The 64709-nt window shown below is 39.1% G+C and overlaps 1 protein-coding gene across 1 annotated transcript; it reads right to left on the bottom strand.

Annotated features, from left to right (window-relative positions):
- Positions 1–4307: 4307 nt before the first annotated feature.
- MRPS9 (mitochondrial ribosomal protein S9) lies at positions 4308–35186 on the bottom strand (the record flags this gene model as incomplete). Its single annotated transcript, XM_040536569.1, has 11 exons — positions 4308–4512; positions 5809–5978; positions 7145–7253; positions 8926–9094; positions 11251–11326; positions 14039–14121; positions 19788–19867; positions 22185–22215; positions 22306–22368; positions 29910–30089; positions 34770–35186. Coding segments are annotated over 11 exons (1470 nt in total), but the record flags the coding sequence as incomplete, so codon positions are not given.
- Between the last annotated feature and the right edge of the window lie 29523 nt (positions 35187–64709).

Here is a 64709-nt window from a genome sequence, read left to right as displayed (position 1 = left end):
AGCTGTTGAGGGTTGATGCTAAATAACACGAAGCCTAAACCTATTATCACGTATTTGTTTCCATGTTTTGTTCTTCTCTCGCACCATACCTCTGTTCTCCTTATGCAGGCAGGTACATGGGCAGTGATTTTTATCCAGATGCTTGCAGGATGCTCAGCAGGCTAAAACTGATATCTGTTGGTTGCTAGCAGTGCCTCATTAACACATTGGCTTCCAACTCCAGCCCGTGAGTTCCTATCTACAGAAACTATCACAGTACTGTAAAAATTAATTTCTATGTATGCAAGAACTTTGTAAAACTAACTGTACAGATGAAACGCAGATTTTGTTACCAATTCCCTTTCTCCTTAGCCAAAGCTGGCAATCTCATACTAGTCACATACCTAACTAATAAATATTAAATTTCCAGAAATCAGTATGCACCTTTATGTGAATTTGTCTGAAGTCATACTGCTTTTTAGTTCCGCTAGCTCAAAAATGTTGTTAATTGCTTTAAAAGATCCAAATATCCAGGAAAAACAACAGTATAGATAAATTAGAAGAGATTGAATTAATCCATCGTGATATCCGCAACATTCACAAAGAAAACTGTCTTTTCGTGTTTTTCAATCTAGGCTGATCTCTTCTGACATTGAACCATGAAAAAAAAAAAATACACACACACACACAAAACAAAAACAGATTTTCCCTTGCTGATGACTGACAACGGTATGTGTATAGGACATTGTGCATCATCATCCAATACTTCCCAAAGAAGTGAAACATTAAATGAAGTGAGGTAAAACGGTTACTTAGCTTCACTTTTCAATCACTGCCTATTTTTCACATTATTGGGGCATCCTCTGAACTTTGACTAGTGGGACACTCAGTAGGACACCAAATGCTAGGACAGGGCATCCACATTAATCATTTGAAACAGTTTGGGTATGACTAGCGTGACTGGGAGACTGAACTGTAGTGTCACTTTCAAGTGCTGCATTTGAAATTGTGATAAATATTCAACCCCATATAACACTAATTTAATGTGCATCTCCCATTTTTTGCTACAGCAAATTTCATCACCATCGTTAGCTTGTGTTCATTGTTTTCAACCAGGAATCTACAGAGCAAATAATAAAACTATTCCCTGTTTCTATATTGCTTATGGCCTTTAAAGAAGAGACAGGACAATGACTTAAACATAAACTTTGAGGAAAAATTCTTTAAATGATTTTTTTTTAAAGAACAAATTCTCTCAATGTTCATGTGATGTTAGCTATATTGTAAAATCCCTCTGTCCACATTAAACAGATTCCAAAATGCATCAGGATTATCACTATGCAATACCAAAGTAAGATCAGATCTCCACAGTTTTCAGAGAGATCACACATCAACTGGCATTTCTTAGCATATCATCTGAAATACTCATTTGAAGGTATCACTTATTCTCTGAAACTAGATTGTGGAAAACTAGCATTCTCTCATTTATTTCTCACTAAAATTTGATTCTCTTGCCAGAAGAAAAAAAATTGGAAGAAAATCTGAATCTACCCTTTAGAAATCCAATACACTTATATTAATCTGTTGTTACAAAAATCAGTATTTATAGGGAAGATCCATTATTTCTTTCCAAAGTATCTACATACCACTTTTGAAGACAGCTAGTTTTCATTAGATTGCAAACTGCTCCATCTTGTGGTAAAATAGCAGCACTAATACAACACAGAAACAGTTTTATACCTTTTTATTGTTTGAACCACCAGCCAGAAGGTAACGTGAGAATTACCAGAAATCAATTGCATTGATATATTTCTTTTGTCTTGCAGCCAATTTCTGTATCTTACCTCAAAGCAAATCATCAGTATGATGGAGGGGAAAAAAAGTCCATATGAATCACAACACACATGGACCAGAAAGCACAGAAGGTTTGTTTCTTCCTTACGCCTGCATTCAGAAAACATTTTAAAGTATAAGCATCTGTCACATTTGGGATACTTTTTCTGAATTCTTATTGGCAAGAAAAGTTGCTCTACAGTGCAAGCAGTTCAAAGGTGAAACATGATCAGCCTGGTATGGATGCAGTCAGACAGACAGGCAGGTATTTAAGAGCACCGCTCTCACTAACCTTCACAATAATTTGGACTTCTCAGTGTGGAATCTGATGGCAAGGGACACATCGGGAAGTGCCACCAGCCCCCGCTGTTGAGTGACTGCAAGATGGGGACCAAGCTTACCACGCTGGTATTCATAAGAAACTTATTCACATGTCTGTGGAATTGCAGCCTGTCTTTAATAACTAGTTTTTAAGTGCTAGTTCCGTAAGCACAGCTTTTCTCCAAGTGGAGGGATGTGACACCATTCACCAAAAGATCCCCAAAAACTGGTTCATACTTCCCCCCATATAGTTCATCCCACAGGACATCATTTGGACGTCTTCCCAAGGAATTCTAAAGCTTCAACCTCCACTCAAGGAGATCTGGTGCCACACTTAAATCAGGAAAACTGCTTGGACAAAACATCTGGAGGCACAGGGAGACAACAAGTAAGAGGTTTGGCACACACGCGTTGGGTAGCCTGAAACACATGAGACTGCAAAGGCATGAGAGGAGCAAGACATTAAAACAGACTCAGACTGATGAACTGATTCTACTGCTGTGCTTCATTTAAGTTCACGTGTCTACATACATGATCTGGTACGTAAGAACATCAGAAGAACCCCTATGTACCTGAATGGATATTTAGTGAATGCTTTTATTAAAGTCACAGCTTTTATTGAAACATGATATAGAGTTATCTCGCTACACACTAGCGATTTAAATTAGCAGAAATGCTACTTAAACCATTTCCTATTTTCTTTAGTGTAAAACTTACTCATACAGCCCCCATTTGCTCTTCAAAGAGCCAGGTAAATTGCCTCAGCTGTTTGTTTTATTCAACTTGAACAAGTCACTGTTTTGACTGAGATCAACTAGCTTAGTGATGCGAAAGCTATCAGTGACTCTATAGAGAAATCTTACCCAAATTTTATGGAGTATTCTCGAGAAACAACACAGAACAATGACAGTTCAAAATAACCACCAAAGGGATTCTGGGGAAGTATGGAGTCAGAAATTCACCAGTCAAGGATGCAGACTGCTGAAACCCAGTTTCTAACCTGCTCTGTTTTTATTCAGTCCAAGAAATCTATGCATTTCCTGACACCTCCAGAATTGCGCTTGGGAAAACAATGACACATATGGATCACTCACAGTTATTTATTATCAGCTGCAGTGGCCGGCTAGCACCTTTTGGTACCTCTGAGGTGTAATATTTTTGGGATAATCTACAACCAACATGAGGCAGGGCTGTGTTCTCACACTTAGAGAAACTTAGAAAGGGCCCTGTTGCTAGAACTACTGAGCTGTATTTCTTTTTGTCTGCTTTCTCCAGGCTTGAGGAACCGTACATTCTTTTCTGCTGTAGCCCAGTTCCTACAGGAAAGATAAAGGATATGCTTTTCCTGGAAGCTCTATGTATTTGACCTCTGTCCCAGGAAGGAAGATGGAAATAAACCAAAGTTTTGCGCTTTTGGGGGAGTGCTGTAACCGCTGATCTATTTTGGAAGGCTACAATTATAGAGAAGAGGTGGGCAGCACTGCCATCACCTCCTGCTTCTGATTTTAAAAAAGTTATGACTGCTTTTGGCACAGAGTCCAATGCTATCTTTGCACATCAGCCATATTCAGAACACGCCTCCTTGATCAGGCCCCTTGAGATTTAAAGGGTGGAGAAGATAACTTCAGCCTAACCCCTTCAGCTCTTTCTGCATTTGGGGGAAGAAGAAAAAGCTGACTCCTCCAGAGGGTGATTCAGAGCACCTAAAATTAGATATTTGCTCTGAATCACTCCCCACTTAACCCTAGGGAGGCATCTTGGAGAAAACTGCTTCCACAGACAAAGGTTAGCCCCTGTGACTGTTCCGCTGTCAACATCCCCTCAATTGTCGGTATCTTTCTCACTAGTTTCTCAACTCCAGCATAGCTTAGGTTGGAAGTTATCACTTATCTTTGGACACCTGTGAAACAGAAAGGGAGACACTTCAAAACTCTCCAGACACCTGTCTAGGAGCTGCCTATGCAGTCCAGAATTTAGATAGTTGAGTCACTAAACATACTCATTTTTCAAAAAGTTACAGTCCACCAACAATTTCATACACTGTCACCGACTTCAGTACAGCTAAGAAGGAAAGCTGGCACTCAAAATGCATTATTGCGACAAACTGTGAAAATTTTCAATTATTTTAAATAAATTTAAAGAAAGATGCTTTTTAAACAGAAAAAACATAGTAGTTATAACGGAAATAAGTCTTTATTACTAAATATATTTATACAACAGTTCTAAATCATAACTGTAAATCCTTTGAAGTTCTTGGAGCATTCGGCCTTTCTTTAAATACTCAGATTTATCGCTTTTTCCAGGTGAACTTCCGTCGTGCTCCCTCTTGACCAGGCTTTTTTCGTTCCTTCACACGTGGGTCAACCGTTAGCAGCCCAGCTACAAAACACAGGGAAACACTCATTTGTTTACTGTTATTAGTTGTTATTATAGGAGTAGTACGTGTGCATGACAATAGAGGGTTTCAAGACAGCCAAGGGGAAAAGTCCAGGATAAAACAAGCTAAAAAGAATTTAATCAGATCCTCCAACATTTCAATTTTTCTTTGGTAACTAACTTTGTTCACATTTAGAACCTCTGAGCCTTTAGAGCAGTGGTCTCAACTTTTTTAGTCGCACAACCCTATCTGGAAAAGATTTTAGAGCACACGCCCCTATTATGTATATTCATTAATCTACAAGTTATATACATATGCTACTGAAGTACTAGTATTTCCTTCCTGCACCACAGTAGATCTTGTGCACTCCTGGGGTGCTCGCACCCACTTTTGAAAGACTATGTGTACTCTACAACAGTGGTCTCCAAACTGTATTTTGCAATGTCCAAAACCTGTTCGGAATCACACTGATCTCCCTAAAGATACCAAATTAGTTAAAATGCCAATTTGCAGGAGTATTCCCAGAAAGTTACGCTTGTCAGTACTGAAGAACTATAATCAGAGAAACTTATTAAAAAATACTAGCACAAACACTTTCATGGATGACAACAGAGTGGAAAAATAGTAACTGTCCTGTAAGTAATACATACGGGTATTCCCTACTGGTCCAGAAAGGACATTGTTAAAAGCTCACAGTCTGTAATTCTGTATTTGCTACAACAGCATGGAACCTAATCACTGAGAGGTATCAAATAACAGAGTACCAAATAAGTTCTATCTTGTTTAGGTAAATTGTCAACTCTAAAGCAAGACAGAAGAGAAGCACCTTCAGTCTGACTAGTTTCATACAGTACGCTTATGCTCATTAATATTCCTTTAAAGTTAACACTCCAGTGTTTTTTGAGAATACATCTTTTTAAACATGAACGAGGTGCAACTATGCAAGTAAAATAAAATATAATCTTAGTACCCTACAGCTCTCAAATGTCTGATCCAGATTTGATAGTGAATATACATGCATGTTTTGTGATTTTACGTAGATGCAATATAAACTGGTTTACTGACCTAACAGAGGTCAGGAACAGATGGAAAAAAAACACGTCATCCAAAATGTACACAAAGGAAGCTAGGAAAGAACCCAAAAACTATTTTTTACATTCAGATCCCATTCATACAATATACAAGGTTTCACTTGGACTACCTACTCAATTTGCACTGATCCTTAATGATTCTTGTATTAATTCAGCTGATTACCAGAAACACACTAAGAAACATGGAAATAAGATTTCTATTCCTACCTTGCCTCATAAATTCCACCTCCTTTTCTGTCACAAAACTCCTCAAGGCTTTTGCAGAGGCTAAACGTATTGCACCAGCCTGCGAGGATCTTCCTCCACCAGAGACTGTGCAAACCATATCATGTTTTCCAACTCTGTCAAGAAACTGGAATGGGAACAACAACTGTTCCCTAAAAACAAAAAATAAATAAAATTATATACATGTATGTAAGGTTATACTATGTACCTTTCCTATTATAGTACATACAAAAACATGGTTAACTTTCAGACAGAGATCCAGGAAGGCATTTATATCCCTAACGTCCTACTAAAATAAACTTCATCAGCCTGGAGAGAAGAAGCTCCAGGGAGACCTTCTAAAAGGTGTCTATGAGAAAGCAGGAGATGGATTCTCTATCAGGGAGTGTAGTGATAGGACAAGGAGTAATAGCTTTAAACAAAAAGAGGGTAGATTTAGATTAGATATAAGGAAGAAATTCTTAGGTGATGAGGCACTGGCGTATGTTGCTCAGAGAAGTCCCAGCCCTGGAAGTGTTTAAGGCCAGGCTGGATGGGGCTTTGAGCAACTTGTTCTGGTGGGAGGTGTCCCTGTCCGTGGTAAGGGGGTTGGAACTGGATGGGCTTGGAACTGGAATGTTCCTTCCAACCTAAACCATTTTATGAAAGCAAACTAATAGCAAGGACCATTTTCAAACTGCCAATGGTAAGTACTTGAAGATCAGTTTTGCAATTAATTTTGTCTCACTAATTATCTATGGCTGCCAAGATCTGAATATTAAAGACTGAGAAATCTCTCGCTCTATTCTTGAGCTTGGAAACCACAACATAAAATAATCACATAGGGTTGACAAAGGAAGCTTTCCATCCCTTTTGAGAAGTCTTCTCTATAGCAAACCGCACATCTTCAAAATCTGAAGCTATATATGAAGTGTCTTGCTTTGTTTGCTTCTTCTCATTACTGTATGACAGAGTAATTACATATGAATAGAATTCACAGGTCTCTTAGGAAGTTTGACACCTATTTTTTGTTCAAATAAAACTACAAGTCCTTTTTAAGGCAACCAAAATTTGAATTATCCAAATAGCCTACGTTCTTGGTTTCTGCATCCCTGCAGAAAGGGGGAGAAGAAACAGAGCAAGGCTTACCTATCACATCTTATACTACTCACTCCTGGAAACTAGGAGGTGAGGCAGGACTAATTTTCATAAAATAGACAGACAGGAAAAAAAGAACAGCATCAACTGTGTGGAATACAGCACCAAAAATAATAGTATAGCATGACTTTTGGTGGCGTATTTTCAGTACATTAAGAATAGCATTTCATAGTGCTCTCACCTGTCCTGCAGCACTGGGAAGTAATGTAAAACATCTATTCCATTCACTGTAATTTTTCCAGTCCCATTGTCATAAACTATTACAGTAGCTCTTGAAGTTTTTCTTTCACCTTAAAGGAATTAAAAGCAATCTGTTATGCGCCTTCGATATTCTACAAAATTTCAAATACCTAAGAAGTTAAGCTGATCTTCAGTCTTTCAAACAGTACCAGGTGTTTGTTTTTGGAAGCTAACGTAATAAAAAAAACAGGGGAAGCAAGTAAATGCAGATAGTGAACAGTCAGCTTTCAATACATTTTAATCAATACTATTAAGAAGGTCAGGATACTTTCTAGACCTGGTGAGGTCACAGCATGTGAAAATAAACAGATTGTTGAACACTTATGTTTACCATAAGCACAGCTTCCAAGTCTAATATTAAAGACTTTGTAAAATCATACAAAGGTACAATATTCACATGGAAAAGGTTAACACTAACTATGCTGATATAAATATCGCTTACGCATCATTTAGCATTGTTTCCTCAGAAATTACTAGTTGCAATTCAGTTCTGTAAACACATTAGCTTCAAGTTAAAACACGACAAATTCTATGCTAAAGCCTATGACCAATCTTCTGTGGCACAAAGGAAGCAATCGTGATAAAACAAATTAGATATTTTGCTTAATTAAGGGGGGTGATGGGACACAAGAATGTTCTTAAACTTATAAAGATAGCTTTTCTTAAGATGGGTTGCTTGTTTACGAAACTTTAGCAACTATTATTCTGAAGATACTGTTGAAAACCAAAGTGGATTAAATCCCAGTTTGGCTCTTTCACATCTTCTTGTTTTCATATCATCTTGAAGTTAACCCAGCAAGAACAGAGCTCACCAGCCATTTTGCTTGCTCCTCAAGCTCTCTGAGACTTTTATTCTTATTATCCTCCGCCTGCTGCTTAAGAATACACACCCCTCTTAAACATACAGCATAAAGTGTGCATATGCATACACAGACTTGCACATGCTTTGTCCAAGAAGAACCTTCAGACTTTCCTACACGTTTTTGATACATTAGTTTTCCTAGTCAACCTCTCATATGGTATCATTCTTCCACTTCCATGTGTCACTTCACTGAAAACGTGAGCCACCTGTGTTTAGAAGATGCACAGACCCTTGTGGTTTCTCTCCAATATCCCCTCTGTCTCAGTACCAGTGACTGATTCCCGTCTCTGTCACATAATGCTAGCTACAGTTCATCAACTTGTTTGAAAATTTAAGATTTTGCAAATTCTTTGTAATTTCCTCAGCTGTTTGTAAATATTGAAATGCTCGATTTTTGTCCTCAAAACTCTCTTTTCCTGAATTGCCTACAAAACTCATGATCAAGGTTATTTAGTGGTCTAAGCTCACCACTTTTATACTATGCAACAACACTATTACATCCAATGAATTCTCCATATGCGTTTGGGATCCCCCCAGTTCCCCACCCTTTATGTTCAGTCAACTTTTCACAGCAAAGTCTGTGGTTTTTTTTGTACAATGTGCAGCACAGTGAGGTCCTCTCTACAGAGATAGTACTGTATCAGAACGAATAGTTGACAGACTGTGCCAAAAATTGACTGTTAAACCAAGCTGGATCATAACTTAGTATGTCAAAACATAATTAACAATTATACATCCGATATAAACAGAAGCATATAAGAAGAAATAGTGAAACTGCGTTGTACATACATGAATATTATACAGAAATTAGTGGGAAGAGGATAAAAATTCTGCATTACCAACCAACTTGAAATTATTACCTTCACTGGTGCTGAAGGCCACTCCTCGCTCATCATACTTCAAAGGCTCAATAACAACTTTTTGCAATTGTGCAGAAATTTCTCTGGAAAACTTTTTTATATAATTCTCCTCGATGTTACCACATGGCGACGTCACCAATTTTTGTAAGAGTTGAATAAATCTCGAATACTGTAGACAACAAGACCTCATTAAAGGATGCAAGTGTAATTGCATTTGCTAAAACTTTCTATTTTTATGTACTTAATCTTTCCTACTTCACTTTTATTGATGATTTCTGACAAGATGACACTTTTGCACCTACATGCTGATTTAAGAACAGCATGCAGATGCAGCATTTGCTGTGTGACTAAAGATACCTGGTTCTTTCTTCAGGCAACAATGAAGCTTTAATTCAAAGTATAACCACCAACCCCTTTGTAACACAGGATTACTGTATTAGAATGAAGTTCATCTTACTTTTAAAAAGAAAACATTGAGGGGGTCTTCATTCTTTTGTTGTCATTAAAATGGCAAAAGGAGACGATTTTTACCTCATTTTCAGTAAGTCAGCATATTCATTGACTTGGAAATAATTTTATTTCACTAAACTGAGCCTCTTAAATGATTATATTTCATAATATATACAGGAAATACCTATCTATCTATCTTTGGCTGTTCAAGCTGAGTTGCTTTAATGTTTATGATTTCCTTTAAACCGAACAATCAAGCTATTTAAAAATTCAAGAGATACTTGACTTAAAGGGCAACCTCTTGAAATAAATTATCCTTTGCTACTGTGTGGTTCTCCTTCCCCCTTACACCCCCTCCGAAGTTCTTCAACATGTGATTAAAGAGTAAACACCACTGTGTTAACCCATTTGTGCTAAAAGCTGGGATGTCCTGTTATGAAGCGTTACCGGCAGGAGTACCAGATAGCTAGGTCACAGGATGTAAAGGTATGCCATCTTTTAAAACGGATTTTTCATATAGATATCACATCTAAGTTTTCTTAACTTACCAGTTGTTATGAAAAGTATTTTCTCTTCTGTTTCCAGAAGTTTCTGCACAAAATTAATTCTTTTTTTTTTTCCCTGTAATTTAGCAATAGTTCCTGGAACTCTGACATCATTCAAAAAGCTACTTCTGTCTAACAATCTGACACACATCTGCAATCCCTTAGGAGCAAGATAGCTGAAATCTCATGGGTAGATCAGGATGGAGAACTTAGAACAGCAATTTCTAACTTACATTTATGGACATGAACCTGCCAAAGACCTTTCCACTTTACTCATAGACAAGAAGTCATATGATGTTACTGTTCTGGATGACAAATGAGCAAAGGGTACATTTGCTGCTGCCATGCTATTTTGTAATGATATTGTCCACAGGAGAAAAGAGATTCGGCACTGTTTCTAGGTGGAAAAATACTTGGAATGCTCTGTGTTACATTCTCTGGTACTATCATATTCAAGCTTAGGCTTCCAGAAGAGAACTGAAGTTGGCCACACAGACTGAACCTGCTGTTACAAAAGCTAATGCTATTTAGGGGATTGCAGGAAAAAACTCTGAGTAAGAAAAGTGGATGACTATTAGGCTTGATAGTCTTATTCCCAGAGAAGCATGTAAAGTACTCCAAATCTCGATACTGATACAGCCTGCTGATACTGGCAAAACTACAAAAATCCTCTTCTCTCCTCCCATACTTCATATCAAGGAGAATGTATAAAGAGCTATCCCAGATGAGACCACAGATCTGTGTAGCTTTATATCTTGTTTCTGATATTTGATTCTGTAGCCAATCACTAAGAAAAGGAATCCTTATTTCTGACCATCCTTCTCTGTGACTTTTCTATCTCTATTGTGCCCTTCTTAAGATTCAAACACTCTCTACGGATTTACCATTACACAAATCCATCGTGTTTCCCCATCTTCAACATTCACCCTTTCCCTAAAATAAAGAACAGAGGTTCTAACCCTGTTTTTCATCTGTAATTAGAGTAAATGACTACTTATTTCTATTATAAGCTGTCACTATGCTTCATTTCTATTAACACAATTAGATAAAAAGAGACAAGGCCTCACAATGCTACCAGAAGAAAAAATGAACTAATGTAAGCAACAATAGAAAACCCTTAATTGTTCTGTATTATGCTAGATAAAAAAGGGACATAGGGTAAAGACAACGTGAAAATAATGTGGTAGTGCTATAAGATACGCATTTTATGGGAATAAAGTTCTTTTGAAGAGCACCTGCCTCTCTGTAATGCCTTTACAGTATCCAAAAACGCAGAGTCCATGTTTTTAAGACACAAGCCTCCTTAAGATTAGAAGGATTAATTACTTACATCATCATCTGACAGTTTTTCTAACAACATTTCTTCCAATTCCGTCTTAGTCAGCCATCTGCTGCCAACCAGGTTCCTGTTTAAAATATCACATATATTCTCCCTTTAATTAACCATGCAATTAGAGTTACATCACAAAGGACCACACATACAGTCTTAGCTCAGAAATATATTTTACATCACAAATGAATACAGATCACATTCCCATAGTAAATAGAAAAAGGCCTACACTGATTTTAAAAGATCTTTTGAAAGGAATGGTAACGTCACATACTGAATTTACCAAATTAAAATTATGTATTTCACTTACATATTATTCATATTATTGCAGTCTGATATTGAGCAAGATTACTCTTGCAAGAGTAATCTATCTTCTCCTCAGCTTAAAACTTAGTTTGAAAAATTTGCTGCTAGGAAGGGTTTGGTTTATTAGCAGCAAAGAAATAAATCAAAAGGCAGGACGTAAAAAAATTCTAAAGCAACAAAATTTTGCCTGTGGTCTCCAATTCTTTGGTTCGATACTGAACTCCACTTGCGGTAAGTATTGTCAAGGTACTAATGCAGCAATAACAACCATACTGTATTTTATCTACTATATAATCTCTATCTGCTCAGTACAGAAACTGAACCAATGATAGAAACAGCAGAAGTTAAGAAAACAGCCTCATATAGAGATGTTAACACAAAAAAAAACAACGTGTGAAGTAAATCTTTGGGAAACATGTATCATACGAAGTGTCTGACAAAACAGAATGCTACCTTAAATATACACATCAACTTTATCAGGTAAATTTAAGGCAAAGTGCTAACTCTAATACCTCTGTAGGATTTTTTTTTTTAATTTTTATTTTTTAAAAGAAGCAATCCTAATGAACAAGCTCTGATTCAGAAAAGCATTCCTACTCAAGGTGATTTTAAGTAGTACTTCTGAAGTATGTATTTTAATGTTTTTCTGAGTCAGGGCATAAGAAATGTTTACTTAGAGACAGTGCTGGTTTTAACAGGAATCTTAAAAAGTACCTAACTCTGACAGATTCAAGTATATAGTATATATATTTACGTACAGCTACTTCCAGTGAAGCCAGTGATTTATTTATTTTAAACATGTGAAAAGCTATAAGCTTAAGTCTTTCAAGATCAGGTTCCTACCCCTCAGTTAATATTACAATGTGTCCATGACAGATTGTTTGCTGGAAAAAAAAAAAAAAACAGTTCCCACCACCCCCTACCTACCTTGAGGAGATAAATTATTGAGGCTAATCTCAAAGGAAGTACTACATCCCTTAAACCCTTTAAATTATCAGAGTTTTTACAAACATAAAAGAGGAAAACAAAAACTTTCAACCCTGACTACCTTTAGGTCATTTTTCACATCAGTAAATCCACTGGCTGAGCTCTCTAAGGTTATTTTCAGCAGCATATGCCAAGAAACTTAAATCATTTGTTCTCGTCTGCTTAGAAACTAATACAGATCTATAATAAAATATTCTGTGGCTCATAGAACGCTATATATACATATATATATATGCACACACACACATATACACACACACACCATGAACAAACATGAACTTCTATTATTTAAGAAGGAAATAATCTCAACAAATTAACACTTTCTCTTCCTAATGTAAACAATAAATGGCTGAAATTAAGAAATGACAAACCAACACAACGTGCAACTGGAATGGCACACAAACCTGGCCAGAAAATACATAGCAAGAACATAAATCAAAACTTTTTTTTCCAGTGTCTAAATTGTAACTATATAAAAATTGGTAAGCACTGAAATCAAATCTTCCTAGCTGTATCTATTTTTTTTTTTTAGATACTTGCTTGATTTCATATTCCAATATATCAAAATCCTTGCAAAAAGAGTAAAATATATATAAAAAAAATCAAGAAAACAGCCTAAGAAGTGAACAGTTTCTAAAACGTATATCCATTTCAAAGACAACCCTGACAGTATGCACTGAGAAACCAACAACTATAGCATTTCACAGCTTGTTCTGGTTAACATGCACCTTTTTAGCTTGGCCATAGCCACTGAAGAGAAAAGCTTACTATGCACACCAGAAAAGTTAAAGAAAATAAGAGAAACTTAGAGAAACTGAATTCAATTACCATTAATGGTGATATTACAACAAACCGAACCAAATAAACTTTTCTAAAATAAGTACAGCTTTGATGATTCAGCTGTACAAAGCCATTAGAAGAAAAATAGTGGAATTAACTATTTTGATGCTCTTCGAGTTCAACATTGGTAAGTAAAAATACTCAAGAACAGCAATTAATGAAAGACTATTAAAAAGCTCAGCTTTAGACCTTAGGATTTTTCCAACAGTTAAGCAACATATTTGATGTTTACAAAGGCCTTATTTTCTCATAAAAATCTTACTACCCTTTCCAAAAACCTTTACTAAAGAAATAATTAGGAAACTTCATATATGGACAAAGAATCCTGGATATTCTCTACATATTTTCAAGTCACACTTTTGAATTCTTATATAGGAGAGAACATTGAAAAGATCTGAGAGAGATTGAACAGTAAGAGATATAGTTGGGGGTTCCCTATTTCAGCAGTGAGCACTCCACACATACAGATTACAGACAGACCTTTCAACCTGAAATTAGCATACAAATATTAAGTCAGGGAATAGTGAAAAAGTCTGAGAATGGGTTAATGGAATAAAAGGCAGGTAGGATGGGAGACTACAAAATGTGCCAAAAACAACATACTGAAGCATTTTAAGAAAAGTAATATCAACATGTAATCCAACTGGAAACATACTTTTTTTCCTTCTGAGGTGGCAAGTCTTGAGCTGCCAGTTGGTCTTGATGTTTCTGAACATTTAGCAGTTTTTCATAGGTATCCTAAAATATGTATGGAAGAAGAATTTAAATGCATTTTTTTCCATTTAATATTTTATTTTATTATGTAAAACACGCTTATGTGGTTTTGGTCTCCAAACATCTAAAATTCAAGAGGTTAGAAAACAAACAGAGCTCTGACAAGTTAAAAAAATATTTTTTGCATGTTTAATAGCATGTTAAAGCTAAACCAATAAACATTTAGACAGTAGGTGTAATATTTTCATATGTAGTTCAAGGTAATTAATTTTGAATTGTGTTATTTTTCTTTACTTTGTTGCCTTCTTATACATGCTTTTACAAAAATTCTCAAATGTATACAGAAAAGCAGCTACATTTATGTAACGGATATGCCTCCAAAACATACTGCACAATCATTTCAGAGCATTCACATTTTAGCTTGTCTTCCTCAAAATAGTGAGGAGATTTAAAGTTATAAATTATTTAATTTAGCTAGATTTTTGTACATTTGGATTGTCAGCTCTATCAGTAGTCTGTATTAATCAGAACTCGCTTGTACCCAGGCATGTCCATGAAGACACACGGTTAAAGTTATCATAATTAGAATTTTTTTTTTTAAACATTACAGATATATTGGCTCTAAATTTTCAGTACTTTTTTTTCCCTCAACAGTTTTCTCAAAATTCTTCGCTATGTAATTTCAAATCATGCTGTGATAGGGATTTACAATTTCAGAAAACCAAAAGCAAAAATATTCATAAAGCCACACAGAAAATATTACATGAGAGACGTTTTTAAATAAACAGTTTCTTCACTTCAAAAACTTTTGGAATCTATTTTGTTCTAAAGTATTACATCTAATACTAAGAACTACAATAGTGATTTAAACTAGAAATAGGAATATCTGGAAAAATAATTACAAATAATATTGAAACAGAATTGTATTACAGCAAAGTACTAGAATGTAAAATAATTTACTTTCATTAACAAGTGAAAGTACAAAGCTTATAACCACTTTCACATACTTTAATAATGTAAGGACTGTAGCAAATACTAGGGAAACTACAGATTAGGAATTACTGGGGACAGGGAAGGATCAATTTTTTTTTTTTTGCTGTATTACTTAAAACAAATAGACCATTAAAAGAAAAGCAAGACAGATACATACTGTTAAAAATTAACCACTGAAATTCTAGTTCTTAACACAAGTAATACTGTGATTTGCAACAGGCTGCCATGAAATTTCTGCAAGTTTACTTTTTTTTTTTTTTAAAACCCACCTCGCTTAGCTATGAGCATCTACTGTCCAAGCTGATTTATCCATTAATATAAAAAAACATTGGCTCATATACTAAAAATATGTGTACTTAAAGTATATGAACTAAGAACAGATTGCTATCTGAGCTGCACTCGAAGCATTTAAATAGGGACAATTCACTAAGGCCTTTGATGCAGGTCATTGGTGACATTTTTAACAGCGCTGTGGAACAAAAGTATTTTTGGAATAACTCCACAGTATAAAATCCTGCAGTACAAAACTGCCCACTTTTCCTTGAGACTGCACAAGAACTCACATATTATAGTAATATGCCTTCCAGAAATCTTTCAGTTTTGACAGAGATAACCCATTTCAGGTAGGAACTAGGAAAATTTTTCAATTTAAAAAATGCTCTGTCTTTACACACATGAAACACCACATAAAAGAGCATAACAAATCATATTTTCAAATACTCCCAAACCTCAGAAATACATCCATAGATCTCTAAGATAAGAAGGTATGGTAGCACTACTTTGGGTATCATTCATATCACATCACCTCTAATAATCTTAACAGCTCTATTCAGAGCTGACTATTAGGCTGCAAAAAGTTCTATGCAGGAAAAGCAGGCACATCTCATGCCCTCTAACCCAAACCTTGTGCCTGACACCAAGAATTTTTTTTAATGCATTTGTAGTTAGACTGGAAGAAGAATCAGTATGGAAGCTTCTGCTCTGGACTGTAGTGGGGACGGAAGAGAAGGGAAAAGGATTTAGCTGCAGGTCAGGTATCTCTGGAGAAGTCCCTGGAACAGGGGCTTCAGATTACTATGAGCATTGGGAAGTCATCAAACCAGGCACGAAGATGATATTTTAGAAATTAAGATGATCTCTTTAAAATGTTCAGGTTAAATTACAGAAGCAGTGGTCATTAAAAAAAAAAAAGAAACAAAACACCAACAACACCCTAACTAAAAAACCTTTACGCAGGAGATGAAGTCAAATAAAATTAGAAAATAGTATTATAAAACATTTTGGCATGGAAGTCAAAATCTAAATATAATTTCCTGCATATTTCTGGCAATTAAAGTGAACTTGAATCTGTTATGAGATAAAATTTTGGTCTTAAGTATTACAAAAAATTAATGCAAGTGTTTAACGTCTGTAGAGAGATGAAGTCAAACAAACTAAAAGAACCACTCACTTGTGCAGTAAAGTACGTGGATGAGTCTTGCAAAATCAGGAATCGCATGTAATGCCCAATAATTTATCTGACAAATCTTCACTCCTCACAGGCTAAAGAAAGCATCTGAAGACACACTTGCTTTTTCAAAGCTGGCAGGTGAAGATTTTACTAATCACTTCAGGATTCAATAGTCCAACTCATGAATGTACACATCTGTGTGTCTCGTAAACTCAGCTCGTACACAATCAAAATAGCTGATTTTACAAGATTGGCTATGTGCTAAAATGCTTCCATTTCTAATAGAGGTATCAAATTTTAGATCTGTGTAAGGATTAAGTCTTCTAAAATACAAAACGATATTCTTATTTTACCCTACATAAAAATTTTGGGAAGAAATTAGCAAATGGAACCCTAGAAAATGAGGGCTTTTTGGTCCTTTTTTTTCTTAAATGGGAATTTAGCATTGTAGCATTTTGGTTAAAATATGCTGCAGAGCTCGTATCATTTTGCCTTTTTCTTCATGTTTTTTTTTTCACTTCAGCATATACTTAAAAAAAAAGTTAAAATGCTCTATTGCATATATTATCCACAATCTGATATTTCTAAAAAAGTAAAGCAGCAGTTACATAAAATTACTATTTTGCTTCACAGACTGGTATGAAGAGACCATTTTGTCTTGCTTTGTGCATTACTAAAATATGACATTTTCTCCAAAAAACTCTTAAGTTAAATGATGATCAAGTATACAAGCAAATATTTGTGAAGCTGTTTCATGCAGTAAACGTTGTATATCAGAAGAAAAATAAATTGTCCTTTCCTGACAGCTAAACTTTATTCAAACAGGCAGAATAAAGGGAACAATGGAGTATAAAGTGAATATCCTTTATGAAAGTTCATTTAATATTCAAGTCATATCAACATGTATATTGGCTGTTATAATACATGTGAATACATATGGTTTCTATTTTCACTAGGTGGGTAACATTATTTCCTAGTGTTAACTACACGAACAATGCTGTGACCATTTATGTCACTAGAAATTAATAAAAGTGAAGTTCCACATGAGTCTGTGTAGTAATTAACAGCATACAAGTTTAAGCTAAATATTATGTTTATCTGATTTATGAGACTTAACACAGCAATTTTAAGGACATCCTCAAATGGGATTGATTACTTACACTACACTGTATTAACATACAACCTTTCTTTTTTCCTAGCCAAATTAATTAGCTTTGAGACTTAAAAATATGTTTTCTTAAATACACATTAGCCTAATAAGAGGTTAAAACAACATCGGGAATTTCATGCAGATTTAGTCTTTCATTTGGCTGACTGAAAAAAATGTTAAATCTCCTTTAATGGATTCAGGCTTACAGAACTCTATTTAATGAAGATATTTAGAAACATTCTAAGAACGCTCAAGCACTTAAATATCCTATACTAATGAAATTTGTGTTTGTCAAAGTGGTTTTGTTTGAAGGTGGTTGCCACTGTTAGAAACAAGATGCACACTATTCTCTTTGAGATTTCCAAGGCAATCTTGCATACTCTTTCTAACTGCTTGGAAGAGCTAAAAATAAACTTGTGCTCCTTGTAAAATTTGTAATTTCTTCATTATGATGGAATGCAACAAAACGTCTTGCCCTTGGGTTGCTCCGTTTCAGCCAAAACAAATGCAAATGGCTTGTCAGATGACAGCTGTTTGATAAGGCTCCTCTACAAGACCTGCATGCTTTACTTTTTTCCGTGAAACTTGGGATGAAAGGCAGAAGGCAGGAAGAGAATTAATGTAGCATACAGTCTAAAGGCAATGCTACAACCGTGATTAAGTAGAAAAGTTAAAAGGCACAGATTTTCCACAGCCTCGCTGCGTGCAACCCATCCGTGTAACAAGTTGACAGGCCTAGCGCGTCAGCTCCATCATCCTCTCCGACAGCTAAAACGCAGCATTGCATCCCTTTTCAGAGAAAATTTGCGTCTGCACCATGAAGCGTTGTACATTATTTCTTAGCACTGCAGGGGGCTCAAGTCCATATGGAACCTTCACAAATATTACCACAGATCAAACCAGCGGCGTTTCGAGGCAGATTTGACATACCTATTTAAATGAACAGCAGGGGTCCTCGGGCTGCCTCAGGCTGTGCAGGAGAAAACCTCTGTGGAAAGCCTATGCTGCAGCTCCATTACTCAGCAAAGATACACTCTACATTTATCATTCATTTCATTTCTGCCAGGGCAAGAAGCTCATTTGCCCAAGGTCAACAACAAAAAAAAAGGGGGGGGGGCTGTTTTTTATTCTCCCAAAGAAATAAATGTACCTGACAAGTAGGGATTTTGTCCTTTGGGTACACAGTACACAAATAAATACCAGATAATTCTAATAAAATCACTGCACTCCGTAAAACCGTGCACTGACTTTGGTAACAAAATTTATTTTTTTGAGAACAGACTAATCACAGAAATAACTTTTTAAGACTAATGAGGAAACAAAATCTGAAATGACTGTCCAGTTAAATATTTCTGCATAAAGCATTTATGCTTTCATCTTCTGTAAGTACACATAAGAAACATGCATAAACTCTTCTAAGGAGGTAGATAACGCTTGCGCTATTGATGGTCACAGATATGGAGCGTCTATTCATAATCCACGTGAAGACTCAGAAGCTGTATCTGATAGAACATAATGAGACCCTACCATAAAGGTAAACAGATGCAGATCTTTTACTCCTGGAACCATGCTAATCAGAAAAAGCCTTAAGTTTGCATGAATGAAACAGTCTTAGAAAAATCAATTAAGCAGTTTAAATGCAAATTTTCTTCATACTAAATGTCAGCACAAATAACGTTTCCTATAGCTTTGCCCTTCAAGGGAAAAAAAAAAACTATTTTTTTTATTCTACAGCAATTTTTCCTAGGACTAGCTGTTTCTGTTGTTTACACATTCTCCACAACTAACTTTATGCTACTAAGTGGGTACAGCCTACAAGAAAGCAGTCAGACTATTCAAATGCAGATCATAGTCAAAACTGTAAAATAAACCAAAAAAATAAGCAGGAACTACTACGTACTCTGTTCTCTTAAACTTCACATAAAAACACCTCTAATAATAGATATTGTGACAAAAATTAACATTTCTTTCATGTTCAGTGGTGATATGACCTACTGTGAAAACACTGAGTAAAGTCAGGAGCTCCTGATACACATCCCTAGAATAACATGCACTTGACTAGGAACTAACATTATTTACTACAGGTACCATACTTACATGCATTAATGAATAGTATGATTGCTTGCCGGTATAAAAGAGGAAGTGAAATGGTCGGCCATCTTCTCCCCACTGGATTTCTAATGAAAAGAAAGATTAGACAAGAAAGCAATATACGCTCACTAAAAAAAATCTTTGTATTTAATTGCTGTTACAAACGTCTTTCATAATACTGATTACCTTTTAAAATATCAGAGAACAATGACATTTCATGGGTATTCAACCTGTCTGGAAATCTAATGATTTAGACTACCTTGTTAAAACCAACCAAACAAACAAATCTCTAGCTGCAATTATAAGCAAATATTTAATACTTCTAAATATCTTTTAACATGAGGGAATCCCTCATGCATGTCTTAAATGAGCTTTCAAAGACTGTTTAGTTGGTATTACAGATGCAAATATCCATTTTAGAACAGAAAGAAGTACAAACTAAGGGACAATTGAAATCTACATAATGATGGCAAAAGGCTAAATATTAACTGCTCTGGAAAACAGTGCTTTAAACTCATAACAAATTACTTACTAGTATAACACATATACAACAAATTTAGTATTCATACAATTATCTTCTGCAGGTAACTACAAATATTCAAAACTTGGGAGATTTTAGGACTTGTTCATGTTGATGCCTGTGGGATATTTAAACACAAGACCTATGCTATGCTTTACATAATTAGTACAGCAACAAAACAGTCTTTGTTTAATTCATCACATCCAGATTATTTTATTCATCAAAAAAAAAAGCTATTTATGGAGATGAGTTTCGACTTAAGAAAAAATTGTGTATCAAATATAAGTGTCTTAACATGACACCCATCTCTTCCAAACACAGAAAACTAACAAAAATAAACACCTGAGAGCTTTTAAAAAAATTGAACTGTAAAGAAACCGCCAGTCATTTTATCCAGTAAGTTCAGTTGAAGCAATCTATGAACTACTGACAAAGATAAGACTCCAAGAACCTGTCTGATAAGCATGCTGGTGTATTGCATTGAAACATTAACACAGAATACAGCAGAAGTAGAATGAAAAGATGTAAAACAAAAAAAAAAAAGGAAAGAACACTGGGGGCATTTAACTGGATATAGTACTGGGAGAACGTATGAATTTCCCTTTTTGTGGCTGTGAAAGTATGTTTAGTTGAAATTACTATTCAGGAAACATTCTGAAGTATAAATTTATGGTTTTGTACTTCCAAATTCTTACAGATGTAATGCACAGACAGTCAAGAAAAGCTGCCTTAAAAAAATAACAGATATTTATTGAAAAGTGTTAATTTTAGAAATATACATTTACACTAATCCTAGTTCTCAGGACAGAGCTAGAATCTCAAAGAACTCTTTGGTCCTGAAAACATCGAGAGTAGTAGCTTAGTTCTGCCATAAACAGCCCTTAGATTTTAAAATTGTATAATTATGTTTAACTGTCTTACCCTTTGCATTCTACTTTCTATTTTATGATACTGTGAAGTTAGAAATTAATGCATGATACCATTTAATAGCTAACATTCCAAAATTTCTAGCAATGCAGAGATCTTTCTAAAAGATGCACAAAATCTAAAAAGCATCAAGAATCTATTGATTCCAGGAACAGTAAAAGGAAAGAAGAAAAGAAGGAAAATGATAGGATTACACTGATCATCAGAAGTTTCTAAATGGGACTCAATAGTTCAGTGAATAAAGAATTTCACATCCATGCTAATAGTTCATACTAAATGACAGCCAAAAAATTAATAGCAACTTTGTAAAATTCTTTGTAAAATTTAATTTGGTGATTCCGATCAGGTTCTCATTAAACAACATATTGGCGTGTCACTGACAACTGAGGTGCCTCAGGAAGCAAGGCCAAACACTGTATGGATCAAGTGCAGATTTAAGACTTCCAGGTCAAAAATGAGATGTGATGGGGAGAGTTTCCATTCACATCACCCCCTATTCTCTCAACTGGCAATTTCGAGGCTGTAATTTCTCTGCTTTTAGAGCACCGAAGGTACCAGGAAAACTTTTGGTTTAAAATAGCATTAATGAATATTTTATGGATGTGATAGACAGCACTGACAAAAAAGCTACTGAATTCAACAAAAGGTTTTCCAGTGACTTCAACAGATTTTGCACGTCATTCTACCTGCTGTTTATTTTTAAATAACGAAAAACATTTATCTATAGTCAGCTCACAATATGCCTCAAAGGGCTACTGGTGTTCCAGAATCCAGCAGTATTTTTTTTAACCTAAAAGCTAGAATACTAGATCAGGCTTTGTACTGCTCAAGTCTTACCAATTCCCTCCCCCACATTGTTCCTAATAAAAATAAATCTGTGAAAATAAGGCATTCTACATATATAAATTTTTTTAATACTTAGAAAAAGAATTTGAAAAAGATCTATGAAAACTTACTCCTCTGTTCTGGAAAAATTTCTGTGGGATGCTGCAAATAAATAAACAAATATCATCAAAAGGAAAAAGTTACTTGAAACATCATGTTATGGTTATTCAAAAATGCAACAAGAAATCCTACCTTCATCATGGGCCTGGCTCGTTTGTCGAATAAGCCCGAAGGAAAGAGATAGGCAATAGCTCTCTGAAAACAGAGATCACATATGTAATTTTTCCATAAAAGAAGCATCAAAACACTGCTTAGGTACTTTCTCGTAGAGAAAATTGAACAATTTTTTCACATGCATAAGCAAATCAGTTAACAACGACTGCCACATATCTGCTGTGTGGAAAAGAAAAGCAGACAGTTTCCTCAGGAATCCTCGGGTGGAGTAAAATCTCATTATGAAGGTTGCAATCTACTATATCAGAATGAGTGAACATTCCTCTAAAGTTTTTTTTGTTTTTTTTTTTTACAGTACACATTTACAATGACTCATCAGAACTACTCAAGTGCAAAGACCACCTTTTTAACAAGTAAATGCAACACTCATTTTTCCTTAAAACTTCAAATGCTGCAACTTCTATGAGAAATTACATTTTATTTATCTTTCTGAAAATATCAGAGATTGTTAATAGTGCCTACTGACAAACTGAGCAAAAGAATTTTATTTATTCAAACACAAAACAACTGGACACAAAGTTTTGCAAATTTGGAACCTCAGTTTCTATAGATTTAGGTTCCCAAAGTCTAAAAGCAATGTTTGTTGAGGCAGTAGAAGATACTTTACATAGCCTAAATAAGTATTTCATCGAACACTGCATTTGGAAACAACTGGGAATCACTGCAATCTTTGCTGAAGTTGAACTAATAGCGCAGCAAAGCAAGACTCCTAAATGCCATTTTTCTTTTTTAAAACATTAATTCTCTCACTTTCTCAATACCTAAGGGTTTGCTAAAACAATTTAGAAACAAGTATGACATTACACACTCATGATTTACCACTGTTCGTATGGAGTACAGTGTACCAGATGCATCACTTGCTTTTACTTAACCAATATTCTGCTTTTCCTGTGATATATAAAGTTTGTATTATTTGCCTCCAACAAATAAAGTAGGAATGACAAAATTCAAAGTCATTCTGGCAAAATGCAAGGCAAAGCAGCTTACAAGGTTAAACCCAATGGCATGTCTTTCCATTCAACACCATTTTACTGTCCCTTTTCAGCGCAACTGAAACATAAACGTGTATCTTTACTTTATTCACTGAATGGTTGGGGTGGGCAGAGACTTCTGGAGGCAACCTGCTCCAACACCAGCTCAAGCAGGGCCATCCAGAGCAGGCTGCCCAGGACCATCTCCAGGCGGCTTTTGAACACCTCCGAGGAGGGAAAACTTATTATAAAACATTACTAACATATGAGAGCTCTTCATTTCCATTTGTTTTCAAAAACGAAACAGACAAAGAGAGCCACCAAAACCCCCCAGATGCAGGACTCTGGCAAGTGTGGCCAACTTCAGACAGTGGGCAGTAGAACTTGAGATAGAAATCATTTGCTTGTACAATAATATGGACTAACTGAATAAAACCCTCTGGCTGTCGTCTCGCTTATACTTCCACTAGACAGTAAGGAAAAGTAGAATCACAATAAAATCACAATTAAAAATCTGCACTTAAGAAGAATGCCTCTTTGTTAGTTAGGCAACCTTAGGGCTATTATTTGCTGATCGTTTTTTTTCCATGGACATGGAGTGGTTTGTCAGTGCTTCAACAGATTTATATGTATTTATATGCATGGAGTGTAAAAGGACCTAACCTATTACTTTCATTAATCCCCTACTGGTATTCTGAACAGAAATTTTGAGAATTCTGAAGCAAACAAAGGCTTAACTTGATTTTATGAAATGGTAATTTTGTTTCTCTTAGTGACTACTGTATTCCCATTTGTTAGTCAATGGGCATTTTATGCATACACACAGTAGGTGAACACCTATTTATGAACAAATGGGGATTAATTATGATGACAACAGAGAAATCCACTGTGAGCCAAATGATGTTAAACAAACACATTATATAATATATTAAAAGAATTTATTACAGGATATTGAGACTGACTGTGCGTGTACTTAAGAGGTAGACGTTATACAAGCATCTCCAGAATCTCAATCAAAACAGCTACTGTAACCATGACACCTTAATAAATGCCAAATTTACAATCTACTATTTATAACGAAGAGTGTCTGTCACCTGAGATGTACTACATCTTGAAAGTTTATTTTACGTTGCTTGAGTGTATATTCATGTCTTTCATGCTAAATCATAAACAAACCCTGCATTAAGAAATCTTAACATCTACTTTCAGCTCTCCACACGTCAACTAGCCAAAAAATAATTGTTCTATTTTGTAAGTTTCTTTTTTATGTTGTTGGAGTTTTTGTTTGTTTTTCCCAAAATGAAAAGAAGTAATCTTCCTGCCCTCTCCTTTCTTATGGAAAGTATTTGGAGTATTTCAGTCAAGGAGCATTTGCCTTTACAACCTGTTCAGAACTATCCTGGGATGCAACAGACTACAGGTGAAGCCTTGCTCTCCTTTATTCAGAAGACTTTCTTCATGTTAAATAGCTGTGCCCCCAGTTTTTACTGAATTTGACCAAGAGCTGTTTTCCTTAGGCTATCATTTCAGATAGGCAAGATTCATTCATCTTCCTCTAACCTCCACAGATTCAGGGCTACTACTTCACAGTTCTATCTGTTAAACCACACTATTACCATTGTTTTCTGATAAAAAAAACACAACTTCCTAAAAAAGGAACAGCATAATTATTTTCAGCAGAAATGCTTAGAAATCCTGTACGTAGTTAACAGAATGGTGTTTCCAAAAATTACTGTGTAAACTGCTGGAAACAAAAGGTGGAATGGGTACAGTCTGCATTTGCTATGAGTTGCTGAAAAAAATGTAGCTGTTTCCTCTCAGGATTTGAAGGTGCTTGTTTTTAAACGCTGTTGAGCCATTCAGAGGAAAAAAAAAAAAAAGGAAAAAACCCTCTGTAGTCACACCTTCAAAAACAGTAGATCACAATGAATACATGTCAGTATCAAGATGGTTTAACTCAGGCACTGCTACACTGCTAAAGGACCACACAGTATTTCACTTCCAGTTAGAAGGTCTGAATTCAAGCCAGTAGGCATAATGAGAACAAGCTTCCATCCCTATCAAAAATCGTATCTGGCAGTCCTTCAACCAAATTACATGCAAAACAATTCATTAAATAAGCTGCCCAGCACTGCATGGGGCATGTTGTGCAAATCCAACATACCTGCCACACCCTCGGCTTCCCTCCTCATCGTGGATGCTACACATGCTGACTCCTTGTCCTTGCTCCACTTCCTACCTACAAGCCAAAAAGCTTTTCTCAACGTTTAGAGACTTTCGTTCTGAGTGAGACAGGTTCAGCTGGGTCAGTAAGGGTTGCTTTTCTTTTTTTTTTTTTTTTTTTTAGAAATGCCTCGAGAAATTAAGACTTGGATACTTTAATTCAAACAGAGCTGACTGAGTTATAGTGGGGTAGGGGAGGGACACTGAGGCACTTCAATCCTTAAATTACTCTCCACGAATAGGGGAGATGTGACAGGGCAAATTCATCTTGCCCAAGTGCCTGCCTGGGCTTTTCTCAAATACAAAACATTCTAATTTTCATTGCTCAAATCGTGTGTAAATAAGCTAAGAAGCATCCAGTGAAAAAATATGTTTTGTAGAAAATAAAGAAAAATTTCAAAAAAACTCCCCCCCAGGTGGGCTGCCTTGCAGGAGCATCTTCCTTGGCATAGAGGGCTCAAGAATCCAGTTCGTTCTTCTTTAAATATAAATTCTGACATGGATAGAAAAGCAGAAAGATATAAATTTTAACCCCATCACTTGAGAAAAAAAAATATAGCCATTAAATAGTAAAAAACAGCTTTTTTTTTAACATTAAATTATTTATGTTAATTAAACATTTTCAAAACTAAAAAAAGACAATATCTTGTCCAGAGATCAGACAGCAAAAAGCTTTTGAAAGAAATAGTTGTTCCTTTATTTTCACTGTAACTTTTTAAAAGACTGAACAGTATTCAAAAGAAGAAAAAAAGTAAAAAAAGCAGTCATCAGTTCAAAAAGACTGATGTGGAGTTTGTCTCCACTAAAATATAGTTGGAAAAAAGTATTCTAGATTCAACTAACTATTTAAATAAACAATACAAAATCCGGTGTTTCTGGTAAGGACAGTGATGGACATCATGTTCCTACGGACAACAGAAAGTTCAGAAATGTATTTTGTTCTGAGTAACGTTCCTGACATTTCACATATGTTAATATTCACTCACTTCTAACAGGCTGGGTTGCTAAAACTGGAACGTTACTTCGAAATCAGATGCTCTGAGCCATTTTTAAAAGCAACCGAATATCACCCATTTTTCATTAGAGAAGTCTTAATTCATTGAAAGAAACCATACCCTCTAAGGAACAAAGCTTCTCATGTTTATAACATTTCCATACTGAAAATGCTGCCTTACTGGTACTTTTGCAACAATATATATGTACATGAAGATATTTATTTCTAAATGTATATTTTAGATTTTTTTCCATCTGCTTGACAACAATCTATTAGGTCATACAGCAGGCAGCGAAAGAAAATTAACACATTTCCAGCTTTCAAGTTTTGCTAACTTATGGGGAAGAGTACGGCTTCGTGATGAACTCGTATCTTAGAGAGCATTTAGCGACTGCATAAAAATGAATAATAAAAATACTGGCATATAAATAGGTCACGGAGATTAAGATGCTTTTCCTATATTAATCTTACTTAGATTTCTGGTCTTTAAAGTAGAATATCACAGGACTGACAGAGGAAAAATGAAGGTGGGCTGTTTACTACAACCATAAGTTAAAGTTAAATCAAAAAATAAAAGGATTACAGACTCGACTGGGAAAAAGCACTGGGTCAGGACTGCAATCTCTATTAATTAGGTATCCCAGCTGGGCAGTGGGTATGCAGCTGTTAACTTGATCAATGACTTACCTAAATGTCATCTCTACTGATTCGCTTATAAATTACCAGCAAGTGAGACTAATGTACAGGTGCTAATTTATTTAAACTGTTCTCTGCAGTTCTACATAGCTTTATAAACTGCATCTGGCACCTAATGTTAGCTGTCAGTTGTACTTAGACATGCCTGTCCTAACGACTCTGTTCATTAGAAATGAGCACAAATTATGAAATATTGTGAAAAATGATACATCAAATGGAATGGGCAAAGCAAATCAATTAGAGAAACTTCATACCACATATTCACACATAGGAGAATAAAACATCTCAGCTTCAGAGCAAGGTCTGTAATACCAATTAAAAAGCAATTGGTAGACTTCTGCAGAGTTATATATCAATTTGCTGGATTTTTTTTTTCTCCTCCAGAAATACAGTTGTAATGCACAGCTTAACTTTTCATTCCCAAATAAAAGTATCAATAAGAGGCAATTCTGCTTCCACAACATCCAGGAGAAGGATTAACAAGTCAACTTATTTTGCAGTTTAGAACTTTACAAGGTTTAGCTTTTATTAAACTATACCTAAAACTGTAGTGAAGGACGGAATCCTGTGATGCTTACTTTGGAAATACACTGCACTACTGATTAACAGTAGAAGACATGGAGCACTCACATACTCGATATAAGCACTCATCAGAAAGAATTACTACTGTTTGAAATGTAAAGCTTGATAATTCTCCTGCCAGTGCTTAAGCAGCTTTCGTATTTTTATAACAGAAATTTAATTATGCATAGCAGACACTGTTATAGATTCTGAGTATTTTCCAACACCTGATGGAATATGAAGAAATTAAACGCGTACCACAGATACTTGGTATCACTAAACAAAACATTACACTTTTAGCTCTACTTCTCCAGCTTTTAAGAAACGGAGGCAGCAAAGAGGTCACATACTTGTCACCTGCACTGCACGTGTTAAAGCTAGTTTCAGAATTAATCTGCTTTTACTAATTATGGAGCTCAGTTAATTTTGTGCAAATTATCATAGGGCTGTGGATTCATAAAGAAAAAACGACCACCTATGCATGGTCACCTTCCACTTGCAGTCTTGCTGTCTGTAAGCCTACCCTGTAGGCTCTATCAAGAGAAGGAATCCAGACTGCAGGCGAATGCACTGTTCTACCTTTAACCTTTCAGGCAAGCTATCTAAACTACCAGGAGCAGCACCATACTGTAGTAAAATGAGAGGGTTTTTTTTTGTTGACAGATCTGTGCATGCATGCCTTTTTGAGTAACTTTCTTGCAACGTAAGTGTCATTAAAGGTAGGGGAAAAAAACAATATCTGAAAAATGCAGGGAAAAGAAATTCTATAGTCTGTTAAGAACTGCAGAAAAGAAAGCCAGAGTAAAGCAGGCTTATTGCTGACCCAGATAACTCGATGAATACTTTCACTGTTGACTGGAAGGGTCTGCAATACCACTTGTCTGTAGAAGAGCAAAGTAGTATCTGTGATTCTGAAGAAAGCAGCCACAGTATCAGTGCATAGCTTTGTACTCATGAAGTTTGATTTCCTATGGACTTCTGACTCGAAGTCAACTTTCCCTTATGGATTTCGTGATGCTGTCGAGACTCAAGTCTCATTTCGGCCTTTTTCTCTGCAGGCCATTAACTGTGTCTCTTCTCTACTTTGCCGTCTATTTTCAGAGAAATTTAAAAAATTCATTTTGAAGCCTCTCTGTCAAATGTGGTTGAAATCATCCTGCATCACCACCTACAGGTGTAGTTCTTCGGCATAAGCATGCTGTCACAACCTCCCATGTGGACACAGCTACGCTGACACAAGTTTGCCACAGAGAGGTGACCAAAAAATGCTACAACATACACCTCTTTTGGCACATACAACATCAACCCTAGGGGACCCGCTGCTACACTGTGCTGCCATGGCTAGAGTAATAGTGTCACTGCTGTGCAGAAAAAGCCGGCTATGAGACTTCATGCAGCTTCACCTAAGACTGAATGTCACCAAATGACATTTTTCCTCACTACCTCTCATGTATGATAAAAGAAATGACAGAAGTGAAGCACGAGTTGGACGTTAAAAAAAAAAAACTTTAAAAAAGAAAAGTGAAAGACAGCACATCTATACATAAGCCTAAGTGACACGCAGAAAGAGGAGGCCACCCACCTGTCAGTTGTCAGAGGGAACGGCAATAAAATAATATGTTTTGAGGTACTGATATGAGCTTAAATGCAGGTCTACATTAAAATCCCTAAGCTAAGCCAGAGTGTTAGTTGTAAAACATCCTATAAGATTTAATTTGCATTACCAGCAACCACAGTATCACACAAGAAAACCCAACCTAAATATACACAGCAGGTCAAATTGTGGGTAAACGTTTCAAAGTGCTACATAAACCTTCACAGTGCCTCTTATAACCTCAGATCAAGGGGATTATCCATTAGTACTTTTAAAAGAACCTACTGTGCTTTAGCAAGATATGGTGTATAGCTCTATACTGTGATGTCTGACCTCACTTGGTAGCAGGAGTAGAATCTCTATTCACAGTCACAGTTGCAATGTTTGCAATGTAGTAGTAGTTCTTATTCTGACAGTTTGATTAAAATTCACAGAGAGCTGAGGGGCTCATGCTGAAGTAAAGTGCTTTCAATATCTGAAACTCTACAGTAAATTACTTCTCCAACAGAGCAACTGTACTTACATCAATATCCTCTTGGGTAAAAGTTTCGGGATCTTCTCCCATCATGTTGGCTAAATGTCTCTTTCCTAGGTTGAACTCTTCAATCTGTTTTTTAATAAATGCCTCTGTGTACTTTTCAGGTCCTGAGGCTGCTACATTTTTCTTCCACGCAGCTGTAGTGGTGTAGATTAGCCTCGATGTCTAACAAAAACAAACAAAACAACAAAAATGTGAGGTTTATTTTGTATTTTTGGTACAGTGAGCCCAAAATAAAATGAATAGTAAAACAAACCATGCATACCTATAACAGGCTTGAACACATTACTGTGGTAAGTTAGAAAAGGCAGTTATACTCACAAAACCACTTTCTTCCAATTGTTTAATGCCCGTAAACAGATAAACACATTCTAGAAGGTAAACGTTTCTGCACATTACAATTAATCTTGGCAATTGCTTTTCTTCTTATTGAACATATCTGTAATGCACCTGCCTTTTAAGTTTCTTTTTTTTTTATTATTATTTAGCAAGATTTTTCTGATAAAAAAAAATATATATATGTAGCAACATGTTAGGAACATCCAGCAAAAGCAAAACGCAGAACTGATTAACTGATGCAGTCTTAGAAAAACCACCACCACCAGCACATAAGGAGGTTTTGCATTCACCTAACGGCACTCTGTAGTGAAGTACAAAAAGGATCTGCAGGGCAGCTCTCTTGTGGCTTTTGGAAGCACGTGGGTGCCCGACATCCCACAGCACAGTGGACAACCACTGCTGAAGGCTCTGGAAAGGCTATGAAGCCCCCCTTCCTTCTCAGCGCCAGAACATTTCTTCAGCCATTTCACTGTCTCAGGTAGAATGATTAGAAAAGGAAGCAGAGTAATTCTCATCAGCATCTACTGCTGAGCAGGGTTCCAGCTCAGAAGTCATAACTCAGGGGACACTCACCTTTTGCTGTTTGTGGGAGGCAAGTTTTTTTTCTTTACCAAGACAATCAGTAACTGGGATGACTGATTTCAATCAAGACCTCTAACAGGGGAACAGGAACTTGACTATCAGAGCTGCAATGTCCCAATTTCAGCTTAGTGAACAACAATATGCACTATTTTGTCTCTCCAACACTAGTGTTAACAAAGTTCTCCGCAGCTTAATTATTCCACAAACTGAACGGAGAACTGATTATCTGCGTGGCCTTCTGGGGTGAGAGGGTGGTAGGTAATCACCAGAAAAAAGGATATGGGGTAGAGACAAACAAAGACAGAAGAAGAATCCCTTCTGAATCAGAAAAATGCCAACTTTTGTTCACCGGAGAGTACCCTACAACATTTATCTTGAACCTCTTCAGTGTGCCACTGTTCAGAAGCAGTTTCAGATGGCAGAGCATCTCACAGTTCGCCAGACCTTGCATTCTCTCCCCCACTCCCATTACCTACTTACTGCTAGCTCTGGCCCTCAGACTCTGCCTCAAGCCAGCTCAGCTGCCTGGCCTTGGCAGAACACTAATTTCTGTGTCCTCCCCAAGAGCAGGGAGCTCTCCGCTGAGCCAGCAAAAGCGATTCAGAGAAGGCTCTGAGAAGTGCCAAAGCTGACAGGAGAACGCAGCTGAAAGAGGGAGAAGGAAGAAGAGAAGTCCCCTCTTCATTTCTTCCAGTGAATTATTAAATTATCTCTGCTTCTCCTGGAGCTGTAGCTTCAGTCTATCTTTGGCCAAACATTAAAATCCACACAGTTACAGTAATTAGAAATAGCTAGTAGCCTTATTATGAGGGACCGAATAAACCCTAGCATTTGAGACAACTAAACACCCTGCAAGTCACAGAAATAGTCCGCAGATCACACTCACCATTTTGACTTGACTTCTCTTAGTTAAGCTAATATGAATAGCTCAAAATACTCACGGTCTTCATATAACTAATATAAATACAGCAGCAATCTTCAGGCCTGGTTACAACCACAAAAGACACGAACATACAGATGTGCATTTGCCACAAAAGGTTTAAAAACAGCCCCAAGAAAGAACTCAGTGCAGAAGATCCTGCTGTTGCTTTATGTTCTCCATGGCTTATAAGCATCACATGCAATGCTAGTCCCGGTTTGCTCCTTTTTTATTTTTAATTCATGTCTTCTGTAAGATTATATTTATACATAGAAAATTAAAACAAACAAAAAACACCAAAATTTTAAATTTACACCATTTCTACTTACAATGCTCTTATGACTTCCTTAGAAAGCAGAAAGGTATCTGCATATTCCCTATTCTTCTCCCAGTCACTCCTCAGGAAAGAATTCAATTCACCTTCTGTCTTGCTTGTCTTAATAGTAACTAATTATTTGTAATTCTTGTCAATGAACATATGATTCCTTATTACTTGGCCCAAAACTGCTTTCTGTCTGCTATGCTTTAAACAGGATACTTTAAAAAGATTGCTTTCATCTTATTTCTGTCAATTTCTATTGTAATTTTCTCATTTTTGTCCTCCTTCCCTCAAGCTATTCATATTCTTCCCTGGTTTCAATTCGTCACTAATCAAAAGTCCCTGGACACACAAACTGTTCATAATTAGAAAACAGCCTCTTATACAAATTAATATCTATTGTATTGGGTACCTCTTCTGGGACAAGAGTCCTATTTCACGGTGGTAGAGGCGAGAACTGCAAAGCACAGCCAAATGCTTCTGGCATTTCAGTCAAACAAGAAAGCCCGCTCCTCGACTTTCTAGAGGAAACCACGCAGGTCTGCATTTACTTATTACACATTTCATGAAGCATTACTGAAGACAACAGCCTCACCATTTTAGAAGTAATGATGGCCATTAACAGCACCCCTGAAATAACAGGCTGTTCCACCAGAAGAGGGAGAAGGTAAAGCCTTCTCTTCTGGACCCAGCTCCTGAGTATTAACCCCTCACGACCAATCCCTCCCCAAACAACCTAGCATTAAAACAGTCTGGCAAATCCTTATTTTCCAGGGAGACAGTCAATTTACATAAAATCAGTTTCTGTAAAAGCTGCCTCACAAAAAAACAACTGTTTTCAGAGAATTTCAAGTTCACTGGCCTACTTATTACAAGATGAGAAGGAATAACGGGACCTGTTTGCTTACTGTTGTCCCATGAATTTTGCTTCACTGGTGTATAGGTAGAAAACCAATGCGTATCACTAACAGAAGAATCAAGGTTCCTATGCTTTTGCAATGGAAGGAAAGGGGAAGCAGAGACAAAAGGCTCAAATTCAAGAGAAAACCGTCTGTTTTACAACGTGGCATAGCTACAGAGGTGAAAGGGGATACCCCGTTTATGTGGCATGCCTGCAGCTACACCATTTTCAAGCTGCTTCCATGCTCTAGGCCAGCAGATTTCAACCATCTCCTTTTCCAAAGCTTCACAGTGCATGGAGGTCACTTGTTTTGGTTTTGTGTTCTCTGGCAGCAGAGAAAAGTGGTATCATCTTCCTGATATTGATACATATACAGTGGTTCACATACAGGACCAGTCCCAATCAAATGCAAATAGCATATAAGGTACCCCAAACATTTTTGCTGAGAAGAGAGCTATACAATCACAACAGAAGCAACAGACAATAACAAAGCTAGATCACTTTTTCATTATAAATTGCACTAAGTATCCATGTTTTGCTTGTTAGAAGGATAGACTAAACCTGCTGTTCAGTAAAAGCTAAGGGAAATGGAATTACAGTGCCCTTGTCATTTCCACTCTTAACATGACAAGCTTGAAAATTAAAAAAAAAAAAAAAAACACCCATACTTTTGTCTATCACAGTTGGGGAAACAGTTTAATGAATACATTACAGCAAGGAATTTTTAAGAGAGACACCATAAAACAGTTCCCTAATGGAAAAGACAGACAAGCGTTTAACATAGAAATGGCTATAGCAGGTCAGAAGAAGGGTGTATCAGTTTTCTGTTCTCAACAGCAGCCAGTAGCTGAGCCACAAGGGTAAGACAGAAAAGAGTAATACTTTTTCCAGGACGCTTCTAACAACCAGCAGTTCAAAGACGTGTTGATATCTTGGTTTTGACAGTCCTCAGTGGAACTTTCTTCTGAGTTTTGTAAGCTGCTTTTTGTACTCACATAAATGTTCAGCGCTCACAACACCGTCATCAGACTGTTCTGCGGGTTAGCTACACTGAATGAGTAGAGCCTCTCAAGTTTCCCAGGCCATGCCTCCCCTTAGTTCCTTTCACACCCTTTAGTTCAGAGATTTACGAATAGGATGGTCTGTTTACTGCTCTGGGCTCCGGTACTGATCCCATCTTTGGGCCAGAGAGCAGACAGGCGATTCCTGGAGGCCCCAAGCAGCCCTACCCTGTAAGTTCCCTCTCCTTTGAGGTCATTTTCTCATTTATGATAGAGTTTTTAGTTCAAACTCAAGCACGTGCCTGCTTAGGAAAGCTATGTCACTGTCAATTACACCTTTGACGTAGGCTAACCAAACCCACCCAAACTCTTCCAACAGAGAACTATGATCAAGTGCTTGCATATCTCCAGCTTTTTCCTCCTTCCTCGGGCAACTTCACTTTGTGCATTTCTGACTGCTCTCCATCCCTAATACACAAAGTCTATCTACGAACAGACAACACTAACGCTCAAACCGCTCCCCCCAGCACTACCTTCCGTTTACTTCTGGCTGTTCAGCCACCGGGCAGACCCCCAGCCCTCCCCACGCCGCGCTGTGCCGTGACCCGACCGCTACCAGCCCGCCCTTTCCACCCTTTGCTTAATTACACGCGTGTACCCAACGCCCCCGCACACACAGCAGCTGAGCTTTTTAATTACGCGGCAACCTACTGAACACCAGCACCTCTCAAATCAAACGGGCAATCCCCGCACACCCCCGGGAAGGGCCGGGCCCGGCTCTCACCTGCGAGCGCGTCCCGCCCGCCGCCACCACCAGCGCGGCGCCCCGCCGGCCGCCCGCCCGCAGCAGGCGCCTAATGGCCGCCGCCATCACCGCGGCTCCCGGCTCGGCACGGCACGGCCCGAGGAAGGCCCCGGCGCCCCCGATTGGCGGGCAGGGCCGGAGCCGCGCCTGCGCGGTGGCGGCGCGGTGAGGGCGGGCGGTGATGGCGCTGCCCTGCGCTGGCGCTGCCCTGCGCTGGGCAGGGGCAGAGCGGGAGGGACGTGGAGGTGTCAGGGGGGCGGCTGAGGGCACTTGGTGTGCTCGGCGCAGAGCAGAGCAGGCTGAGGGGGAGGCCTCATGGCGGCCTGCAGCTCCCTCACGAGGGGAGCGGAGAGGCAGGCGCTGAGCTCTGCTCTCTGCGGACAGCAACAGGACCCGAGGGAACGGCATGGAGCTGGGACAGGGGAGGGTCAGGCTGGGTGTGAGGGAAAGGTTCTGCACCTAGAGGGTGGTCGGGCACTGGGACAGGCTCCCCAGGGCAGGGGTGACAGCACCAAGCCTGATGGAGCTCAAGTGTTTGGACAATGCTCTCAAACATAGGGTTTGATTTTTGGGTGGTCCTCTGTGGAGCCAGGAGTTGGACTTGACGGTCCTTGGGGGGTGCCTTCCAACCTCAAAATATGCTATGATTTAGTGATTAACAAACTAAACCTGATACATGGTACAATTACGACAGACATCATTAAAACAGATGTAACAATCAACCTCTGCTCTTCAAATAAAAATCATAAAGTGTTTTTTGTTCATTTGTTTTCTAGTTTTATGCCTCCAGACCTGTTTCACCTGGAAGTTGCAGCGAGTCTGGTGCGACCCAGCTGCTCTTGGGAGCAGTTAAAAAATGTTTTATTTCACCCTCACCTTGAGTTTTTGTTTAAGTAAAAAATGCCCTTTTTTAGAGGTATCACAGTGGTCTTGCTGAGTGGGGGTTTGGGATGGATACTGTCACCTTCCAAGGTGGCGTTAATCTGGATGCTGAACCTTCAGGGCTTGAGAGGGTGTTCATTATTTCCACAAGTTTTATGGTATAAAACTTGTGGAAATAATGAAATTATTATGTAGAAATACCACTAGAGGTGATTGGATTTTGTCAGTAGTGTTTTGTGCCACAGGAAAAGTGGAAAATAATTAAATTTTTAATTCAAAAAAAAATATATACTCTAGACTTTTGGGGACCTTCTCTTTAAAAGCACTTGTTATATGAGAGGACAATGGAAGGAAATCTCAGCTTTTCCAGGTTTGTTTTTCTTTTCACCTTTTCACTGGTGGCTTTTGCTTCTTCCCATTCAATTGTAAGTATGATTTCCTTCCTGGGATTTAAAAGTGGGTGTAAGAAAACTGGCAATGGGCAAGGGCAATCACCCATGCAGGGAGGTCAAGGAGAAGCCGGCTGGATAGGTATTTATTCCTAAGGTTACCAACAGTGAAAATGAAATCATCAGTGTTTTTATCGACATGGATACGTATAAGTGACTGCAATGAATCCTGCACTGAAGGGAAGTGGTGAAATGTCTGTGTTTTGCACACACCTGTACAAGCCCTGAGAACAGCATCCGGCTTTCATTCACATGGTGTGTAGGGATTGCGCCTGTTTAGCAGCTGTTTCTCCAAAAGAGAATAAAAGTGGGTCGGGTTAGGGTCACATGCTCCTGGAGGAGCCAGCAGACCTGAAGGATAGAGAAAGCCAAAGGTGCTGCAGCCTCTTGGAGGTCAACAGCATGTCTCATCTGCCACCTATTGCCCCCTTGCTTAGCTTTGCTCAGCATGGAGGAGTTCCTCAGTCCTCACCGTGCCAAACAAGCGTCACCTCTCACCGCTACCAGCTGTCTAGAAGCAAAGTGCCGATGGAGTGAGCTGCTTTCATTCTCCACATACAATTAATTGTCAATTAAATCCAAGGAGCAGGGCTGCCTATGCAATATTGGCTGCTTGCACTCGGAAGCTGGTTGATGTCAATCCAACTCCCTCCACTCCTTAAGCCTATTTACTCCTGTGCCCACTGTGAAATAAAGCCAAATGCTACTGCAGTCCAGAGCATGTTTTCAAGGATACGGGAGTCTGTATACCATCCATGGTTTTAGTCTGAGGTTGTAAAATCATTTTCACAAATGAAGAGCAGTTCATTACATAAATGAAGTACTCAGTATATGTGGAGTCCAATATTTAATGACAAGGACCATGTTTTGTCTCTCATGGATTCTCCAAGTGGTCAGTTCTTACAAATTAATTGCTAACCCCTCAAGATAGAAGATTTTTTTTTCCACAATTTGTTTTGAAACCCTTGATTCAGGTATTTTTCCAACCATCCTGCTACTGCCAAGAGCTTGCTTGTCCCTGGAAGACATTTCTCCAGAGATGCCTGGGTTATCACCAGTTTCTAGACTGATCATACACCTAAATGCAAGTGAGTGTAGTTATTTCTTGGGATGCTTTGAAGGAAATGGGCTCTTGTGGTGGGCATGATTCACATATTCCAGCGGGATTCCTTCTGCTGGAAGGGTTCCCACTTCTGCTCAGATGACACGAGTCTGCATTTACCAGCCCAAAATCAAGTTTTAGCACAAGCCAAATTAAGATAAAAATCAGTGGAAGTTATTTGCATGCTCGGCTCCTGCATCCCCATCCCTCTGAAAAGTTTCTTAAGACAGACTTTAGGAAAAATGCAAGAAAACCATGTTTAATCTACTTACCCAAGACTAATTCCAAAGGGCTTCTTTTTCTATCTCTGTATTTAGTTGACAGTTTGTATATGCTATACCCAATCCGTGCAAACTGTCCTGATGCTTCGCTAAGCCCTTGTAGATCTTCAGTCTTATGTGTGGCACGAATGTCCTTTTGAGCCCAGCTGGGCAATGCTCGACTCTGGGAACTTGTTCAAATGTGACCCTTATTACCCATATACTGGCATAAACTTGTTAATTGTGCTCTACACAATCACACAACTGGGAACTGCTGTGTGCAGCACATCACCTGCTTTTGTTTTGAGACTAGATAATGAGGGTTAGGATATAATTGGGGATAACAGAAGCTTTGGAGTCTGTCTTTCAGGGGCAGCCTGAGACTCAGAAAACTGGCATTTCTGTGTAAGGCTTGAGATTTCTGAAACGAAAAATCACTGAATACAAAATAAGGAAACCAGGCTGAGCGTAGCATGTACGTGGGTCAGGGGACAGCCTGAGGGGCACATCTGTAGTGTATGCAAATTCTGCAGTGCAGACCTGAGGCTGTGCTTCAGTCCAAATTTACTGATTGCTTACATTACCAGCCCACATTCAGACAGTCCTGCAGTGAGATTTGGGGTGTCCTTTTGTAATCAGAGATGGGGTTTGAAGCTAGCCTACGTACAGGTTACCGGTATGGATAATGTGAATACTACCTGCTGGAGGAACAGGTATCCATGTGATAGTGACATACATGGTAAAAATCAGGGTAAAAAAGCATACTAAGTTTCATCTCCCTGCCCCACAGATGCAGACAGAAGATAGCAAGGATGCCAGTACTGGGTCAGACCTAAGGTCATTGAGCTTTACTCTAGCAGTGGTCAATGGTAGATGGAAGAGTAGAAAGACGAGGAAAATATACTGGGATACTTCCCTGATACAGTCTCCAGACCTGCAATGAGCCAAAGGCAGAGTCTTAGGCTTAGACACACATGAAACGTATGCAGGAGAAGAGGGCAGGCATTCATGGAGGATGTAGCAGGATCTGCTGTCACACAATGGAAAGAGCTAATGTGCAGCAGAGACAGTGGGACTCGATGAAATCAGAAGACCAAAGAAATTGTTGTAGGAGACTTAAGACTTCTCAGGATACTATAATCTAAATCCACTTCTGAAGAGATGTCTGAATTTTTTAGTGTTTTCACTTCTGCTATACAGAAATAAAAGAGTAGATTTGCTTTTGATTTCTGAACCGAAGTTTTTCTTAGAAACTATTTTCTCTTCTCTTTCACCTGTGCTTTTCTTCATTAGTTTGTGAGTATTTTGGCTGAAGTTCTGGGACACCTGTACCAGAATGGGCACCAAACACCAGTGCTCGTCCAGGGGCCAAGCAGCTGGGTGGCAGAGACAGAGCATCCACGTGCCGAGAGTATTCCTCAGATCTTAGCCAGGGGCAGCTTCTGATTTCTCTTTAGAGCCAGAGAAGTTCAGGAAAACCCAGGTCCAGTCAACTGGAATTCAACAACAGCTTGAGGTTTTGGCTAGCGAAAGCACTGGAGAAGGGTGTCTTGACAAAAAACTTTGTATTTCTGAAGCTGATTGGTATGTGTTTGAAAAAAAAACAAACAAAATGCACGTTAAAAATGCAAATAATTCAGCGGTATTTTAACTCTGTTCCAGTTAAGTAATTTCTCAATATTTTATGGCATGTGTGTGCTTTCTGACGTTGAAATTGTTTTGCATTGATTTTTTTTCATCACTATTGAAAGGCTTGAGGCTGATATATCCAGAAGTCATGCTTTCTTAAATGCAAACACATTAATTTTACTTTTAAAAAATGAATAATAAGAACAGCTATTTCATTGTACCTAGATTTCTTCAAATGTGGACTGAGCACACTCCATTTTGCAGACTGCATATGCTAGCTACCTAAGGGTTGTCAATTATGTTATGCTATAAAAGGCACAGCACTTAGGGGGCTGTCAATCAAGTCTGTTGTGAGAGAGGCTTCAAGAATCATTATTCCAACGGTATTTATTGAATATAAAAATAAAACAAATTTACGTGAAAACACTGAGTACAGATGGATCATATTTCATGTTATTGTGAGAGGGGTTTGGAGTGAGCACAAAAACAGGAGAGGTGACACCACCAGAGATCTGTGCTTGTGAAGCAGTGCCCTCTGGTTTCTCCTTCAGACAGCTTTCCTTCTTCCTGGAGGAAGGTGGTACCCAAATCCCACTGACTTCAGTGCACTTTGGATCACAGCCCCCACATCTGTTTCATCTTTTCTTCACAGCACGATCGCTGGTGTCCTTTTTATTTTCCCTCCACACACCACACACACACAGACACAGCTGATGTGTATCTTTGAGCACTGCAAAGCTTTCTGGGGAGTGTTCTTTTCCGTAGCATTATGTTCCAGCTCTACCATAATTTATGTGCTCAAGTAACCCCCATTGAATTTACAAACAGTTCTCAGAAGGAAAGAGAACTTGTATGGATGTAATTTGGAGGCATCTGAAGACAGTTTTATTCCACATGGATGCCAGAGTCAGCCCAAAGAGATCCAAATGCAGTGTCTGGGCCTATTTTTAGTTGGCAAGTGCTTTTAGACTATGTAACGTGTCTTTGTCATTTGTCTACCATACGCTTTGCCTCCATATGTTTATCACTGTTGCTATTGCTGATTCAGTATTTCAATAATAGAATCACTCAGAGCTATGCTTTCGACTTGGTTTTGCATCAGACTTTTTATCCCTGTATAATTAGACTGATGTCACTACTGATCCTAGAAGCAGCTCGGAGTCAGAGCTGACATTAGATCCATAAGCTGCATCTATACAGCTAAATAAAGGAGGGCTTAGCACTGGCCCAGCGACCAAGTGACCTTGATTGAGTCACATCGGTGCTGATTTTAGAGCCTCCTTCCCTGAGCAGTGATGCTGGCTGGAACAGCCCCAAATGGAACCAGAAATACAAATAATCTCCCTTGCCCATATACAGAGCAGTTGTAATTTTATCTCTTCATCACACAGAAGGAAATTTATTGCTCTTCCCATTACTGAACCTTCTCAGATTTATAAACTTTCCATTATTGATTTTTCTAAGTACTGGAGACGTACATATATTCAGAATAAATGGAAGAAAGCAGTGATTTCTCAAATTGTATATGCTTCCCAAGATTCACTTACAGATAGGGAGCAGACACTGTTAAGTCCTGCCTACCTCACAAGATAACCAGAAAATACCTCTTAAATTATGCCCTCCTGGGATGATGCGAGGAATTTGTCTGTGTGCAGTTTAGGGATGCTATTCAAGGTTGGGAACTCCATATATATATATCTTTGTCAGGCTGCAATCTCCGTCTTGGCTTTAAGGCTGGGATTCTCCTTACTGTGGTCTCACATCTTTCTTGATGGATTGAAATCCACGCAGGGTGCAGGCATGGAGCAGCAGACAGTTGATGCCCAAGTGCTATCTACCCCATGGAGCGCTGTAGCCCTAGACACCGAGTTACTCCCATGGAGGAGGTCACGTTGTTGAGGACATGGTCACCTTGTCCACAAACTAATCTGGCAGGAGACTGCATTCACCTGCTGAAAGCTGAACAGGAACTGGGAAGTCACAAAACAACACGAGTGTTCTCTGGGCCACCTTCAGCAGCTCAAGGTTGGAGGGAGAAGATGCCACCTGAACATGACAAGGCAGGGAAAATCTGCTCTTCTGATGTATTCATGCACTCTGCCAGGAGCTTCCAGTAGAACCGGGCTTTAGAACAAGGGGTCATGGTTGTTGCTTTTCCAGAAGGTGCCTTTTCCAGAAGTCCTTTATCTTTTACAGAAGGAAATGGTGTCACCTGAAATTGTGCAGAAAATGGGTGTTGTATTGGTCTTCCCTGGATTCCTCCAGAAGAAGAAAGCATAAGTCTCACCTTTTCAGTGAGTATCAGAAAAGAAGGCTGTTCATTCTTTATCCTTGGAGTATTTTTGGCACTTGGGAACTGGCAAATACAGCATGTAACATTTTCCATGCTTCTTGGAGATGCTCAAAAGAGGCTAAAGTGGTTATTCAGGGAGAATTAAATCTCTTCTTCTCAAAATGAGAATGATGACCAAAGTACTGGCCAAGTCAGAGCTGAAAATGAAGCTTTGCAAGTATTTTAACAAGCTTTGGACAAATCTGTGAAGTAATGAAGCCCAAGAAAGTATCACTTAAAGATTTCAGGTTTTAAAACAGCAGCAGCAGCAGAAGCTTCTGAGTCATCAGGGCTTCCACTGAAAGTCTAAAGAAATACATATGAAACATCTTTCACAGAGATAACAAGGAAGGAGAATGACAAATTGAATCTGGATTAGGGAAGAAGAAAAAAAGCACCAAGTACTGATATTACTTTCTGACTGCTATATTCAAATAATAATGAAAATAATCTGGCCAGTTTCCTGCTGTAGATCTCTTTCCAGAAAATATCAATTCATGTGTCTGTATTGAAGCTATTTAAAAACTTTGGGATCATTTGCTTTCTTTCATGATAAAATAACTAAATGTGATAATAAATAATGTTTTTATACCTGCTATAATGTTTTAGGTACTTTATTTTAGAATATGAATGCTATAGAGTGTCCAGCAAAAGCAAGTATCTAATATAATACAGATGTCTCCCCAGATGTTCTGATAAAAGAGCTGCTGGCTCTTTCTAGCTTCTCTGTTCTTACAGCAATGAGGCACTACCTACAGTCTACCCTGCGGGTGCCAGCACCTGAGAAGCCAGCCAGAAGGACACCTGGAAAAGATGCTTCCCATATTTATTTCTGCAACACAAGAAGAGCTTAGTCCACAATAATCTTCTGTTGGTCACTTTGGAGGTGAAATTCATGCAGGGTGCAGGCACAGAGGTGGAAGTCACTCGCAGGTGGAAGGGCAGGCTCTGTTTTGACATCTCTTACTCTGCCCTCTTCAACTAAAGTTACTCGGCACCTTCAGCTTAAGAGGGCAAATGATGCAGTCTGGAGCTAACTCATGAAATAACACTCATAACTGAGATCATTATAAGTATCAGTAGAAACTGCCTGAATCATCACCTCCTCACATGTGAGAAGCCAATACTGTACATCAGCCTAAATCTGAACATCTGCAGCAAGCAACTGTATTTCTCAGATTATGGTAGCTCTCTTTCAAAAGAGGAGGCAAAACAGGGGAGAGAAAGTTTTCAGGGTTTCGGGGAAAAGAGAAAGGATTCTGCAACTTCTGTGAGCATAGTCACAGACCGACCAATCTACTTGCATGTTGATGGCACAAGTCTTGTGTCATTTATAACATGCTGTCACAACCTATCTGAACATGGTTGGCTAGCAGCAAATTATCCTGAACCTTGCAGAGGTAAGTAGGCTCTGGCTTACTCGAACAGATGCCAGACATTTTGTCTCTTTGGCCAGGTCTTCCCAGTCATTTATAAAGCTACATGCAAAGGTCAAACTGTACTTAGGTATAAAATATGGTTAAAACAAATCACATTAAACCATTTCAGTTTACTTAAATAAAAGCAAAGCAACATGAAAATGCTTGTCAAATATCTCCTGGGAGAGGACTCCACTGTCCCCTACTAAGCGGGCTGTGATCGCTGGTTTTCCACTCTTCTGATTAGACTAAAAATAACAAAATCAAACAGGAGTTTCATCAAGAGTTTCTGTTGGGGGTCTACAGGTTCTGAGAAAATGTGTAAAGAAATATAAGCTTCTTATGCAAGGAATCTTCAGAAAAGAAATCTAGAGTGGAGTTTTCAAGGAAAATATGATGCTATTCAAAATTAAAAAAAAATAATAATAATTTTAAGCACTGAAGATAAAAGGGAAGGGAAGTCAGCTATGTGAAACTCCTTTCTGGGATCAATGGGATAGACATTTTTCTTTGCTTTTGTTTTCTATTTCTGTGGGACTCTGCTATCAGCACACATTCCTCTACATTCCTATAAATCTAGCACTGAATCAGAACTTGAAGGCAAGCCTAACTTGATCACAAAAGATCACATCATTTGGCATTTCACCCTTGCACATACTTCAGGGACAGCTCCATAACTTACTGATCCTGCCCACAGACTGGCTTGACCTTATTAATCTGATTTGCCTCAGTCTGTGGCAGTTATGACACTGATCAGATCCTGTCTAAATGGCTTTTATATGTTCATTTTCCTAAGATTTATATTCTGCTACAACAGGAGAACTAACAATGACTACTTTCCCTGGAGTGTTTAGCAGTCCTGGGACCAGAAGCCATTAAGAGAAGGACTTCAGTTTCACCAGAGGCAAATTCACCACTTGTGTTAACGACTAAACAATAGAATGATAAGAAAGGTTACTTTCGATTTTACAAGTGCTTTCCTGACAAACTAGTAGTGTTGTCACTCTTCACAGGAAAATTCTAACACTTGCTATAAAAAACATTTCCATAAGTGGAAAAGGGTGAGCTGAAGAAGGAGCCTGAGAGGCTTTCTGTCCCAGATGTAATGCTGATTCCAAGAAATCACTGCACTAGCAGACCTCAGGCAGTTTTGTGGCTCCGTGCAGATGCCACTTAGGAGAGAGCTCAAGGAGAATAGTCTGAAGTAGGATTTATCCTTCTGTGATTACATTAATCAAATGCAGTAAATGACTGAAGCTCAAAAATGAAAAGAAAAAAAAAAAAACACAACAGAACTACCTACCTACAAACAAACAAAGATCCACCTTTCTTCTGTCCTCCTCAAACCATTACAGCATTATTTATGTACTCCATGCCAAGGTGCTGATTTGCACTGGCAAAGGCCTTTTGATGCCTTTGTCATAAAATGTCTGATTCTGAAAATGCTCAAGCAAATGAGTAACTTTACTCCTGTGAATAGTATTTACAGTTATTTCATGGTTAAGCATGTGGCTATTTCTTCTATATTAGAAGTACTTTCTCTTGATATCTGGATAGAGGGCTGAGAGACACAGCAGGCAGAAATGTTCCTTACATGTCTGTACCTATCCTTTTCTCACCACTTTTTTTTGATAGGGCTATTCTTGTCTTGATATGAACATTTTCCTTCCTATCTTGTCAAGGCTATTTCTTCTTCTTTACCTGATAATGATATCTCTTGCTCAAGCTGATGGAGTGTTTTAAGAAATAGAGATGTGTACTATACTTAGAAATAAGAAAACTCTCTGGTGAGGTGCTTTGTCACAATGCCATTTCATCCAATGAACTTCATACAACAGAGAGCATGAAATGAAATGGTGAATTATTTGGTAAACTATTTCTACACTCAGGATAGTATTTCTACACTCTGGTCACTTTTTGAACACCTTTTGGTAGCCTGCAAGCAGTTGGCCTCACAAAGGAGGACCAGGCCTGGGAAAACAAAATTTGTTTTCTTTCTTTCTGTTTGAAATTTTCTGCAAATGATATGTAGTTTCATTGTTATTTTTAACTGTTTACGTGGGTTTGTTGAAATGGATTTTTACACTCTGCCAGCATATGATAGTCAAGCACCCTCTAATTATTTGGGGAATGTTTGCAAACATACATTCATCTTCAGATTTTTTTTCAGATTAATATAATCATTTGATGCACAAAATTGGAACTGTTTGAAATTCTTAAGAGAAAGCAAATTTTCATCTCATGTTCACAATGTAAATCAGATGTGAAATATTTGGCTCCTCTGTTCCAGGAGTAGAACAGATCTGGCAAAATGGATCGACATATCTGAGTGAGTCTTCTGCTCACTCATTAGAAGACCCTCACTGATTCTCCAACCTTCTTTGCAATCATCTGTAGAACTACCTGTTCAAGTATTAGCTCTAGATGATGGCAATGTATATGTTTTAGCTGTTGCAATGTTTAGAACAGCTTGTGACTATCACTGAGTAATTACATTGCAGTTACTGGTAGTGAATATGGTATTAAGAAACATGTAAAATTTAGAAACCTTCAGAAGTTAAGTCTAAGGTCAAGAAAGCAAAATAATGGAAATGTACAGTCAAGGATTATAGCAAAATTAAACATAAATAGCAGGGCATTTTTTACATCTGAAGAATCTGAATTGTGAACAGAAGCTGAAGAACAGTTTTCTCCTCTGGGAAAAACAGATACCAACAAAGAAGGCAGAGAATAATTGGCTGAATATATGGCAAAAATGAAGGGATTCTGTTCTCTTGAAATTCTTTTTAGAACTGAACCAAGGGCAAGATTCTGCTCCATGTTTATTTAAAGACCTCCTCACCTGGTGAACAAAGCTTTTACCATCAATGGCACAGTATTAAATGACATAGACCTCCAAAACCGGGTCCTAAGCATTTCCAGCACCAATTCATTACATTTTTTTTCAGGCCAGACTTTGACTGGGTGGTAGATGATAGCAGCTCTGCTGAGGGACTGTTCCCAGGAGCCCTGGAGATTCCACCCATGACTGATGCCTGCCTGGCCAGCAAAGAGTCTTCAGGTGCCTTGTCAGTGTGTCAAGCACAGTAATGCTTAGATGTTAAATCCTAGCTACATTTTGTGTGTGATGGACATTAAACAACTGATTCACATTTCAACGATATGTACATGCTTCTTGAAGACCCTTTGAACCCTACTCTAGACATCTGAACAAGCTGGCCCAAAGGAGGATCTGTAAGGATATATGGGTATCCACACCTCTGCTGAAAAAAAAATTAAGAGATTCCCAAAACAAAATATCAGAAAATCAATGTGTTAAGGGTTCGTGCTTTTTAGAGATGTAATGTTTAATTAATTTCTTCTTCTTTTTCTTCTCCTTGAAAAAGAGGTATTAATTTATCTCATACCAGAAACTCTTATTCCAAAACCTTATTAAGGGTTTTTCTGAGTGCTCTCCATTCCAGTCAGAGCTGTGGCCATACATTTAACTATTATGTTATTATTGCTATACCAAATTGCCACCAGGAAAGAGCTTTTCTTACAGCCCTTTACATTATTTGTTGCCATGCCTTTCTGCATTACCTGAGCTACATTTTCAAACTGCATAAACAACAAGACAGAACAGGACTAACAGTCAGAAGTGTTTAAGAATTACCAGCTGTACATTTGAAAATATTTTCAAAATCTCTAACATTATTAGAGGGGAAAAAACATATTTTACCTATTGTCTAAATGTTTGGCACCCCATAGCCAATGGAAATCTCACTGATGGGCTCAGTAGAATTGCTTCAACTATAGTTTACATGCCTTTGGAAGACACTACTTCGTTTTTCAAGGTGTACTCTGGATTCATTACATTTACCAGTATCATCAGATCTCTTTTATCCCTTGGCAAAAGACTTCTAAAAAGATTCTGGATTTCATAGTCAATATACTTAGTCTCTTTTATCCTCAGTTTATGATTTAAAGCAGCAGCACGAGAGTCATATGCTCAAAATGAGTCAAAAAGTACTGTAATGCAGTTGACATTTGAAAATTGATCCCTTTAATTTGAATTGTTTCTTTTCAAACCATTTACTATCTGTCTTTCTTTTGGTTGGTCAAAACATTTTAAAATACAAGCACATTTTTCATTGAAATAAAGCAGTGGAGACCTAGAAGGCACACTTAGAAAAGAAAGCTTAAAGCCAAATCACATAGACTGAGGGTGATGGGTTCAAATGTGTGATGAGAAGTTCAGTGCTCATGGTCTTATTTGAAATACTATTTTCTATAATTTTCCAGGGGGAAAAAAAGCTGTCCACTAGCTTTTAACTTCCTACTTTAAAATGTGCTGTTTACTTCAACATGTATAGTGCTAGTTTATGCTAACACAAGTATGATCATATCCATAAATCAAAGACAGGAATAAAAAGTGTAATTAATATTCTCTCTTTTATACCTATTCTGTGCTTGTTTCATAATTTGTAGCAGATGGAAGCCAAATGTTTTTAAAGAATCAGAACCAGTTTTATAAGAAGATGGTTCATCTTCTCTAAATAACTTCCCCTTAAACTGCCAGTTATACTTATAATTTTAATCTATAAAAACATGATTGTTGGAATATATTATATTATTTTGGGTAGTTCAAAGTGAGGCCACATTCTTGAACCTTCTTCCATATTCCATGTCTTCATTTTAATACTAATGTCTTATTGTTTTATTTGTCTCGAAAAATCTAGAATCCTTTGTGACATAGCAATATTCTCACTCTCTGTTAACAAGCTGTTATGGTATTATTTATGGTAGATTTTCTTGATTTAGATCAAAATCTGGCTTTTAAATTTATTTTATTGCTATGACATATATAGTACATTATGAGCAATTCCAACACAAAACAATAAGGATGTCTGTCTTTTAGTTAATACTTAAAGAATTTGTAAGCCAATGTTTGAAGAAATGAAGATATAGAAATAAAAGAAGCAGATCTGAATAAAGTAGAACACAAAGAGAGATTAAAAAAGTAGGCTTTCTCTTAAGTGAATATTCCAAATAGGAATAGGAAAGAGTGAAGATAAATGGATGATGGTGAGACAGAAGCCCACCATATATATGGATACATACTTTATATAGATATTTATATACTTTATATGGATATATAATTTATAGAGATATTTATATACTTTATATGGATATATAAAGGATTATAGCATATTGGTAGAAGAAAAAAAAAAAGAGTATATATCTAGTGTGTGTCCAAACCATCTAAATAAATGCAACCAAGAGGAAAAGCACTTGTTCATACATGCACAGAAACAATTTCTTGAGTACATCTCTAGATTGATTAATCAGAGCTTCAAAACTTCTAATGTCAAAAGTACAAAATACAGATGAGTTATATTTTATTCAAATAAGTAATCCAATGTTGCAGGTAGCAAGGTTATGTTAAAATGTCAAACGATGATCTATTCTGAACTTTCCTCAAGTAAATACCTGAAAAAAATTCTGAAGGCAATCCCAGAGAATAAGTTTATTCAGAAAGTGAATTTCTAGCCAAGTAGGCTATCACTTAAAAGCTGCAGAGAAACCATTATTTCTTGGAAAGCATCTAATGTCTTATTATTGCTAGGAGCAATCCTGGTATGTCAGTGTCACTGTAACCCTTTTAAAAATAAACAAGAAGAAAGTTAGCCAAGTGGGATGAATGTATCTGTAGATAGGAGACTTTTGTTTAAGCAGAAGACTTTTGTTTAGAAGACTTTTTTTTTTTTTTTTTAATGTCAGTCCTGAAAGAAGAGTTCACAAATTACCTGTTGTTATGATTACAGGAATTTCAATGAGAATTTTTTCTTAAAATTGAGAATACAGTTTTTGAATGGTTACCACAAGGAAGGAGTATAGTGTTTTGAAGCAAACAAGTGCTTTCCCTTACTTTGGTAAGAGAAGAGTGCCTAGGGTTTATGTAATTCCATGTCAGAAGTACAAAAATTGTATGGAGCAAGGAAGTAGATACTACTACTGTTAAGTTGTTCAGAAAAGCACATCATATGTACTTTGCACTTCACATTTTATGATGCCAAAAGTTAAATGTATAATATAAAATTTCCAGAAGCTGAACTTTATGGTAATTATGATAATTAGGGATATGTCTCTCCAGGGAGTGAGCTCTAATAGATAAGGAGTAACTTGATGTTAAAATAAAAATTTCCCTATGCATTGATTAATTACATACAAGGAATCCAGGAGGTTTATTCCATAGCAGTAAGGCAAGATTGTACTTTCTGTGGGCCACAGTATGTGTTTATTATCAAACATATCTGTGTTTACTGGAAGTTGAGATTGCAGTGAGACATATCGTCTCATCTGAAGCATTAAAACTATTGAAATGAATACCTGAGTGGGGAGATGTATAATCCATTTAATTTTCATATTGTTTGCAAACCCATGCTCCACAGTGTTTTCGCTTGCATCTCTGGAAGCCACCAGAAGAAATACCTCACTTTCATCAACAAGTACTTCAGAATAACACCAGCATGCTTGGGCTGTTCTCCAGGGGCATGTCAAAGAGTGCCCTGACCTTCTTAGGATCAAAGCAGCAGTCTGTCTCACAAACACCTTCTCAGTATCTCCATACCTTTGGGGATCAACATCTTACATCTGGTGCTGAATTTCTACAGAGGCTGAGTATGTCTTCAGTTGGCAGGCCCTTAAGCTATGCTGGCTATGGTAGACCAAGAATCCCACGAACCTTTTCTGGCACTGAGGCCAGCTGTCTCAAAGTGGCTTGCAGCTGTATTTGTAAAGTTCTTACCCTTCAGCAAAGGGCAGCCAGATCCAAAACATCCGTAGGAAGTGGTATCAGTGCTGCACTAATTCTTGAGCTATACTTGGCAAAGTTCTACGTAGCACAGACCAAAACTGTGTCAGGAACTATTGTGTGTGATTTTACAGTATAGCTGATGGACTTCCCTTGCCCAGGAACTTTCCCTGACAATCCTTAATTTATTAGTGTGTAACCATAGAGTACCAAAAGAACCAAAGTCACCAAGTGCTGGTCCAGTGGTCTGCATGGCAAAGTGCTTCCTTCTCTAGTTCCCCCAGGCACTCTTCTTTCCTTTCCTCTCCATCCTGATCCAGACCTTCTTCCCCTTCTGCCTCCCTCTCCCCTGCACTCTGTTGAAGTAGATGTGGGCCCAGGAGTGTGACCTTCTAGGCTCTGGCTTCAGGCATATGGAGGAAGACACCTCCTATGTAAGATTCCCTCTCATGACGACACCGGGTCCCTTTACACAGATATTGCCTCTGGGGGGAGACGTTCTCCTCACACCATGCTTGAAGGCTGGGTGGCCTGGGCTTAGTGTCCCTTTGAGGTGCTGAGGTGGCCAGCACCAAGTGAGGGGACATTTGCCTTGATCCGTGGGGAACTGGGTGGCAACATGCACTTTCCGAGCTCATTCTGGTGAGTTCTGAGTTATTTTTTAGGATATGGCTACCAGAGACTCAGTCGTTTGTTGGTGTATTTAAATAACATGCTATAGTTCTAGAATGGGATGAATTCAGCTGTTTCTCATCAGGAAGTGATGGTGTTCTGATCAGTCATGAGCCAGCTTAGGTAGCAGATTGGAGTGTTTTCCTCATGATCTCTGAACTGAGGGTGTTGCTAGCTGCTGGATGTGTTAGGTGATATTTAGAGTTAAAAATAGGCTTTTCAGAGCCTCATTGTCAGGCCTGGTAGAACAACTGGTTTAACTGAATCATCAGAGTTAGCCTAGTTATATTAAGTTGGAGGAACACGATGATGGTGTAGTGATAAAGCCTGTTGCTCCTAGGGAGTTTACCTGTCAACCTGTTTGTTGTCTTTGTAAGTACATTTTATTAATGGCATATATTTTTACTATGTAGATGACGCAGTGTTAAAAGCCGCTTTCCGTGCAGTTTATTCTGAGATTGTATGCCATAGCATTGCTTATACTGATATGAATATCACTTGAGTTTACACTGACAGAGAAATAGCTATCTCCACAGGATAGTAAAACAGCTGATTACTTCCTGAAGCACCTCTTTAAATCAGAAATCTTCCCAATAAAATGCCTTTTAAAAAACCTTTTAATATTAGAGCACACAACAGTTAATCACCTTCAAAAACTGTAGGTACAGTGGTAAAAGGAGGAAAACATCCTTCTTCTTTCCACTGGTACTTCATCTTTGTTTAAGTTCAAAGCAGCTTTGGCTTAGTATTTTTAAATGCCTTCATTTAATCATGAATTCAATGTGATTTTTTTTGCAAAATTGAGAATAACGCAGGGATGTCAAAAGCCTCCTCTCGGTCTAGACTGCAATATTTTGCCTATGGCGGCAAAATATTTGATGTCATTCCTGAATAATGTTGAACAATGTTTTATCCATCAGACTTATCCAAATACAAGCAAAGGGCAACTCCGTATTTCAGTGACCTTCTGACTGGTGCTTTTGGTGGATGGTCAGCTTCACATGATATAAAAGTGTAAGATATCACCCCCCCCAAAAAAAACAAACAAAAAAACAAACAAAAAAAACCTGAAAGTACTGTAAGCTCTGGGACTTTTTTTTGACTTTTTTTGGACTTTTTTTCTTTTTTTTTCTTTTTTTTTTTTTTTTCCCAGCCTGTATTCATATTTGCTTCTGCAATTGATCTTGTCCACATTAGTAAAGTTTAAAAAGTTTAAATCAGTTACTTTGATATGATCTATGTAAACCTGAAAAAATCTCTGAGGCTGAAACTTTGAATCCAATTTAAATTTGTTCAGATTAACTTCTCTTAATTAGCCACCTAAGTCAAAAAATGCAAGGGTAAAATCACTTCCTGTGCACTGCAGATGGATGTGCCTTCAGTGAAGAGTTAAAATGAGTTATCAATGCATTAATTATTCCATTTCTATTAGCTCTGTTTGAGTGAAAGCAACTACAATTTGAAACACTTGAATTTCTTTTGTCTGTACTTTGCTGGTCTGTAAGACCTGTGCATGGACATCCTGTGGATTTCTTTACCGGAGTAAGCTTCAAAACAAAACAGAATAAAACAAAAGATCCCCAGTTAATTGTTTCTAAGAAAAGGCTGACTTCTTTACATAAGCAGAAGGCACTGAAGGACTACATATCCTTGAGGCTTTCCCACGGAGTAAACATATGTCCATGCTACAGGGAGAACTGTTAGACTGCACCCGTTACCGGGCAAGCCATTTAGTGCTAAAAGTTTCATCACACTGAAGTTTGGATCCCACCTACTTGAGCAATATTATGGCTAAAGTCAGCTTTTGGGTTGCATTTGGGATGTGCGCTCCTGCAGACCACCTGGTAGAGCAAGACTGCTGGTGCTGCTCAGATCTGCTGAGTGACAGTAGGATGCCCTGCACCTCCTGGGCTCGCCTGGGTGCACCTTGTCTGCAAGAGCTTTTGAGGCCAGATGTCTGCACAGGGTGGCAGTCTGTATATTTTTCCAAGCCTCCTTCTATGGTATACCTCTTTCTACCTACCCTCTGGCATACATATAAAACTTAGTAATTACATTAAACCATACATTTCCTCCCACAAAGTGAGAAAAAAAAAAAAAAAAAAAAAAAGAAAAAGAAGGAAGGTAACAGTTTGCAACACAAGTCAGCAAGCCTGGCAGTTCATTACTGAAGGAAATCGAAAACACTAGCCAGCATTTTCAAGTGGGAATCTATGGGAAGCTGAATGCACATTTGCTCACTTAAATGGATGGCCTGAGTTTTGGAGGTGCTGGATTGATGCAGGCTCTGAATGTTTTTCATCCTCAAAGATCAGGCCAATTGCTTTGCTGTCTCAATGTGGAATGTAGTCACCCAAGTCTGACAGTTTTGGCTCTAAGGTTTAGCTTGACTGAAAACAAACTGGCTTCAAAACTGTAGGGGAGGTTAGCAGCAGCTGCTCAAACCTATGTATCCAAGAAAGTAAATTTTAAAATGTCAGATGGATTTCTTCTCATGAAGTCAACCAGCAACAGGCAGGAGCAGAGGCATACCTGGAAACAGACCTCATTCTTCTGCTTCTTGGTAGGATGACGTTTCTGAGCAACCCTGCCCTGGGTCAGGGGCTCAGGTGGGCTGACATACAGGAAGCTGAGTCTTGTCATGTTCATAACATCTATGATTTAAATATTGCTCTCTTCAGTTCTCACCAGAGGAACTGTGAGCTGGCATGATGATAACCTCCACATCATCCCTCTTCAAAACAAATTAATATTTCTACAGGAAACAAGAGCTGCCCAGACTGCGACAGACTGGTGGAGAACTGCTGTGAGACGTTTGCAATGCCTTGCTTCTGCATCTGCAGTGAGGTTCAGCGTAAAAAGATAAAGGTAGTTAACAAGCTTTCCTATTGAATTTGGTACTGCTGAAAGTCAAAAGCTGAGAATAGAATTAGTGAGTCTTTTGGATTTAAGTATTTGAAATTCTAGCATAAAATTATCTTTCAGTAATGGAAAAAATAGAAATAATATTAGAATGATTCTGCATTCAAGAAGTGCAAATCTGTCTTGAAGTTCATTTAGCAAAGTGACATTTAAATTACTATGAAGAATTGTGTGCACTATATGTTATTTGTAATTTCATAACATGTTGGGATGAGATTGTCCTGGGATCAGCATGTGATTAAAATGATTATATACCTTATATACATGGTATGTTTCTTATTCAGTCACGATCAAAATACAATTTACTTTTATTAATATAATAATTTAGATGTTATAAATGAATTCTCAGTTAAATATTTTTAATTTCTATTCATAGCCTCCTAATCTCAACAATATTAACAAATCCATTCCCCTCACCTAGAAAAGATTCTCCTTTTCCAACCATCGCGATGGCTGACATCTGCTGGGATGACCCCTTGCCCCTAGCAGCAAAGCACAGCTATGTAAAGATGGACGACAGACAGATGCTCCTCTCTGATTGTAAAGAACTTTAAAAATATGGATGGGTGCAGAAGAGGGCACCAAATACTAACCAGCAAAGCAGATGCTGTTTTCCTCTCCTTAACACCCATGCTGAGTATTTTTCTTTTTCTCCCTCTCAACCCCTGTGTATGCGTATGTGTCTTAATACTAAAAATAGGTCTTATTATTTAAGTTTGAGTCCTGGAACACTTAAATCCACCATCATTCAGGCCTGTTGATCTTTCTTTTCTGCTCTGAAAATAAGGGTGTGAGCAGTTACAGCAGACAACGAATGAGTATGTTAACATAACCCATGCTGGCATGGAGTGCCTCTCGCCTGACTGGCATATTTAGTGTTGGGCAGCAGAGGTCAAATTTAGTAAATGCAGAAGCCCACATTTCAGTTCCTGCTATGCCTGCTGAGTGCATCCTGGGCATTATTCAGAGAGGACTTTTAATATAATGTTAAAGCCATATGGTTAAAAAAAAAAAAAGGCAGAAAAATCCAAAATTAAGATTTTGTGTGTGATATGTTAATGGGACTGCACTGCACAGTGAGTGCCCATTGCATTTTTTATTGATTTTGTAGTTATGGTATCTTATCTGCTATGCATGCAGTCTGACCACTTTTTCCAAGTCAGAACTGAAGGGGTAGTCAAGGTTTTGTCACAGCAACCCAGGGACTACCTAAGAATTACACACTGAGGATAAGATGCAGGGGCAGGGCAGAAGACAGAAGTAACGACTGCTGTACCCTCCCATGGGGTTCCTGTTGTCACTGGGCTACAGAATCAGACTCCATCATTGTTCTTTTCTTTTGGCCATGTATATGTTGCATATTTTTTGTATAGCGTGGCTGAATATCTATAGCCTGCTCAATTCATAACTCCCATGGAAAAAAGGAGTCAAAAATTAGGACTTTGGACTCAAACAAGTGTAGTTTTCTTCTGGATTAGGAGAGCACTGAAATATGTGGGAATTAACTGCTTAGCTTGTGACGTATGAAAGCAAAGCTCCTGAGCTTGTGCAGAATGCTTTGTTTTGGTGTCTAGGAAACTTCATGTCTGAAAGCAAAGGCAATGGTAGATATTGGACATACAAAAGGGAATTGTGCTGTGCTTGTTCAGAGACCCAAGAAACAAGCAAACAAACAAATGCTGGTGAGGAACAACTGAAAAAAATACAAATCAGAAAAAAAAAAAAAGTTAGTATGGAAACAGACAACTTTACTGACATTGGAATATTCTGGACACACAGTATGTGGGATGATTATTTTTATGTTATTGTCTGTCCGTCTCTCTGTCTAATGATACATGCCCAGAGACATATAAAACTGTATTCACACTTTTCCATAATGGGATTGAAATCTGTACGATACCCTTTCATCAGATCTGCATGTTGTTATGGCTATGTACACACATAACTATGGACAGGGTTGGGAGGCGGCAAGGGGGCTAGTAGCTCGAAGTCAGGATCTCTCAAAATCTAGACAAGATACATAACATAAACCTCTGGTAGACTAATAGTGGTTCTCAGAGACCCATGACGCTAAAAACTTCAACAAGTAGTACCTGTCTATAGGTTTTGTGATTCTAGGGACTCCTCTATGGGGTCACTGAAGGATTTTTTAAGGTCTATTCCAAGTTTGAGAAGCGAAAGAAGGCTCAGATAAAAGTTGTGCAAGCATGACAGTCAAATCATGAAAAGTTGAGTGCCACTCAAGCCTATTCTGACTGCTATTGAAAACATTATTCTTTTAGTTTGCAGCTTGATCATACTTTTTGCCTCTCTCTACTGGTTTCCACCCTAGTTCCTGTACCACAACTGATGTAAACTGCTTGTTTCCATTTTTCTGATGTTCACTGCTTATTCCTACTTGTCCCATCACCACTGCCATTAATTGACTCACATCTAACTGCCCCATGAAGCCGACTGTTCCTGCCCACCTACCACACTTCCAGACAAGCAGTTTCAGCCTTTTGCTCATGCTTCCCCTTGGGAGGAACTCCCATCAGATGACTGTAAATTTACCTCATTTCCTGCTTTGAAAGTGCCAGGTTCACCAAAGCTCCTGACCATGACATTAAACAACGTTGGCTCACTCTTCCTTTGCACTCCCTTATCAACATCCATTTTCACACTGATGTCTCTAGCTTCTTTATGCAAGAGCATTGTTTGTTGGCATGGCACCTCACCTTGCAGCACAATGTGGGCTCCAGGTGAGATGATAAGACAACGCACCTGGGCCAGGTGGTCTGAGGCAATGACCATCCTGCCCTCTGTGGAAGACTGCTGGGCGATTCCTGTTCTGGATCCCTATGCTGCTGGTGGAGGAGGAGAAGGCCAGTTCAGGTGGTCATTCTGTATGAGGATTTCCCAGGAGCAGATGGACATGAAGGCTGAGTAGGGTCAGGTCACACTTTCTCACTGCTATAATGGCCTTTGGTCTGTGAGAAAAGTTAAATCTGCCCTCCACAGTGTTTATTGGGAACCTGCTGCCTGGTGGTCTGCCCCATCTGCTTCATCCAGGCTGTGACTTGATCCTGTTGTTCTCAAACCATTGACCCCTACTCTGAGAAACACCAGAGAAGAATAGACTTTAACTAAATCTTTCACTAGTACCCTCTCCACTTATTTTTCTCCCTCCTCCCCATTGTTTTGAAGCCAAGTCACTTTTTGTTTGCTAGAGGAAGGTTAAACAAAGAAATCCACCAATGTTCAAGAAACAGCATCAGTCATTGCAAGGCCATTCTCTTTCCCATTCTGGTTCTGTGATTCTTGCAATTTTGTGGATGTTCCCGCATCAAAGATACTAGAATGTTTGTGATTTTTTAACACTACAAAACACTGAGTAATTCTCAACTAGGTAATCATGAGATTTTCCCTGTAGACTGTCTGAGACACTGTGGAAAAGATTATCATGGAAACTGTGGCATTTGAAGCTGCACTGATGCCTTTACAGGAAAGAAATGGGAGGGGGAAGAAAGCCAAACACAACCCAACAGCTAGCACTCGGATTATTATTTGGTAGCTTGGCACAGTTTGTGGAGAGAAGTAACAATGTCTTCTGCAAGCCTGTACCTAGTTCATCACCCACAGATTTTGTTCTCACTGTTCACAGACAGTGAACTGTCTTCCTCAAAGCCCTTGCCAACAACTCTCCCATCCAACAATGCATGAATTTCATCTGTGGCTGATTCTCAAGGATATTACATTAAAACTAATTTGAAATGATACCTGGCTGTGGCAATGCTATGCCCAGGGCCTTCCTATGAATTACGGTTTTGGCTGTCTCATAATCATATACAGTGAAAAGATGTATTTCTTCTCTGTCTGTTCAGTATTCAGATTACATAGCTAGCCAAACACAGTTACCCAAACATCTTTGCTTTCACGTGGAAAAAGTGTATTTAAGTATGAGAAACTCGGTCATTTTATCCAAAGAGACAAGTTGTCTTCTCTGTTCTCTTCCTTAACCATATAAGTTTCATCTGAAGCCATAATAGACGCAGACGAGGGGAAATAACCTCTAGGCTCTTAATTCAAGATGCAGACAAGGGGAAGTAACCTTGAGGCTCTTAATTTGAAGGCCACAGTGATCAGTGAGATATCAGTGAGAAATCAGTGAGAGGCGATCTCCCATTGCCTTCAGTGGATCTCCGATCATACCCCAGCAGCTGACCTCTGACTTAGTAAAGATGGTTACTAGCCCTTTGTTCAGTTTAATGATGCTTAATGAACTTGTCTAAGGCATGTTTGAGCAATCTGAGCATGGCATGAGCAGGAAATACGCTGAGTACTAACATGACTTAAACAGATAAAAGTTATCTGGCATTTTTTAAAGATTAGCTCACACCATCCAAACTTTTTATCCAGATGCAGCTAGCTGTTACGGTTGTGTTAGCCATCTGGTACTATAGTCTTTGGCTGAAAACAGAAGCAATACGTCTCACCGCTGGTTTGTGTTTCCAGGAAAAAAAGAACGCTGTTTTTATGATCATCCGTTCATTTGGTATCAAGCACATTTCACACATGAGTTAACTGGAGACCTGCAGCTGATGTATTCTGTGGTAAGAAGAGCTTTGTAGGGCTAATGGTAGAAGCAGAGATGTGGGAAGAAAGGTTGCTTTTTCAGCATAACAATATAATATCATTGTTGTGGGTTTGTTTTGTTTTGTTTTGTTTTTTAGCTTTCCCTTCACAAAAGATTCTTTATTCAGTGACACATTGTCTCGTATAACAAAAGGTTTTGTAGTAGTTTCTGGTTTTGCAGCTCAAACCAGAGAATATCTTCAGCCATACTGTTTACTAAGCACAAAAACATTTGTAATTACTTTTCAGTAACCTGCCCAACAAGCTACCAGTAACTTATTATTGCATATTTACACACTTGAAAACAGCATTTTATTTTATTCAAGTACCAGATGCATGAAAAAAATAAAAAAAAAATGCCAGTAATAGAGAGCAGAAAGGAAACCAAGAAGTCAGAGGACACAGTGGCTGCTCCTGATTCCTCTCCAAGGAGGCAAAAAGTTCTTACGAGAAGAAAAGGAGTGCTGCTGCCATAACATACAGTAAGGAACTCCAAGGTCTCCTGTATCCTCTTGTCTCCCAGAGACAGGAGTGGAGTTGGAGCAGGTATCAGTGTCTCCTGGAATAAAATCCAGAACTCCAAATGATGGTAGAATAGAATGAATCCTGGGATGATCGTTTGTCTTTGTTTGACTGATGCATAGAGTTAGGAAGTGACACAGCCCAAAGAGGTCACTCAGCTATTGACTGCCTGGCAATGCTTGCATCAGCTTTCTGGAAGGTAGATTACAGACCCCTGATGTGTAGCCATTAAACATAACCCCACTCTCTATTTCAACCAAATCTGAACTTCCAGCAGGTTGATGTGAGGGTCCCCTCTCTTCTCCCAGTTATGTCCACACTGACTTGTGGTGCTCTCGAGAGAGAGCTTAGGTCCCCAAAAGCTGGCTTAAGTGGAGATTCGCTCTGTGCTGTGCCTTCTGTATCAGCATAAGAAATTTCATACCCTCATGGGCCCCAGTCTGCACTTACTGCCTGACAAGTTTGCCCCTGGTGCTCAGGAGATGCCTAGGAGGGCCACACGGCCTTTTCCTGAGCTGTCACTCAGCTAAGGATGATCCTGCATCCCACAGTGCTCAAACACCCATCTTTATCTTCTGCATGTCATCCAGCTATTGTGCACCTTAGGTACCTGTCACCTCAGTATCTAAATCCCAAAGGAACAACTTAAGCAACTGTGAGGAAACTGGAACTGGGGGCAGACTTCAGTGGGAGCTGGTAATCCAACCCACCGAGGTGCCTGAAACACTTCCACGTGGGTATATATATCTCTATATACACAGTATCTAAGTACTTGAATAGCTTAAAGGATCTGGGCTTAAGTGGTGATGCGACTGTTGAATATGGCTCCTACGTCACTTACACTTTATTGAAAAAAAAAATAATAAGGTGTTAAATACAGAGAAGCTGCAGATATGCTACAAATATATATAGCTGCACAGGCTTCTCTGAGCAGCAGTGCGTTATAGCAGCTAGTGTAACTGCTCACATATCTGCAAGAGCGAACAGATCAAGCATCCAGGTAATCCACACGCCGAAGACCCCACACTGGAAAAATATTCTATGCGTTAGGAGCTCACATAATGACAACGGAATTTGCTCTTAGGATTAGAAGAGCCCACCAAATTGCAGGTAGATGAGCAGGAGGCTGGGTTCACCCTGTCTGTTAAGAGCTATTAAGACATTCTGCTTTGTAATGGTACAAACGTTATACGCCCTGACTTCAAAGTGGTCTTGTGAGGGGTCCATCATGGCCAAGCTGTGTAGAAAAGCAGGGCTGTGCCTGCCCTCCTTGGAAATCCCGAGCTTTGCTTTTTGCTATCTGCTGATGGCTTGCTCATGGCCCATCTCAGTGCCCACAGACGGGATCTTCAGCACGCCGTTCCAGCATCCTTGGAAGGGATCTGGTGGGATCTGCTGGGCGCAGCTGTGCCTGCACACCAGAGGCTGGCGCAGTGGGTGAGGCTGGTCCCGAGGACAGGCTTTGGCAGGTGGAGAGACCTCCCCTGGAGAAAGACTGTGTGTTTCACTGAGAATGGAGCTGGCACACAGGCATTCGGCATGCTCCCCTCATTGCCCTCCACAGGTTGTGAGTACCAAGGGAGAGATTGTCTGGCAGTGACATACCTGAAATTGTGAAAATCTGATCTCCTTTTTTATTTTTCTATGTCTGTATTTGAGCTGTGTTCATCCACCGTTTGCGCCTGGAGAAGACCTGTGCTAGTGGCACCAGGATTAAAAGGACTCCCCAGCCTGTTGTCTGGCTGGCAGAGCTGGGAGTCCCCCTTGCCTTGATTTCTGTGCTGGAAACCCAGGGCAGCAGCAGCAAAATCTTGTGCCGAGCGCTGGCAGTGCCTGGCAGCGTTGCTAGCTCTGGATTCAGCACCACTGATAATTATAAAAAAAAAAAGGAAGAGAAGGGGGAAAAAAAAAGAGTGAGAGAATGCAATGAGCAACATCCAAAGCAAATAAGGGAAGTGGTAGCTTCCTGCGGAGACAGCAGGCGAGCTCCATGCCTGGCTCTGCTCAGTGCTTCAGCCCTCCTCCTCCCACAGCCACAGACTGAGATGGTGGCACAGTGGGGTGACGGCCGCATTTTGGGGCTGACACACACCCTTCTGTCCTCCCCATCACAGCCACATCTGGCCCTGCGGTAGCTCATCCTACCCCTCCAAATGCTCAAGTCATTATCAGTGTGACAAATCCAATATATACAGAAAGATCTCCAGGCGAAATCTGTATTTCCAGAAAACGAGATTCCTATACCATCTGCAGCTAATTGTTTCATACCGTATTCGTCTCTGTCCCGCTGAGCCCACTCAGGGCCTGCTGAGCCCATCACTTACGCTGGTTTTACACCGGCGGGGCTCTGCTGTCTGCAGCAGCCGGGCACCACGAATACTACTCTCTGCCAGAGCAGGACTGGGGACAAAGGAGCATCCACCACGTCACCCTTCTGACACACCAACATCCACAGGGATGCGTTTTGGTGGTGAGTAGCCATCCATCCCCTGGGTGGTGATAAGGGGAAGGAGGTGCTCGCTGCCCCTGAAACCAGACCCGAAGCATGGGGCAGGGAGATGCCTACGGCAAAGGGCTGAGGAAATGACCCCGCTCGCTCCCCAGAGGTGATTGGCAGCCTTTCTCCTTATTCAAAATTAGAGAAAACAACAGAGCTCAGCGGCAATCCCGATTCTAGAGCCTCGTTGAAACTCTAGACACACATATCTGACAGATACAACAGAGATTAATGAGCCATGACCAGAAGTTTGATTTTTCTGTCAAGTGCTCCCATCCGTTTTTAATAAACAGAGGAACAACATAAACTCCAGCGCCTGCTGAAACTGGGCAGGTTGCTTTCGGTGCCACGTGTGTCTGAGCTCAGTTTTGACTCCAAACCACTGATAAATGCTGGAGGGGTGAGGGTTTGCTCTCCCACCCCCCAAAAAATTGGCCCTTTTGTGGACACTTGTGACCAGCTTTGTTCCTTGCACAGCGTTTCTTCTTTCTCCAGCATGGACTGTCTGGTGTTTTACCACTGGAAACTGTCAAGTGTAATATCATGTTTACAACTAAACGGGTTCAATTTAGTGTCGTTGGTGTGTTATCTGGAGCACGAGTGCTTAGAAAGCCCACTGCTTTGTTTCAAACAGCACTCTGCTAGATTTTTTTATGGGTTTTTGGAACGTGGTCTCCTCATCCCTTCCAAGCGCAGTAGGCTGAGCCAGATAGCATGGAGCCCAAAGACCGCACTGTGTGCTCTCTGTGCTCCTGGTTACTTACATTACAATCGGGCGTCGCTCTCATGAAATAATAATCAGTACATAGCCATCTGAATTTGTCAGGGATTCGTGGCAAAGCAGTCCCTGGGGATTTTACGCCACATAAATTTGTTTGAGAATTCCTCTGGTTTCATTTCTCGCAAGGCGCGAGAGAAGCCACAAACAAAACAAAAGGCTAGCCGAGGACGGTTTTATACCCCGAGGTATTTATGGAGAGGAAAAAAGGCAGTGCGAGCGAGCTGCCATAAATCTGACTGGCCACAGAATGTCACTCTTGCTCCATGCAAATGAAGCCGAAAGGAAATTTACCTGGTAATATAAAACCTGAGCCTTAAGGAAGGAAGCTCTTTGCTGTAAAAGAATGAAGCACAGGTGTGCAGCACCCATCCCAGGTCTCATACTGCAGCTGGCTCTTTTCTCAAAGGCTCTCACCAGATTTGGGGAAGACCCAGGATAATAACAGCCCTCCCTGCACTGGGACAGGCGTGCACAGAAAGTCCCAGCCTGTGCTTCAGGCACCTCAGCCTCCCTGCCGAATCCCCCCAATTTCCAGTTGGGTGCTGGCTGTGAGAGGTCCTTCCTGCAGAGGTGAGCCCATGGGATCAGGGCCATGGGGACATGGGCTGTGTTATTTCAAACAAAGCTGGTCTTGAATAGAAAGCACTCTTGCTTTCCAAACACAAAATAAATAATTGTTTCGCTGGTGTGAAATTGAAATTGTCCTTGACTTGATGCCACCTACAACTGAAATTGTCACTAAATTTAACAGACCGATGCTTAGCATTTAATTGCCCCTGAAAAGACGTCACCATCAGGAGGGAAGAGTATCAAAAAAAGAAAACCACAAATCTTTTGTTTTCCAGTCAGGGCTTCATTTCAAGTGAGAAGAGGCCTGTAGCAGGTCTCTGCTTCTCCAGGCCATGGCTTGGAGGCAGAGGCCACCCTGTGCAAGGCCAGGACCCCACCATGGTGCCACCTCTTGATAGGGAGGGAAGGCACCAGCTCCAGGGCACCTCCCTATTGCTTCTCAGGGCAAAACCTTGCCCTGGGGTCCAAAACGGGACCATGGAAGAAGAGCAGAGGTGACCTGGCTGAAGGGCTGCATCCTTTCCTTTCTGGCTTGGTGGAGCTTCTCTGGAAAAGATGCTGGAGCTTTGTGTGATCGCTCTGTAGCCTGCTGGAAATACACATCTGCATATTAGCAGAGGTAGAAGCAAATGGTTTTCTGCTTTTATCGTACTTTGCATAATTACAGAACTTTTCCCATCTCGGGTTGGCCCCCAAAGTGGAAATCTTGGGGAAAAAAATGGAGTAAAGAATAAAATACAAAATTTTAGATTGGGTCTAAAAGAAGTTAGTTCTGAAAACTTACTCTGTAGTAAGCTTTGAAGTGTTTTTACTTAAAGTGTTTTTATTTTTGACATTTTTAGTGTAAATTTACTTCAATTTCAAAACAGAGGCTTACTTTCAGCCTAAAGATTACAACTTTTCTTTTGAAAGTACAGAAAGAGAATATTTTGATCATTTTTAAAACATTTTTCAATTGTATGTGAATATGGCATATTCATTAAAAAAAAAAAAAAAAAGGAAAAAGAAAAAAGAAAACCTTTCCTCCCTAAGGCTTTGATTTTGACAAAACCACATTTTTCAGTGAAAAACATTTCCCAGAACACTTCCAATTTTCTCTGATATTTACATCTGTTCTTCTCTGAGAAAGCGTCACAGCTGTAGATCAACAGGAATCACACAGAACACAGTTGATTTATGGTCAAAGTAATATTTCTAAATCAACTTGCATTTAAGAGTAGTGAATAGTACATGTCCATATACCACCAATGTATCATAAGGATTTTGTGCTGCTTTTATATCTTTTTACATTTCTTTTGCATAATTACACATGATTCATGTGTAATTGTCATTTTTACAATTATTTTACATAATTATGTGTTATTAAGCTGAAATTTGGGCAGAGTTAAAGATTGCGAGCCAGATCCTTAGTGTTTCAGGCACCCACCCTGATGCCATCATTCGTCTCTGAAGCTGGGCAAGTTGGATCAAAAGGGACCGCCGTCCTCCAAAAGCAGGACAGCCCCACAGTGAAACACGGCTGTGTTTGGTCTCTGCCACTTGTCCTGAGCTGCAGCCTTGGCCTTTTATCACTGTTCTCTCATGATCCAGACGGGATGTGCAGCATCCAAGGAGCCAGAAGAGAATTGGCAGCAGGTCGTACGCTGGTCTCCTATGTCTGTCTCTGCTCTGCCTTCTTCTCCAGCCCCCAAATCGCAGGCACTCAGGTGCAAGCCCGTGCACTGAGTGGCTTCTGTTTAATCACAGAAATATTGATTCCTCTGGCAAAAAGTCAGGTTTTTCCCTGCACTTGGTAAATAATGAGAGGAGCCATCCAGCAGGCCATGATGCCACTGCATTTTCTCCGCCACCACCTTCATCAGGATGGTTCCTCCTATGGAGGTGAAGGCTAACTCCAAGCTTAGCTCCCCAGCTTTGCTTTCACCCACTTTTCACCTCATTTTCTGCTCGTGGAGGGGGTGCTGAAACACACTGGGTGGGTGCACCAGCACACCCTGGAGCGTTTTAAGAGAAGCGGTGGGCTTGCTAACAGTCCCTACCTGTCCCGAGGCCCGCGGGCTGAATGGCTCGCTTCATGCGGCGCTGACATGATTGATGCAGATCCTAAAAGGTGGCGCGGTGACCTCACGCGTGCCCAGCGCTCCCCACGCACGTCCCCGGGCAGCGGGGCTCCTGTTTATAAACAGTGTCACATTCATGGCTGGGTAACCTGCTCTGTTTACTCTGCCAGCGCAGAACGGCCGCCGCACAAGCGAAATATTATTCCCCGCCGTGTGCGCTCCGTTTTTTCCGTCGGCTGTGTGTTTTCTTTCATGCTTTGCCCTCGCTGACGGTGAACTCGTCGGCTGCTGTCCCTGGGCAGGGGCTGGGGGATGTGTTTGCTGCCATTTCCAGGGCAGTGCGGTGGAAAACACCCCTGGGACCCTGGCAGCCTGCTTTGGGTCACCTGGGTACGGCTAAGCCAGATTGAGTT

Source organism: Cygnus olor, chromosome 1 (genome assembly GCF_009769625.2).
Source record: "Cygnus olor isolate bCygOlo1 chromosome 1, bCygOlo1.pri.v2, whole genome shotgun sequence".
Lineage (NCBI taxonomy): Eukaryota > Metazoa > Chordata > Aves > Anseriformes > Anatidae > Cygnus > Cygnus olor.
The sequence above is the reverse complement of the archived record's forward strand: the minus strand, read 5'-3'. Positions and strand labels throughout refer to the sequence as shown.